The sequence below is a fragment of the Vitis vinifera genome, chromosome 17 (genome assembly GCF_030704535.1).
Source record: "Vitis vinifera cultivar Pinot Noir 40024 chromosome 17, ASM3070453v1".
Classification (NCBI taxonomy): domain Eukaryota; kingdom Viridiplantae; phylum Streptophyta; class Magnoliopsida; order Vitales; family Vitaceae; genus Vitis; species Vitis vinifera.
Window position 1 is genome coordinate 1937315 of NC_081821.1, and position 71630 is coordinate 2008944.

A 71630-nucleotide genomic window follows, 5' to 3' on the forward strand; every position below is an offset into this window, starting at 1 on the left:
AAAGTCCTCTAGAGTGCCATGATGACAAAAAATACCTCATCTTCTCTCTCACTCATCTTGTATCAGTTAAGCATAGACACTGACTTAAACTAGCTTCTCTGGTGCCAACAAAGCCATGCCTTCTTTGTTGGTTTGAACTTTATAGTTCTTTCCCTCAACCACTAGATATTTCTCCCTAGTCAAGATGGCCAACCTGCAGCTGTTAATCCTTGGTATCAAACGGATCATCAAACTCTTGCTATTCTTATAACTACATCAACTCTATCTGAACCATTAATGTCTCCATGCATGGCTGTTAGTGGTCGTCTCTCCGCCCCCAGAGAAATTTGGACACATCTTGCACATTATCTTTCAAAGCAATCTGTTGTGAATGCTACCCATATTCGTTTCCATCTCCTTTTCATTACTAAGGTCCCAAATCTGATGCAGTAGCATAGTGATGCATGGCCTAGGGAAATCAAAGCCTGATTATAATTTATAGCTAGTTGTTAATGACAATAGTACTCTTGAGACTAAGGTGGTGTTTGGCTTTTATCTTAATCCTAAATAAACTTTCGATGATTTGTTTTTATTTTTTATTTTAAAAAAAAATTAATTGAATACAAAAGGTTAAAATATGTGATTTTTTAATAAATACTAAAAATAATTTTGTTCATTTCCTTATACAATCTCCGATTCAAGCTCGATCTCCTATATGTTCTCCTTCATTGCCATGGAATAATCCACACATCTTCAATTTTTTCCATTGATAAAAGTCATGCTACTTCTTTTGATATGGTGCATTCTAATGTTTGGATGTCTCCAACTTTCATCTGGTTCTAGTTTTCGTGCTGTCATATGCACCCAAACACGTTTTCTGCCCGGACGACTTCAGTTATTTGGAGACGGTGACCAATTCCTCCAACAAGATTAAACCAATATATATAGTCAAAAATCTCGCTGTCTAAAATAAACATAGGTTATGATTTGGTTCCCAAAAATACTAAGAAAAAAAATTTAATAATAATGAAAATGATTTTTTTCATATTTGGTTTCACTATAGAAAAAAAAATAGAATTAATTAAAAAAAATTTACTTTTTAAAATTATTTAATATTTATATAATAAAAATAAAATAAGTAAAATTAATTTGAATAAACATATAAAAATATTTTATTGATTTTAAATCTATTTTTTATTTTTTTTTTCACATTTTCTTCTTTATTTTCTTTCTCTCAAATTTTTCGAAAATCAAAGATTGCCTTAATGATCAATGATGAGACATTATTTTTCCATGCGACCTTGGGTATGAGAATCACCAAATACTAGTTCATGAGTCAAATATCCTGCTTGGTCTCTCAAATGTATACTAATTACCACTTTTGAAGGTTCAGTAAATGATATTTTCTAGCTGAAGGTTCCAGCCAGTTTTCCATGTTTGCTACCATCAAAAGATACTGGGACAAGAAAATGTCCAAGCCCAAGACACCCCTAAGTTCCATGATGATGGTTCCTACAAATTATTTATCCAATCTATTTGAATATCACTTGATTTTCTACACCATTCTCTCCAAAATAATGGTGATGGGCTAGCTAATTGGTTATGTCCTAAACTTAAAAAAAGGGTCAGTACTCCTGTCAACATATTTCTGTCTTTTTTTTTTTTTTTTTTGTGACCAATTGAAGAAGGGGGTATTCCTTCAGTTTTTGAGTGGCATAAACAATTTGGGATTTACTGAGATGTCTCTTTCCCTTCTTCTACACAAGGATTGCTGACAACTTTGCTGAAAACTTCAAAGGTTTTCCAAAGTATATTTTTGAGTATTTTTTTTAGAATAGTTACAAATAATTTTCAATTGTTTTAACCAAACAAATTTTGGGTTGAAATTTGAAAACTGAAATATTAAAAATGGCTTTTTTACTTGGTTGTCATATACTTTTTTTCAATTGTTTCATCAAAATTTTAATAAATATATTTTTAAAATTAGAAAATTATTTTTTATTCTAGAAAAATATATATCCTTTATAATTACAACTAACTAATCATATTCTTATATAGGTATAACAACAGTGTATATTGCCCATCATTCCTACCACATTCTTTTATATAAAATAATTATCATCCTCATTCTAATAAAAAAAAATTAAGCCAGACGAGAATAAGAATTTCTCTTACTAGTCCTATTTTATTTAATTTAAAAAAAAACTAATTAAAATTTTTTAATTATATTAAAAATAAATATATTTTATAAACAAATAAAATATTATAATTTTTGATAACTTATTTTATTGAAAAGCAATTTTTATTCTTTATTTGTGTTAATATGGAAAATTTTAAAATTTAAAATTAAATTAATTTTTAAAATTAATTATATATATAATTATGACAAGACGAAGTTAGGATAGGACAATATTTAAATTTGTCTTAAGTTTAAAAAAAAATTCAAACCCATTAATACATGATAAAACTTATCTCATTATGAAGTTTTTAAAGGAAAAATTATATTAAAATTACATTTGATTGTCAGAAAAGTACTAAGGAAAAAAAATAATATTATGAAAAATGATTCTCTTGTGTTTAGTTATACTATAAAAAATACAAATATATATATATATATATATATATATAATTAAAATTAATAAAAAAATTATACATTTTAAAATTATTTAGTTCTTATATTAAAGACTAAAATAAGTAAAATAAATTTAAAATAATATATAAAAATAATTTATTTTTTATTTTTTATTTTTTATTTTCTCATATTTTCCTTCGACCACAAAGCTAACCAAGGCTTATATGCTCCTAAAAAAAAAACTTTATTCATGAGAATTTAAACCTCAACCCTCTGATTTACAAGGCATCATCGCTTATCACTAATTGATTTTTGCTCTTTGTACGTCCTAAAAATAAATTATTATTCTTACTCCTTAACTTATTTTTTACCTTAGCCACTCGTCAAAAGATATTTTAAATATTCACTTGGATAATCTTCCACAGTTTTCTTTTCATTTTTTTGTTAAATGGGTATGGATTAAAAAAAAGAAGCTAAACAAAAAGGGAAAACAAAAAGAGAGCCAGCAAATGTGGATGTATCATCTATGGATGCCAGGTAGCTGTGCATTATCAGGAGATTGAATGGATTCAGAGGTGGACCACGTACGCCCATCACCATTATCATTTGCATTTTTCACCTTAAAAGGTGGAAGAATATCGTTGTCACGTGCTTGACCATACATTTTGAAAAGGAATCAATACCATTATTATTTTTATTAAAACCAAAATAAATGTAAATATAATTAATTTCTAATCAAAACATGCTTTATTTATTTATTTATTTTTGGAAAATATAGCAATAATGTTCTCACTAGACTGACATTCTCATCCACTAAGCATCAAAGCATGTCCAAGATTCCAAGATCATTGACCCATTGGCCTAGAAAGATGATTCCCAGACGTGAGGTGGAAGCCACCTTACCCACCCATCCTCTATACACTTATCCCATTATCCCACATCGAAAAGAGACTGAAAATCAATTGGCTCACGTATGGGCGCATGGAAATATCAAAAGAAAAGCAACACCTTCTTTTCCTCGTCATCTTTGCACCAGGGTTATAGTCCTTTAGTCCTTTAATTCTTCCGTAACGATCCTTCAATGATGTAATGAATCAATGATATGAGGAATCTTTTTTTTTTTTAAAAAAAAAAATTAATCTTATTTTTTTGCTTTTTAATACATTTGCCTTTATTTGATAATAATTTGTTACTTTGGATAATGCATACTTTAATATGATAAAGAAATAGAGATGGGTTTGGACATGAAACGTGTTTGAATTTTCTACTTTTTGGGGCATGAAGGAAATAAAAAGATTCTCTTTCTTTTTTTTTTCTCTTGAATTTATAGATTAAATAAAAGTATAACCCAAGTGCCTTTCTTACATAAGCCTTTGAAAAAAAATGTTAGTGTTTCAAGCACACATTAAATAGAAATATAGAAATATATATTAAAGAGGTAGAAAGTTTTAGGGTTGTTTAGTAACCATTTTCGAGAACCGTTTTTCATTTTTTAGAAGAAAAAAAAATCAAGTTTGATAATTAGAATATTGGTTTTTATTTTTTGTTTAAAAAAAATATAATATTTTCAAAAAAACATATTTTCATTCACTTAAAAAACATCATTTAAAACAAGTTGTGTCTATTAAAAAATAATATATCTTCCGCCATTGGATGACTGTTGCATAGAAAGGGCAACAAAAGCAACCTTTCTTAATGTTTTTTTCAAGCACTTAGCTTCTACTAGTGACATATGGTAAGGCTAAGTCATTCTATTGGCAGCCTAAGCCAAGAAGGTATGAATGAAACAACGCATCCCATTATCATATATATATATATGATGGTCTTTCACATTCAAGCATAGCCTAAGTTTGTTGACTCACAATACAAGGTTGGTTTTTAGATAGATTGGTGTACTTGTGTAGTTGTTAAATTTGACAATGGTATTATTACTTCTTAGTTTAATCCTTTTGGTTCAAATTAGTCTTAGGGTGATGATGTAATCCTTTTGAATTTTATGCAAAGAAGATGCGTGGTTCTTTTTGAGATGATTTGCCAACTCTTTTTGTTCATGTTTTCATCAAATGTAACATGCCTAAATATATAGATCCTACAACTCATATATAAACACTTGTATCCTTTGTGCTTATGATTGTATCCAACAAATGTACAAGGAACTAAACGAAATTGCATTTTATGGTCTCAAGTACGGAAAACATTGACAACCAAATACCTTTAAGAATGAGTAATCATGTTCGGTGCGAAAAAGCCTTTCTAAGGGAGACTGTCCATGAAGAATTGATATCAACAACCTGTTGATAAGGTAAACGACAATTGCAAAGGCATCCTAATTTCAAAGGTAAAGAAGATTGAGATAAGAGGGTTAAACTTGTCTCTATGATGTGCCTATGTTTCCTTTTTACAATACCATTTTGTTCTGAAGTATGTGGACAAGATAATCTATGAGTGACTCCAGTTGATTGCAGAAATGAATTTAGTGATCTAAATTCACCACTCCAATCAGTTTGAAGAATTTTGATCTTTCTATTCAAGAGAAGTTCAACTTGAGCCTTAAAATATAGAAAGGTTTGAGTGACTTCAAATTTGGATTTTAAGAAGTAGACCCAAGTGTATCTGGAATACACATCAACAAAACTAATGTAATATCTAAACCTATTCCTAGATGTCACTGAAGCGGCACCCCAAAAATCGGATTCTATTAAATGTAATGGATCATAATATATAATTAAGGAATTTAAGAAAGACAATTTATGACTTTTGCCAAGTTGATAGGTAGAACAAAAATGATCATTTTCATTCATTGAAAACTTTAAATTACAATTTAAAAGGACTTGTTTGACAGTTGAGAGAGTTGGGTGTCCTAATTTCCTATGTCACAAAATCAAAATAGTAAATAACTCAACATTATCATCATTTTGATTGGAAGTAGAAAGGAGAGGAGAATCTAGACCACAACCTCCTATTCTACTAGATTTAAGAGACAAGACTTGGTAATCCTTGGAACTAATGGGGGAAAACTGATGTGAACTAGTTGATGAAAATGGTTGAGCCTTGAATAAGTTGAACCGATATAGCCCTTCATGCAGTCTCCTTTTGAGCAAAGGTGTTCCCATTGCTAAATCCTTCACAATGCAAATAGATGGATGAAACTCAAAGAATACATTATTTTCTCTAGCAAATTGACTGACACTGATGAGATTGCAAGTAATGTGGGGAACATGTAGCAAGTTAGATAACGAAAAAACTCTAGGTAAATCAGAAGAACAAAGTAAGGAAAAACTAGAATGAGCAATCATCAAACTTGCACCATTACCCATATGGATCTTATTCCTACCATGATTTGTTGCTCCTGAATCTGGAAACCAGTTGTCATCATTGAGCAATTTCGGAGTAGTTAACATTGTAGTCATTGAACTTGTGTTTTTACCAACATTGTTGTTTGTAGAGGCTAAATCATTTGTGAACCTAGAGAAATTTGGGTCAAAATGATGGTAACATTTTTAGACAGTGTATCCAAATTTTCCACAAAGCTGACATTATGGCTTAAAACCACCATTCTATGAACGACCTCCTCCACAACCAACACGACCTCATTCTCTATTATTTTGAAATTGTTGTGCTCCCTGGTAGGATTGAGAAGCTCCCTGATTAAACCTTTGAATTCCATCAAAGTTCACCGAATGCTACTCAATTTGACTTTCTTGGGCTAATAGTAATCCTCGTACATTTTCCAAAGAGTGAGAATCAAGTCTAGAGTGACGATTGAAACCACAACATCGTATTCAATGCCAAGACCAACAAGAATATAGAGAATTTGGTTTTCCTCTAAGATTTGATGCCTAATTGAAGCAAAAGTATCAAAATATGTTTTCATTTTGAAAAGATATTCTCTCATTGTTAAGTCTGATTTCTTCAGACTCTGGATCTTTAATTTGTATTACATAATCTTGGCTTTGAATCGTATTGCAAAAACTTTGTTAAGGGTTCTCCAAATATCATTAGTGGTGTTGCAACCTACCATTTGTGGTAGAATACTCTCACTCATTGAAGATAGAAACCAATAGACAAGTAGTTGATCTTGTCTCTGCCAAGTCACATACTCAAGGTTCACCGACTGCGGACTTCTATTGACACTAGATGTCATCTCAAATGAACAAATAGAGGTGCCATAAATAAAACCCTTTAAACCAAAGCCTTGGATCGCAGCGAGAGCTTGTTGTTTCCAAATGAGAAAAATTTCATCTATGAGTTTTACTGTAACTAGCTAACTTGAAGGACTAGTGATAGGATTGAGAGGAAATGAAGAATCGGATGAGGTTTCCAGTGAAGTTGCCATTGTAGAGCTCTGAGCCTTAAGCTCTGATACCATATGAGAGAAACAGAGAAGAGAAATAGAGGATAAAAATAGGAAGAAAAGACCTCTCTGTCTCTTTCTCAGTCTTTTATTTTATTAAGAGCAGGAGCCAAGAATTTTATACAACAAGAAAAAACCAACCCTAACAACCCATCATAGTATTCAATGCCACGTGGCACAAGAATCTCTTTAGAAGATTCAAAATGCTTTTTAACATTTTCTCATATGTAAAAAGTCCAAAGATTTTATAAAATATGTTCTATAAATTTCAAAATAACTTTTATCACATTCCATTTCCTTGAAAGATGAGTAGATGAAGGAGTTAGGTTTTGAGGGTTGACATGTGATGATACCAATATGAGTCATAACAATGTCAATTTCCCAAGTACCCAACAACATCTTAAACTTCAAATATCAAGCTATGAATTTCCCAATCTCTGCTTTCATCAATACCAACCAAACAACTGCTTTGTCATCCTTAAGAAAAAAAAAAAAAAAAGTACACTATGGCATGAGGTAGATGGAAAAAAACAACCTATGATTAATTGAATCTTAGCTGAATCCCGTGAAACCATAACTTCGAATGGATCAATGATACGAAAATCTAAAGGATTGAATCGATGCCTAGGAATTTTAAATCTGGATAGTCGAAAATGTATAATGAAATTAAATCTTGATAGTTGAAAATGTAAAATGAAATCTGGCATGTTTCAGCATAAGGTTACGAGACAAGAAATCATATAGTAAATAGAGGTGGCCTAACCAATACGACATTAAATCATATGATGATATTTCCGTAGCATAATACATAAGACAGCATAAAATGATCGAAATTGGAGCAACCCCAATAGCCTCTTATTTTATGAGACTGATCTTTATCGTAATCCAAACACATGGAAGCTATTAAACCAGGACAAGCAGTTCTAAGGAGACAATTTTCACAGGAAATTCCAACAAGACAATCCCACAAGCCTGTTGGGACGGAGGAGATGGGTGTCTTATGGCTTCCAGAGGATGGTAGTTTCTGCAATCATGGAGGTGACCACATAAGGATCCATGTTTGAAGCAGGCCTTCTGTCCTCAAAATATCCTTTCCCAGCTTTCTCTGTGTCTCTTCCAACTCTAATGGAGGCTCCTCGGTTTGCCACTCCCTGTAAATCAACCACATGTGAAGGACGGATGATCAGCATTCTGGGAAACTTATCCAAATTCCCGAAAAAAGGGTGATTTCTGGCTTATGATTCAACTAATTACAAATTCTCAATGCATATGTTAAATCATTGCTAATAGCTCCCTAGTTCCTTGCCAAGTTCCTCCATCTACATTACTTTCTGAATAATTTGATCTTCTATTTAATTGATGGAAACAGTAATTTTTACCCATAAGAATGTGTTGATGTCAGCAGTTTCATGTCGTCCAGTGAGACGGCGTTCATTGCCTTCTCCATAAGCTGCAATGTGTTCCTTGTGCCTCAGCCCAAGCTTTTCAATGGCTTTTTTGATGACTTCAAACCCTCCATCATTTCTCATCGACTTGGTGCTGTAATTTGTGTGCGCACCCGCTCCATTCCAATCACCCTGGTGACAACAACCCCAGAAGAAGTTAAAATGTCAGGCCCAATTCTAGCCAGAAAGAGCGCAAGACAGTTTCTATCATTTCTAAAATGATGACAGACAATCTAACCTGGATGGGTTTCGGGTCAAAAGAAAGCACCACCCCAGCAATCTCTGTGATCCTCTGTTAATGAAGGAAACAATCGATAAGCAAAAGGGCACATAGACTGATATACCCGAGAAATCATCCAAACAAACAAGATGAAGCTTCACAAGTGGGTGTTCATAATTACCTCAAGAATATAACGAGACACCCATAATTCATCTCCTGCAGAGATGCCAACAGAAGGGCCAACTTGGTATTCCCACTGTCCATTAGAATATCAAGGGTTTAAGCATAAAGCAATACACACAACTATATATTCTTATATTGTATGAGAGAGTGAACCAATATAGTGGATTGCAGAAACCATTAAATTGTCACCTGGCCTGGCATCACTTCTCCATTGATTCCACTGATGTTGATGCCAGCATAAAGGCACGCTTTGTAATGTGCATCAACAATGTCACGGCCCCAAGCTTTGTCAGCACCAATACCACAATAGTATGGTCCCTGTTTCACCCAACATTTGGCATCACAATTATAATAAAACAGGAAACCAAGAGCTCTCCGCCTTCAGAAACCAAACCACTAACTTTCATTAAATATAAGCCACATAGAAAGTACTAGCTTCTACTTGACCCTTGGATGGCCCCTGCCCTTTATTAAATGTGGCCCCCAAATCTATTGTACTGGTGTCTTAAGCCCACAAATACATCTAACTTTAAGCATTATTATATACTAAAGGAAATTCTCTATAATATATATTCATGCTTGCATATCATCATTGAGGCGGTTCCAAAGAAAAATTTATCATCTGACTATGGTAGATCTTAATATGGTGAATGAGAAAACGAGGAAGGCTCAAACATCCTCAACATCCATACTAATTAATGGTTAAAGAGGCTATTTAAAGTCCCTCTAGTGCCATTAGAAGGCAATCTTTCCTTCAAGAAGAACTGAAATCTATCTTAACAAACTCAAACCAAGTAACCTAGCTCAACACATGCATCCTAAATGATCACGAGCTGGAAAATACCCAAATTCATACAACTAGTGAAACAAAATCGAAACTGAGGATAGCCCTAATGGGCCTACACAACCAAAAGGCTTATTAATATCCAACTAGTTTTTCAGGTGGTCATTTTAGCAACTATGCCTCTTTGTTTCAAAGTTGACCCATGGAGAAACCAGTTGTTACATTCAATGCTTTATTTGAATTTTCTAATGTTGTTAGGAAAATTCCAAAAAAAGGAAAACTGATTCGCAATTATTTCCGAAAAGAGACAAAATATGAGGACAGAAACTTGGAAAAGGGGAGATGCTTATACCTGAGGTCCAGGAAAACCGCCCACAGGCCAGCCAATTGGCCATTTTACCTCTTTCTGCAACAAAGTATACTCCTGCTCAATACCATACCTGTTTTTTTGGCAGTAAATTGGAATGAAAAAGTGAATCAAAACCCGAAACCGACTAAAAATAGAATTACCCAGATGGAAAAGGTAAAGAATATAGATAAATAATTATTTGAAAAGCCAAAATAAGAACATACCAAGGCACTTCAGCTGCAACATCAGGGTGGCTGAAAATCTTTGCAGCATTACACCTCTTATTGGTCGGAATTGGCTCTCCGGCAGGGGTATAAGTATCACACATCACCTACAAAAAACTCAATTAAATAGTGTTTGCTGAAAATATGTTGTTGACTCGTTGAAAAGCACTTACAAGAATGTTGTTGCCTCTCCTGAATGGGTCCTTGAAAATTGCTTGAGGACTAATTTCACACAAAAATCAACTCATGTTACAGAGAGAAATTGAACCCACAAAAAGATATATACAAATCCACCCAAAACAATAATACACACACAGAGACAGATAGGGAGAGAGGGAGAAAGAAAGAGGGAGAGGGAGGGAGGGAGGGAGGGAGAGAGAGAGAGAGAGAGAGAGAGAGAGAGAGAAGGAGGGAAGAAGCATACTATAGAATAACTTCACTGTCTTCCCCCGGAGCTTGGCCAGTGCTAGAACCATCATAGTTCCATTTGGGAAGCTTTGCAGGATCGCTAACTGGTCCAGAAAGGGTCTATTTCATGAAGAAAAAAAATTCCAGGGAAAAACATCAGAAAAGGCGAAAACTATCAAAGAGAACCAAAATCAGAACATATGAAAAGAAAAAAGAAATTACCCTGGCTTTGCTTCTAAGGTCCATACCAGATCCACCAACCCTATTGACAATCAGCCAAAAAATGTTTCTCAAAAAGGGAAAAACCAGAAATAATGCTATCAAAGGAGTTCATTGATTACAGTGAATTAAAAAACAAAAATAAGAAAAACCCATCAATATATGAACACTAAAATCTTGGAAAAACCCCAGAAAACCATCAAATGACACCAAAACCCCATGAAAAAAAAAAAAAAAAAAACAGCCGGGAAATAGACAGAACTCACCATATGTACTCTACAATCACCTTCTCAGTGGTCTCAGAGAGGTTCAAGTTGATGAGATCGGAGAGCAGTGCCATGACGAACACAGGAAAACGGATGAAATGAGAAAAATAAATATAAAAAAAAAACTTCAAAGCTTGACTTGGCCTCTTCCTCTCTTTCTCCCCCTTTGCCTACGAATAGTCTCTCTGGTATTCTTCCCCTACAGAGAGAGACGTGATGATTGAAAGTCTGAGCTCCTTATTTATATTGGTTTTTCTGCGAAATTGTTTTTCTTTTTTTCTTTTTTTCAATTAATTGGTTAGAGGATGAGAAATCCCAAATTTGTAAATTTAGCCCTCTCATTTTTTCTTATTTAGAAAATGACCTGTCTTTTAAGTAAATATTTTTTTTTTTATTTTAGGTATTTATATATAATTTTTTTTAAAAAGTAAGATAGATGATTAAATTTTTAAATTTAAATTTTTAATAACCCTTTTAATTAAATAATTTTCAATTATTTGTTATTGATGGATATTTTAAATAATGATTAAGAATAAAATTGTCGTTGGTAGTGTGTGGATGATGGTGTCTGGCAATTACATCTCCACCTGTATTTTTCCATTTATTTTTGAACAATTTTAACGGGAATAAGAATTCATTCTTTTATTTTCATTTTAAGAATATAAGGAAATAAAAGCAAAAAAAGAAATGGGATTTTCACAAGGAAAATAGAGATTTTTAGAAATTATTTTACCCCTTTTTTCAAGTGACATCGACTTGATGAATGGTTAAAATTATATTTGCATCTCGAAAAGCTTAAAGGAAAGAGATAATAAAAAAATAAAAAATAGATTTAAAATTAATAAATTATTTTTATATATTATTTTAAATTTATTTTATTTATTCATTTTTTTTATATAAAAATTTAATAATTTAAAAGTATACAAATTTCTTAACATACATCCCAAATGATTAACATGTCACAAAAGTAAATGTTAAATCTTGATTGCTCCAAATTTAAATATTTTATTTAAAATTAAAAAATTCCTCTAAATATTTTGTATTCTTTTAAAAAGGCATCTACAACTCCAAGAGTTATGCAAAAAAGCATTTGGAAGTGTTTCATTTTTATAAAATAAAAATAAAAAAAAGTTATTTTGAAGGCCAATTTTTTTTTAAGAATATCATAAAATTTGGTCTTAAAAATTATTATAATTTATTTTTCAATCGTATTTATAAATATTATCAATCCCAATAAGAATAACAAGGAATGATTCAAAAAACAGTCATTATTACAAATTTGATCATAGGAGATCTCTAATCATCTACCTCATTCTCTTTTTCAAAAAAGTTAATATGAAATTGAAATGCTATCATCTTTTTCTCCCATAAACCTACCCAAAACCCTTACCTAACCCCCCACCCACCACTCTAAATTCAACTCAGACTTGGTCTCCGACCATCCCTTTCTGTGTTTATACGCATCCTTTACTTGGAGGATAGGTTAGTGTCTATTCATGGGTTATTACTTCATCCTAACCAATAAATAAGTGATAGGTTATAACCACTAAGTGCTCACAACTGCTTATGGCATGTATCCCATGAGATAGTGATTATTTTTTGTAAGGAAAATCAACAACAAAAGCATAAAAAGTAATATTTTTTCGCCTTTTATAAACTTTTTTTTTTCATCTTACAAATACTTAATAAAGAGAAATTTTCTTTTTTATTAATGAGTTAAAATGAAATATGTCTTAGACTGTTTTGAGAAATAGAAAGATGAATACTATATACCTCCTAAATGAATTAAGAGTTTCGATTTCAAATTCTCGATTATTTATAATAATACTCTCAAAAGTGATTTGATATTAGAAAATAAAGATATGAATAAAAATGGAGGTGAATTATAATATCATTTAAAATTTAAAATTTAAAATCTTTATAAGAGTGTTTTAAGGCTTATTTGATAACTGTTTTCGAAAACAATTTTAAAAACTAATTTTAAAAAATTATTCAATGATTTTTATAAAATAAATAAACATATTTTAATATTTTTAAAATATATTTTATAAATAATTTTTACAGTCTCTAGTTCAAGTCCAGGATGGCCCAGCTGTGCCAGGGAAAAGAATAGAAGAAGCATCTAACTCCTTCATGCATGCTCCACTTGGCTCGGGGGATATAGCTCAGTTGGTAGAGCTCCGCTCTTGCAATTGGGTCGTTACGATTACGGGTTGGATGTCTAATTGTCCAGGCGGTAATGATAGTATCTTGTACCTGAACCGGTGGCTCACTTTTTCTAAGTAATGGGGAAGAGGACCGAAACATGCCACTGAAAGACTCTACTAAGATAAAGATGGGCTGTCAATAACGTCTTTTATTTTTAATTATTCTACATATTTGTATAATTATTTTAAAAATAGTCATTATAAAATAAGTAAAAATAACTAAAATGTGTTTTTAAAAAACACCATATTTCCTATTTTTAATAATAAAAAATAATTTTTAACTATCAAAACGTGTTTTTTATATTTTTTTGTTGTGAAAAACATAAAACAGTTCCCAAACAAACAGTTTCAATTTTAACAATTTTCCATTTTTTTAATTTTTATTCTTTATTCCTTACAATAAACACATTTTTAGTTTGGATAATGCCATAAGAGGGAATCATTTTTCCTTTTCAATTTTACTTATTTGGATTCAATTACGCTTCTTCTTTTTTCCAATTTCTATTTTTGTTAATACTAATTTTATGAAATTTGAATGAATGAACATATATTCTTAATTTTCATTAATTCATGACCACTTATTTATCTTCTCATATATCATCACCTAAAATATGAAACAATGAGATTTTTTGGGTGTTGTGATGAGGATCTTTGAGTTGACTTCAACAAACAAAAGCTTTGAAAAATAAAATAAAGGCCATGTGGGAAGTTTCTTTTATTTTTATTTTTATTTATTTATTTATTTTGGTAATGAGTTGATTTTGAGTGCCCCTATGCACAAGGACCTATGACCTTCCGAACACCACACACACTCTACTCCTTGTGATTTGAAATTTTGTGGGGTCCCTATCAATAATCACCATTCATTGGGTGACTTCAGTTAAAAATATCTTTTGTTATCCTCACAAGCTCCATAAGGGTCTTTTTTTCCACAAGCAAACCAATTTAAAAATTTTAAAATAATAATAAAAAAAAAATTCAAGTCACAAAAAATAATATTATCCGAAGGAAAATAAGAATCATTCCAAAGCCACAAACATCTCGGAACCCTTTTTCACGCATGGTGCAAAGCCACACAAATTAAGAAAAAGGAAAATAATTATTATCCAGAAACATCCTTTGGAGATAACCTTCTCTTTCTCTCGTCTCCTTCCACTTTTGCATGGAAAATAATCTTATACCCATTTTGTGGTTCTTCTTTGGAATTCGAAAATTTTCTTTTTAAATCTAATAAAAGTTTTTATTGTATAATATTTAATATTATAATTTGTAACAACCCTTTTTTCTCAATAAAATATGGTTAAATTAATCCATTATATTTATAATATAAAGAGTAATCACCATATCCATCTTTCTTATCCAATGTGAGATATCAAAAACATCTCTCATATCCAAATTAACCTCAACATCGAGATCAATAATGGGCTTTATTACCCATTTTATAATGCAACCTACACACTTTAACTCACACCCAATTGTATAAATATTATCCGCTTTAAATACGAACATCTATAAAATTAAAGAAGAATTCATATTTATAAAATATCAAAAAAAAAAAATTTATCCAATGTGAGACATCACTAATCATCTGTACGATATAACATCTTCATTAAAATCGATGATTAACTTCAAAAAAATTTATATAAATAGCTTATCAAAATTACTTATTTTACCATTAAAACTTTAAAATGATATAATAAGACCGTACCATCAATTTCAATGTTTGATTGCATTATCCGAGACAAACAAGACTCACATGTAGTTACCTAATAAAATAAACTCAATTATGAACAAATAGGTTATTATTATTATCACCCACAATTCATTTAATTAAAATTATAACTTCCAAGGAGGAAAAGAAAAAGACAAAGGAGTATATTTTGTCAGGGCAATAGGATTGGGCCATTGTTGACAGTGGCAACAATGGCTTATCATCTCAAAAAAATTCCATAGCTTTCTTGTCTGGTTGCTCCAAGGCCCCCATTGTATCGCTATCTTCAATGAAGATACCATCCAACCCATTCACTAAAAGCTCATTCTCAACAAGAGTGTATGGTTCCAAGACTTTCCAAAGGGACCACTTCAAATAATATCAACATTTTCTCTAGAAACAAACATCAAAATAATATTATGGACCCTTGGAAGCATGTCACTTCATTGCATCTTCTAAAGATTCTCTCCTCCATATAAATGATTTTTAAAAAAATATTTTAGTGCATCATTGTTGAGATTCTAGGTAGCGCCTGAGCATGAATTCCGGCCTTAGTATGTCTGAAAATTTTCGACTTAGAGTCCGATTCAACTTGCATCTAAATTTTTGTTGAGTCCAATCGATCTCTTTAGGATCGGGTAAAGACTAATTTTTTTTTTAAGCTCAAACTTGAGCTATGCTCAAGCCCTATAGGCTGGCTTAAGCATGGAAGTGGGTTTGACTCGAGCATGGAAGTGGCTCAACCATGGGCTGGCCCATTTTCCACCCAAGCATTAAAGCCTAGAAAAATATATCCCTTGTAGGGAGAAGAACCCATCCCAAACTTGTAATGCATAACAAGCCCTTGAATTGTTTTGGTTAACAATTAGAATTATATTTGTAAATTTCTTGTGCTCAAAGACTGGATTTGGGGCAAAATTTTCAAGTTTTAGTTGGGCTTAGGACGAGCCCAAAGGCCCACTTAGGCCTACTAGGGGCGGCCTGTGTCCAACCTAAACCTTATCCAAAAGCACTTAAGTATTTCCACCTTTTGACACCCCAAAAAATGGCTTCAATTCTTGAATTATTGTTTTTTTTCAAATTTTTTTGAAATTGTATTTCAATTTTTCCTTTTTTCCTTTTTTCTGTTTTGGGTTCAAACTGGCCCTTTCAGCTGGATCTCGAGTTGGGCTACAAAGCAGATAAGCCTCAGCCCAAAGTTGCATGTTGCGCATAATGTAGGTCCATAAAAAAATATTGTCAGATACTACAAATTAAATTGAAATCATAACGTTGGAATTTAAATTTTATAATTTAGAAAAAAAAAATGAACTCCATTGTTTGATTCAAGCTTAGGCTTCATCTTGAATTGATTTTGAACTTCCATTGTCCCATAAAACTAGGGCTAGTCCAGGCCAGCCCATTCCATCTTGGCCACATCTCATGGTGAGGATGATGGGCCCATTGGGCTTTCAATCAGCCTGAAGACTGAGGGCTGAACCCAAGCCAAGTGACATGATGTGGTGCGCTATGGCCAAATAGTGTTACTATATAACTTGAGTCTTCGTGACTTTATAGCCAAATCTCATTCGTTTGTACCACACTTGATGTTATCGTGATCCTATCTCTTTGTACCTTGGTCTCATTTTTTACGTTTTAGTCTTATTTATTTGTACCTGAATCCCATTACACTCGTGTTCAATAGTTCATGTTTCATTATACATTTTCCATGACTCAAAAATGAAATACAATAGGTTTTAATTTAATACATTAGTTTTCTCCTTATATGTTATGGAAATGTTAACTTAAGTTTAAATTAAGCTCAACTTATCTTATCCTTTAGCCTAAACATAACCCAAATCGAGTTCAACTTAACAAACACAATTTAATCTTAATTGGAGTATTAAAATTGAAAAAATATCCAAAATCTTCCAAATATCGGATTTGATTTGGGTTGGATGATATTTGGTTTGAGTCACAATCCTATATTACACTTATTGATTCATTTGGACTCGTGATTCACAGACAAAATAACTATCAAACGTCCTCCCTCCTTCCCCCCTAAAAAGACCAAATTCCTACTTAGCTATCATATTTAAAGGGGAAAAAAATATTTAACAACTAAACCAAATTTATATCTTTATATTACATTATCACATCTGAAATGAAATCTTTATATTTTGTCATCCTTACCTTACATTTCTTAACTTTGCCTGATTGTGTTTTCATAATTTAATCTAGGCTTGATTTGTTTTCCATGTCGTGTAAATCAGTCATACCTTATGAACATAAATATTGTATGGTATTTAAATTCTTAAATATGTGATCATATATATATATATATATAGTCAACAACAAATACAATTATATACTTCATTTTTTAGTGTTTTTTCTTTTTTCTTTTAAGGTTGTGCATTCAAAGTATTAATTCCCATTTCTATTATGCTTTATATTAAAATTTTTAATTTTTGGTTATAATTTTCATCATTCTATTTTTTTTTCTATTAATTTAAAGAAAGTGTAAGGGGCTGTTTGGAAAGTAATTTAAAAATTATTTTCTGTTTAATTATTTAATTTAAAAAATATTTATGTTTGGTAAATTTTGGACTGAACATGGCACCTTCTTATATTTCATTTATCGATGAAATTTTATTGGTTGAAAAAGTGGGTATGCACCAATTGGGTCAAAGCCTTGAATTTGAGTGCTGACCACGCATATTCATACGCTACAAATAAAACGTTTTTGCGTTTGGCCCAAGGCTCTCTCTGTGCCCACTATAAATACTACCAAAACCCGATATTTCCTCTCAGGAGGTCGGTTTATAAACCCAATAAATTTCACCAGGAAACACACAGAAAATCCGAGAAAATTTTCCCTTTTCCTCTCACGTGGAAAACGTACAATCCGTAGAAGGAGAGAAAGAAAGAGAGATAGAGAGACGAAGCGAGGCCTTTGGGCATTTCTGGAATATTTGATTGGTACTCTTGATCAGGTATTCATTTCTATTTCTCTCTTTTTTCTTTTTTTTTTGCTTTGTTTTCTCTTTTCAATCTGAAGTTAGAATTAGGGTTTGAGCTGTTGGGTTGGAAATTTTCTGTTTTTCTTGTTTGAGTTTCCTGGATGCCAAAGAGGGGTTTGTCTATTCCTTTTGCGTTTTTTTGCTTTATTTTACTGTAATTGTGATTTGACTGGCACTATTGTCTTCTTCTTTTTTGGTTCATTTTTATTTTCCTCGGATACCCAGTTCTTTTTTCGTTTTTTGTTTCCGTTTTCTGTGATATTAAATCATTGATATATCCATTCGTTTGCTTTTCATTACTTGTTGGTGATACAGTCTTGGAAGGAATTGATTGTGATCATTTTCGTTTCGGTGGATCCTACTTTTGGGGGGCTTGCATATTAGATTATGAGTTTTCAAGCTCGAAATGATCGGAGAGATAGAGCTAGATTTCCCAACCAAACCGGTAGGCAAGCATGGGTCCCTAGAGGATCTGCCCCTCACGCTGTGAATTCACACCCGAACCCGTCATCTGGTTTCAATTCCAATCTGAACGGGATTGGTGGGGACTCAAATTTCAGTTCCGCACCACCAGATGGTCCGAGTAGAGGAGGTTTTGCGTCAAGGAATTATGCAGCTAGACCTTCTAATCAGAGAAGGGAGAGGGTGGATGATCAGGAGGTGAAGGGGCCGAAGGACTTGAATTCAAATTTGCCGCAGCTTGTGCAGGAAATCCAAGAGAAATTGATGAAGGGGAGTGTTGAATGTATGATTTGTTATGATATGGTCAGGAGATCAGCTCCCATTTGGTCTTGCTCGAGCTGTTATTCAATTTTCCATTTGAATTGTATCAAGAAATGGGCCCGGGCGCCTACCTCTACTGATTTTTCTGTAGAGAAGAATCAGGGGGTCAACTGGCGATGCCCTGGATGTCAATCAGTGCAGCTCACAGCTTCAAAGGAGATTCGGTATGTTTGCTTCTGTGGAAAGAGGTCTGATCCGCCTTCTGATTTGTATTTGACGCCCCATTCTTGTGGAGAGCCTTGTGGGAAGCCACTCAATCGAGAGATTATAGGTTCTGGTGAGAGTAATGAGGATTTTTGCCCCCATGTCTGTGTCTTGCAATGCCACCCAGGTCCATGCCCTCCGTGTAAGGCTTTTGCACCGCCTCGGTTGTGCCCTTGTCGGAAGAAAATAATTACAACACGATGCTCTGATCGGAAATCTGTTCTTACTTGTGGTCAGCGTTGTGATAAACTCCTCGAATGTGGGCGTCACCGTTGTGAGCGCATGTGCCATGTTGGTGCTTGTGATCCTTGTCAGGTTCTGGTCAATGCCTCTTGCTTTTGCAAGAACACGGTGGAGGTTGTTCTTTGTGGGTCCATGGCTGTGAAGGGAGAACTAAAATCAGAGGATGGTGTTTTCTCATGTCGTTGGATCTGTGGAAAGAAGCTTTTCTGTGGAAATCACGATTGTGATGAAATTTGCCATCCAGGGCCATGTGGGGATTGCAACTTAATGCCAAGCAGGATTAGGACATGCTATTGCGGTAAAACATCATTGCAGGAGGAACGGCGTAGCTGTTTGGACCCAATTCCAACCTGTCTTCAGATCTGTGGCAAGCCCCTCCCTTGTGGAATGCACTTCTGTAAGGACACATGCCATGCTGGGGATTGTGCACCATGTTTGGTGCTTGTCAATCAAAAATGCCGTTGTGGATCAACATCTCGAACTGTAGAATGCTACAAAACCACGGCAGAGGAGAAATTTACCTGTGAGAAACCTTGTGGGCGGAAGAAGAACTGTGGAAGGCACCGTTGTAGTGAACGGTGCTGTCCTCTCTCTAATTCTGGCAATGTTCTCTTTGGTGATTGGGATCCGCACTTATGTTCAATGACATGTGGAAAGAAACTAAGGTGTGGACAGCACTCTTGTGAAAATCTTTGCCACAGTGGCCATTGCCCTCCTTGCCTTGAAACAATCTTTACTGATTTAACATGTGCATGTGGGAGAACTTCAATCGCTCCTCCATTGCCTTGTGGTACCCCCACTCCATCATGTCAGCACCCATGCTCAGTTCCTCAGCCATGTGGTCATTTATCTTCTCACAGCTGCCACTTTGGAGACTGCCCACCTTGTTCAGTTCCTATAGCCAAGGAGTGCATTGGTGGACATGTGGTTCTCAGGAACATCCCTTGTGGGTCAAGGGATATTAGATGTAACAAGCTTTGCGGCAAGACCAGGCAATGTGGTATGCATGCTTGTGGGAGAACTTGTCACCCTCCTCCTTGTGATTCTTCCTGTGCATCTGGCTCTGGTTTGAGGTCTTCATGTGGCCAGACATGTGGTGCTCCGAGGAGAGATTGCAGGCATACATGCACTGCCCCTTGTCACCCTTCATCTCCTTGTCCTGATTCAAGATGTAATTTCCCTGTCACAATCACTTGTTCTTGTGGCCGAATAAGTGCAACTGTTCCTTGTGATGCTGGAGGCAGCAGTGTGGGGTTTAATGGTGATACAGTCTCTGAAGCTTCCATTATCCAAAAGTTGCCAGTACCACTTCAACCTGTGGAAGCAAATGGCAGGAAAATTCCTCTTGGACAGAGGAAGCTTGCTTGTGATGATGAATGTGCAAAACAGGAACGGAAACGAGTTCTTGCAGATGCTTTTGATATCACCCCCCCAAACTTGGATGCCCTTCATTTTGGTGAGACTTCTGTTGTTTCTGAATTGCTTGCAGATCTTTTTAGGCGTGATCCAAAGTGGGTGTTGTCTGTGGAAGAAAGATGCAAGTTTTTGGTCCTAGGGAAAACCAGAGGAACTACCAGCAGTCTTAGGGTTCACGTTTTCTGTCCAATGCTGAAGGAAAAGAGAGATGCTGTAAGGCTGATAGCTGAGAGGTGGAAGCTTTCAGTTAATTCTGCTGGGTGGGAGCCAAAGCGTTTTATTGTTGTTCATGTTACGCCCAAATCCAAAGCCCCAGCTCGTGTGCTTGGCGCTAAGGGTTCCACCCCCTTAAATGTGTTAAATCCTCCGGTTTTTGATCCATTGGTAGATATGGATCCCAGGCTTGTTGTTTCTTTACTTGATTTGCCAAGGGACGCAGATATAAGTGCATTGGTTCTGAGGTTTGGTGGGGAGTGTGAATTAGTTTGGTTGAATGACAAGAATGCGCTGGCCGTGTTTAGTGATCCAGCCCGAGCAGCAACTGCGATGAGGAGGTTAGATCATGGATCAGTGTATCATGGTGCTGTTGTGATCCCTCAAAATGGCATTGCACCAGTGGCTTCACAAGGTGCCAATGCCTGGGGAGGATCAGCAGGGGGAATGGCCAAGGAGGGCCGTAATCAATGGAAGAAGGCAGTGGTTCAGGAGTCTGGTTGGAGTGAGAGTTCCTGGGGTGGTGAAGACTGGTCAGCTGGTTCTGTGGATCTGCAGGCATCTGTTTGGAAAGGGAAGGAATCCCCCATTGTTGCTTCTGTAAACCGATGGAATGTTTTAGAGCCTGAATTGGTTTCAAGCTCATCTACCTCTTCTGTCAAAACCGAGGATTCCGGAAAAAGAGTGGGAAATCAATCTGTGCCCGGTTTGGAACCAAGTTCAAGTCATTCTAATTCAGCAGAGACAGAAGGAGATACAAGCGAAGCAGATGCATCAGAAGTAGTAGATGACTGGGAAAAGGCTTATGAATGAGAAAATATACAACAAAAAAGAAAACATCATCTTCCTCAGAATTGAAAAGTTCTAGACAGATAGATGAGTAACTTTTATAGCTTACCCTGCCGGTCTTTTTGGTTTCCTTTTTCCCCCCCTTTTTGGTGAGATTTCTTTCCCTCGGATTGTGGGAAAACAAAGGTTTTGGACTTGTGGTGTTGGTTACAATACCCAATAGCATTGGATGGTCTCAATAGTTTCGATCTATCGGGGAATTGTGGAGGCAGCATGTACCTATGTTGTATGGAAGAAATATTAATGCTGTAAAAGTGAATCCTTGTTATATTGAAGACATTAAAACCTACCAGCATATTCTGGCTGTGATTTGAGTTGGCCTAAAAGTTTCCCCAATTTGTATTAATACATGATAGTAGTGGTGGAGGTGAAATCAGAAAAATTGATAGAACTAATCCAATTCAACCAAAATTGAATAAATTGATTTGATTTTCAATAACCATTTTTCATTTTCTCAGCAACCAAGCATCTTTGTAATATAAGCTATCGAGGGAAGAAAAAAAAAATCCCACTCTCCTAAAAAAAATATATATATATATACACACACAAAACAGTGGTCACCCCGTCGAAATCAAAATCCAGAAGAAAAAAAAAAAAAAAAAAAGGCCACAAACAAACAAAAAGGCCGCATGTGGGAGGGTCCCGTAGCTCAACTTGTCAATGCAAATGCTGGGCAGCGTGTTGACAAAAGCAATCAAAGTTTATGGATGATTTTAGATCCACAAAAGCCTTCGTTTTTTCTTCAAACTTCATTGGTATCTACAAGCACGATTCTCAAAATACTGAGAGATCCTTGAATAGAAGTGCCACATGGAAGATAAATCATTCAAATACGTGTCAACGCGAAGACACAATGGCCTGCAGAGGAAAATATTGAAAATGAAGTGAATATAAAAAGAGGAGGAAAATGGGGGAGATTCAGTGTGTAGGTGTCACAATCACATGTGGGGTGTTCCTCAATCACCCAAATCCCACACGGAATGCCATGTGATTTGGTTTACATCCTTATTATTTCAAATCCCAAGAGGCCCACCACCACCCAACCGCTCTTTCCCTCTATTTATATTAAACCACTCACAACAAGAATGTTACACTCATTTCCTCTCAACCATGGTGATAAATCCAACACTCAGTTCCAAAAATGAGAATATTACAATGTGATCTAGCTCTGAGCTGGCCTCTATAAGTTCACTTCATCTGAATTGCTGTTCTTGTAGTTATCTGTTGTCCATCCACCATGAATCCTCAACCGAGCTCTGGGTCCTCTCATGACTTCAAGGTAAAGCAAAAATGGGTTTTAATTGTTGTGTTTTTTTGGGTTTTGGGTCTTTTCTTTTGGTTCACTTGTGTTTGTTTGATGAGTAGTTTTGAATGCACTTTGTGGGTTCTCTTCTTGATGAAGAGCCAAGCTGTGGAGGTTAACGATTGGGGGATCTGGCCTTGGTATTCTCAGATTCATTGGTGTTTGAGTTACTGGGAATGATATTGGTTTAGCTCATCACAAGCCCTTTCATTCTTCTTTTATCAATTCTGCTCGTCAAATTAGTGATTGAAGTATCAAGTTCTACCATTGAATGGGTCCCAACTAGTGTAATGAGGCTTGGTTTTAGTTTGGAAATTATTGTGAAAATGATGAAAGAAGGGAAAAAAAGGTGGAAACAGAAAGGAAAGGAAAAGAAAGAATAAGTTGGAGGTGCAGAAAATTTTCTTTCACTCTTCCTCAACCATTCCACACTTTCTATGGAAAATGGGAGGCTCCAAAAATATATAAATTTGCCCCAGCTTCCATTATATTTTTCCTTCCCATTTTCCATCACAATCAAACATGTGAAATTGACATTCCTTTTAACTTTGTTCCCCCTTATAGTCTCCTTTGGGGTGTTTAAGTTCACGAATAATCCTATTAAAGTCAATTGCTTCATCACCTGGGTTAAAGACCTAGCCCAGGGTATGGGTTTTGAGTTGTGAGGGGCTCCTTATATTGTATTTATCTTGGTGTTACCATGGAATCTTATTCAGTTATTGGAGCTCTTGCGCATACTTTTGGTTGGGTAAGTTGTTAATCATCACTTTGGCTTATACATAATTGCAGATCATGGGTTGCATAATCTTTTCTGTTTTTTCTTCTGATTGATGATACACAAATTAGAAAAATCATCATGGCTTATTCAGTTATTGTTTTATAGTTGTAAAGTCATGGTGTCAGTAGCTCCAGTGAGGAAACAATTTGAATTTAAGTTGTGAGATTTATTTCATTTTTTTGGTTTATTGGTATGAAAACCTTAAGCACACCAATGGAAATTCTATGGAGAAGTAACAGAAGTTCCAAAATTTAAAGTAAAATCCACATCTTAACATCACCAGCTGATTCAACTGTACAACTCTCAAGCTACTCTAGAAATGTGCTCTTTATGAACTGGTGTTTACTCCAGCACTCAAAAGGATTGCAAAACTGCAATTTTTCCTGACTACTGCTGCCACAAATGGCAAAGAGGAGAGGGATGTCACTAGGCCTATTTGTTCTAGTGGTTGGTACAAAACAGACTTAGATTTTCTATTTTAGAGACTTTTGGCTTTACAGAGTGGTTTAATGATGACAAGAGATAGTTAAAGGATATCAATATATAGGGTGATGCCGAGATTGTGATTTATATTTTAAAGGGACTTTAGAATTCAGGAAGATAATTTTCCTAGAAGTTTCCTTTTGTTCTGTTCCATGATCATGAGAGATGTGCTTTTCTGAGATTGTATTCATTTGGGAATCCCATTACAATATTTCTTACAACTTGGTGTTTAATGTGCACCATAGAGATGAAAAAGCTAGATATATATTGCATATGTACAGATGTCAATAGAATATGTGCTTACCCTATTAACTACAGTACTTCTAGTATGAAACATATTTTGTAGTGGTGCTCTGGTACTGATTCAAGAGGAAATTTACGTTCCCCTCATCAATATGGGACAGTCTTTATTTCTCACTACAGGCCTTACCTTCTATCATTCTTTCTCTCTCCTTTTTTTTTTTTTATGTTGGTAACCAGTTTTAGTTCAAATGTGTTATAACTGAGACGTAATTGTCAAAATGCAGAAAGAGACATGGAGGCATACATTCCTTTTGGCATTTCAAAGCCTCGGAATAGTTTATGGTCGCTTGAGTACTGCTCCACTATATGTATTTATGTCAATTCCAAGAGAGGATATAATATCAGAACAGAGGGTATATGAGCTCTTCTCCTTTGTGTTCTGGACTATGACCATCATTCCTCTACTGAAGTATGCCTTCATAGTATTGAGAGCTGATGACAATGGAGAGGGTAAATTTCTTAATTATCACTCACCCGAGAGAATCATTTTAACAGGATGATAACACAAAGAATTGGTTAATTTTCATGCAGGTGGTACTTTTGCTTTATACTCATTGCTTTGCCGGCATGCCAAAGTGGGTCTGCATCCAAATGATAGAAGTGCTAATGAAGTTATGAAAAGCATAAGTGCACCTGCTTCTAAGACCAAGGTGGAATCAAGAGCCAGAAGGGCCATTGAAAAACATAAAAGCAGTCACTATTTGATGTTGTTTTTGGCTCTGTTCGGGTCTTGCATGGTGATTGGCGATGGGGTACTGACCCCAGCTATTTCTGGTCTGGCAGTCTAGCCTAATCAACTTCTCATCAATTTATTTTGCATAGATTTCTTCATTAATTTGAGCATTCTCCTATATTTTATTTGATTCATGTCCATTTAGATCGACTGACTTGGTTTAGTTGTATTTTCAATTGCCAGTGTTATCAGCTTCATCAGGATTTGAACGATCGATGTCTCATATAGCTCATAAAAGTAAGAGTTTGCAGTAAAATTAGATATAAAAGAAATGTTATATCATGGATCACTTAATTGCTATTAATCATCAAACTGATATTCAATATCTTGTGTTTTTGGCCAGTTGCCTCCTCACAAAGAGTGGGGGACGACATAGAAAAAGCCTTCAAAAGATGTAAGTCCTCTAGCACGAAATCACATTTTCTTTGATTGGGTATTATGTTTGTGAGCCCTTTTTTTTTTTTTTTTTGGTCATTTCCTTAATCAGTGCATTTATGGGAACTTTCCGTCACCTCTGAGTTGTATTGTTCTGTTCTCCATAAAAATTTACTGAGCTCAATAAGGCTCCACTTCTGTTTTGTTTCATTTTTTTTCTCTCTCGTTTTGGTGTCCATTTTTTAAGTTCATATTGGAAGCATGGTTTTTTAACTCAGTATAAGCATTGATTGATGATGCTCAAGTCTGTCTAAAGATCAACTTTCAGTTTGGATTCTTCAAAGTTCAAACAATGTGGATGCAACTTCCTTTGTGGTTAACATCCCATTTTAACATTGATTTTCTTTTATTGCATTTTCTATGGATTCAGATATTGAATTATCATTAATTATGCCCCCTAACTGGTCTACCAATTCTTTTTTGTTCTATTCTTCAGATGTTCCGGTCCCCTTTGCATGTGCTATATTGGTAGGCCTTTTCACACTGCAACACTATGGGACTCATAAAATTGGGTTTTTATTTGCACCGATCATTGTTATTTGGCTCTTCTTCATCAGCGGGGTGGGTTTATACAATATCTTTTATTCGGACCATCAAATCATCTATGCAGTCTCCCCAGTATACATGTACAGATTTATGAGGAACTTCGACCATCAAGGTTGGAGGTCATTAGGCAGCATCCTTCTATCTGTAGCAGGTTAGCATGTACCACTTACTCTATTCTTCTTGAGTAATTTTCTTGTAGTCTTTATTGTTCTATGTATTTACACCAGAGGACTAGTATTTGGAAATAGCCATTTTTACTGATTGATTCTCTTGACACTAAATCTTTTACAGGATCAGAGGCTATGTTTGCAGATCTTGGCCATTTCTCAAAGAAATCACTGAAGGTAATTGAATTGCTCATGTTGTACCACTGTTAATGTGAAGTGTCCTTTACAACTTCAGTAAACTAGTACACGATGTCTCTTCTGCAGATTACTTTTGTCTGCTTGATTTATCCAGCCCTGATTTTATGTTATGCGGGTCAAGCTGCATTTATCTCCAAAAACTGGCGTGTGTTTGAAGATGTTACTTATCTTAGTGAATCAGTACCTGGTAAGATGTGTCCTGCTTTCTGTTTGTTCCTGCAGCAGTCTCACCTGGAAATTTTTATTTCTTACTCATCTGATGCATGCCGAGTGCAGGAGCCTTTCTTCGCCATATTGTCGTATTGTTGTCTCTTCTTGCTTCTGCTGTTGGAAGCCAAGCAACCATTACTGCCAGTTTCTCTGTCATAAACCAGTGCCTGGCACTCGGTTGTTTTCCCAGAGTAAAAGTTATTCATACATCAGATACTATGAATGGGCGGGTTTATATTCCAGATGTCAACTGGTTATTGATGATTCTCAGCCTTGGCATTGTAATAGCTTTCCAAGACATTGCACGAATTGGAAATGCAACAGGTAGATTCTAACTATATCCTCCCTCTCTTTGGAACGTTATAGAGGCTCTTAAAACTTTGGGATTTGAGAACATGGCTTGAAGTTCAAGAAGTAATCATGAAACCATGAATAAGTTGAGAAACATTACAAAACATTAGATAAGGAGGATATCGATTTGCTATAAATCTATGATAGGATGGTATCATAATTTTGCCTCAGGTTTTTTCTAGCAAAAAATGCGTGGGACTTCTTCAAAATTTAGGAAAATTGTATTAAAAGGGTTGTATCTAATAAACTCTGATTGATTCCTCTGCAGGTCTAGCTATAATTTCTGGAATGCTAGTAACCACTTGTCTGATGTCGCTTGTAATCACATTGTACTGGGAGAAGAGTCTGTTTGTCTCTGCATGCTTTTTATTATCTTTTGGCTTGGTTGAGATAATGTATCTGTCAGCATGTATGTCAAACTTTCACAAGGGAGCATGGTATCTAGTTGTTCTTTTCGTATTTTCCATGACAATCATGCTTTCATGGCACTATGGCACCATGAAGAAGTATGAGTTTGATTTACAGAATAAGGTGTCCATGGAATGGATTACAGTGATGAGCCCTGGTCTTGGGGTCTCCAGGGTCCCTGGAATTGGCTTCATCTACACTGATATTGTGTCAGGAATCCCAGCTTTTTTCTCCCACTTCATTACAAATCTTCCTGCATATCACCAAGTGCTGATCTTTGTGTCATTCAAGTCCTTACCAGTGCCTTGTGTCCCCCAAAAGCAGAGGTATCTCATAGGGAGGCTTGGCGCCAAGGACTATAAAGTTTACCGATGTATTGTAAGATATGGATACTGTGATAACATCAGGGACACAGATGATTTTGAGGATCAGATTATCCGTTGTATTGGAGAATTCATTGCTTTGGAAGAAAATGATTTGGAATCCTTGACCTCCCCAGAAGGAAGAATGATTGTTGTTGGAAACCCAATGCTGGATGGAAATGCCTTGGTTCCCATCCCTGAAATGAACTCAAATTTGGCCTCTCCAAGGTTGTCAAACAATGGAACTCAGAGAACCCTGTCTAGTGATTCAATTGAGAGTGCATCTGCTCTTGTCACAAGAAGAAAGGTCAGATTCATGTTGCCTCCAGAGAGCCCCAGAATGCAGGTTTCTGTCAGGGCAGAACTCCGAGAACTAGTTGATGCCAGGGAGAGCGGCACTGCATATTTCTTGGGCCAGTCACATCTGAAAGTGCGTGATGGCTCAAGCTTTCTGAAGAGATTCCTGATCATGACCTATGTTTTTCTTGATAAGAATTGCCGTGAGCCTCCGGTAGCACTCAACATTCCTCATGCTGCTCTTGTAGAGGTTGGTATGGTCTATACCATATGAATCGTAAAGCATCGACATTTCACTCTTCTTTGCTCTTTGCTTACAAAATATGTGCCTATGCAGCTTGATTTAGATGATCAAATGAATGAAAAATCATTGTTGCTAGACTCATTTCATTTTCTTCACAATTCTTTTCTGTTCTGGTTGGCCACTGCTGATAAGACAGAAAATAGAAGATAATTTTGATATGTTTCAATCCTAGATTGTTGGAAGACTCCATTTTCTCCTGTATCTTCTTAGAAATAGTATGCAGCATAAATGCAAATGAATTGGAAGACCCACTTGGAAGAAAATCTGTTGAATGCAAAAGCACAAAGAAGGGCATCCTGCCCGCGACCGTGCCTCGCACACGGGCGAGGGTGGCTCGAGGCGGCCCTCTCAAACAAACAAAGAACCCCGGTGTGAAATGCGTCAAGGGGCTTGAACAAAGCAGCTTGCTCCCGTCACCCCAATTCCAGGCGCGTCGGTGAGGCATTGTCATTTGCATGCATAAACAACTCTTGGCAATGGATATTTAGGCTCTTGCATCAATGAAGAACGAAGTAAAATGCACATTCAATCATCAACTAATATTATATATGTCGTAGGTTCAAATACTAATAATTTAAATTTTTAGGAAAATAGTTATCCAACATGGTATGGAAGATGCAGTCCAAAGAGGACTTGAAATATAGCAGGATTGAATGGCGGAAAGACCAAGATCCATGTTGTCTTATTGGTGTATATGGGATCATTGAATCAAGGGCTAGCCATATGAAATTTGGGCAAAGTCCCATTGGCTTGATCCATCAAGTGCGAAAATTCTTTATCTATGTTTAATGGATCCATTTCTTGGGGGAAAATAGTTTGACTAATGGAATTTGAAATGAAAGGAATCCAATTTTGATTAGTTCTTTTGAACCCCAACTTCATTTTCTTTATATAACCAACAATGGCACACTAGGCCTTCATTGTCATATCATGATACAAAGGGGGGCCAAAAAAATTGGCCTAGGTCTTAAACCCTACTTGGGATAGTGTTTAAGTTCTACATTTAAATTTTATATTGAAAAATATATTTTAAAATGTTTTTATCAAAGATAAGAATAATTATGATATTGTTTAAAAAAATTAATTAAATAAAATTTTTTTTTGCATCATTGCATATAAGAAAAAGTATGAATCTTTTCCCCAAGAATGGGGAAGCCTAATATACTTGGACATACCTAGCCCAATTGGGCTAGGAACAAGAAGGCCCAATCAAAGTGATCCAGTCATTCTTGACTGCAATGGGCTATGAGGCCCATGGGTCCCATCACCCACTTTGGCAAGATCCGATCAAGGGTGGGATTGGCAGATCACTCTCAATCCCCATAAAAGTTTGGAAATATAGAAAAAGAATAAAAATAAGAAAAGCTTCATAAATATGCCACTCTTTTTTTCTCTCCTTATTTTCTCTCTCAAATTCTCAAGTTACCACACAGCCTGCCCTTGTTTTTCATTCTCATTTCCTTTATGGATAAGGTCTTTTGAAGCGGGTAACTCCACAATCAACAATGGCAATGGGACGGATTCGAGACGGGTCGCCCCCATCCCAACCCTGCCCCATTTATTAAAAACCATTCACATCTCCATCTCGTTTAAAAAATTAAACGGGGCGGAGCGGATATGAGAATTTCCCATACCCATCACACTCTATCCCGTTTAGCTTTTTTTTTTAATTTTTTTAAAAAAATTACTTTAAATTTTTTTAATTATATTAAAATAAATATATTTTATAAATAATAAAATTATTATATTTTTTATAACTTATTTTATTAAATTTTTTATTATTATTTATATATTAAAAATAGTAAAATAAAATTTTAAATTAAATTAATTTTAAAATTTAAATTAAATTAAATTTTAAAATTAATTTTATATATAATCGGGGCAGGGGAGGGGCGGGATGGGACAATACCCGAACCCGCCCCGAGTTTTAAAATAAAATCACATACCCATTCCAAACCCGTTTATTAAATTTAAACCCCATCATATTAGGAACGGGACAAAGCGGGATGGGTACCCGACAAAACCCTCCTTATTACCATCCCTATCCACAACCTGTCCTTGTTTTTCACCTCTCTCTTTTTCTCTCCTATTTTTTCTCTTTATTTTCTCTCTCAAATTCTTAAGGTACCACACAGCCTGCCCTTGTTTTTCACTCCCATTTGCTTTGTGGATAAGGTCTTATGAAGGGAGTACTCCACAACCTGTCCTTGTTTTTCTTTCTCGACACTTCATCTCTCTCAGAAGAACTGTTGGCCACACGTTGAATGGAATAGGTTATTCTACTAAAAATTATTTTTTTGATTATTAATATATCATCTGACTATTAAAACATTTTGGTAATTTATACCCAAATACCAAACAATTTATTTTTTAAAATATTTTTAATAAAAAAAATATATTTTAGCAAGAATCAGTCCAAAATTGCATTTTAAAATCTCTTAAAAATCAATTTATGATAATGCATATTATAGTTTGAAGGGGTGTGACTTGTGAGCACTTTAATCATTGAAAGCAATGAAAGGCTTTTTGAAACACATCTGTCACTTTCATTATCTAAAATGAAAATTTGCTTTCATTTTCAGAGGGCCCAAGAGATATAGCTTTTTAGATTTCCAAAATGGCTAGAGAGCTTCCTCCCAATGCAAGATTCCATGCGTACAGCATTGAAGAAAAATGAAAAGAGCTTGAAACAAGAGAAAATGATGAACAGTAGTACATTTAACATTCCTTGAACAACAAAAATGAGAGAATAAAGAGAAGCTCCTACTTTGAACAGTAACGAATTTTGAATTTGTTGCAATGCCTGAAGAGAGAGAGAGAGAGAAAGCGAGAGAGAGGAATAAGCAGTACAAAAAGAGAGGAAAAAAAAAGGCAGAAATATAACTGACCAAAATATTAAGTAGATGTACTAACAAAGCATCCCCATTGTTCGAGAAACCCCATGAAGAGTTCCTTTCGCTCATGTAAAAAGAGAGTAAAGAGATGAAGCAAAAAGGTGAAGTGTTTGATGGGTGTTTTTCTGAGGGATGTCATTCATCATAAAATATATGCATGCATGCATATATGGGCCAATTGGTTACTGCCAAAGATGGGGAGGCTGTGCTATACTGTGGGTTTATCTTATTTGTTTGTACACCTTTGTATTCTTTCATGGCTATGGGTTGTAATAAAAAGTGCAGTACTCATGAGAGGAGGGATTTGGAGGGTTTTGTTTTCTTGAGTAGAGATATGGAGGGTGATGGGAGCAGTGATGAGAATGGGGAGAGGGTTAGTGGTGGAGGAGGGAGATTAGAAGAAGAAGAAGAAAGGAAGATGCTGAAGAGGAGAATCTCTTGCCATCCTCTTTATGGGTTTTTGGTTGAGGCTCACTTGGACTGCTTGAAGGTCTCTCTCTCTCTCTCACTGTGTGCGTGTGTGTGTGTATGCCTGTATGCTTAAGAAACCATATTCTTGGGCTTTTGGCTGAGGCTCACTTAGACTGCTTGAAGGTTTTTCTCTTTCTCCCTCCCTCTGCTTGTAGAAACCATTTGCTTGATAAAGGAACCTGCACAACTCTCTCTCTCTCTCTCTCTCTCTCTCTCTCTCTCTCTCTCTCTGTTTATGCCAGTATGCTTAAGAAATTAATCATATTTTTGCCACAGGAACCTGTCCTTGTGTGTGTTTCTCTTTCTCTCTGCATGCCTAAAAAGGAACCTGCTTGCATGATCAAGGTGTGGAACATCTGATGAGCAAGCTTTACATATAAAATGCTAAATTACACAAAATCCTTTTCTCTTTTTCTTTTCAAACATAATTTAATTTAAACTCCCCGGAAAAAGTCATTTCAAAGTGAATTGCATTACTCTAACCCAAAAGAAGAGTTGACCAAGAAAGACTACTCTCCTCTATTCACTTGAGCATCATTTTTCTAGTTTGAGAATATTTGGTAGGTGGATTAATTGGCATTTTTTTCCATGAGGAAGCAGAGTCTGATTGAATGATCCATGCAGCTGATGCAGGAAAATTAATGTTTTATAAGCATTTTTACACCATATGACTCCATTTTTTTTTCCTTGTTTTTTCTCTCTTTTTTTTATTATTTATTTTTTATATTATTTTCAGGTGGGTTTAGGCAGCAATGATGGAAAACCTGGAAAAAGTCATAAGAGTGATGAGAAAAAGAGACATAATCAACCCAGTTTGAGCATGTATAGTCAGTCAGAGCTAGACCACTTCATGGTAATTACTTCTCTACCAAGACTTTGTTAAAAATAAAATAAAATAAAAAATAAAAAAAATCATATTTTTCCATTTTCTCTCCAGGAAAATACCACTGTCTTTTAATGTTCTAATTAATCACTCTCTAATTTGGTTATTCAACAAGCACAGCCCCATAGGATCTTATTTTAAAACAAACAAACAATAAATAATTCAAACCAAAAAGAAGAAGAAACCTAATTAGTTAAAGAGTTGATTCATAAGAGTTAAAAATAGGATTTAGAAACCAATAAACCATGCTCATATACTGGAGTTTAATGAGTCTAGATTAAGCATGATATATGATTAGATTAAATAGACAACGAAATCTGAAGAAAATAATTTTCTGATATTAATTTCTTTAGCTATCACAGAGTTTATATATCATTCTCAAATGATAACAGAAAAGCTCATGAACCAATAGCTAACAGACACATGCTTAACTCCCTAACTAAATTCCAACCATTTAACTATTTTTCTCAACATTCCCCCTCAAACTTAGAGGAGTATACTTTCTACTTTGAGTTTGTCTCTTAATTCTAAGAATCTGGTACTGGACCGAGCTTTGGTTAAAATGTCTATTACTTGGTCTTGTGAAGGTATATGTTCAACTTCAATTCTTTTTCGTGACAACTTCTTCCATATGAAGTATAAATCAAGTTCAATATGTGTTGATGAAGAAATTACAAAAAAACAAATGAAAACACACGGATTTAACGTGGTTCGACAAATTGCCTACGTTTACAGAAATAAGGAAGAAGACTTTCATTATATCTGAATTATGGTTATATACAAGAGTATTTATATTAAATCTCGAGTATTGAAATTCCAAAAATACCCCCGAACCGTACCACGAGCCCCCCAACCTATTATTCATTCTTAACAATAAAAATACAAATTTGAATGACAAATATCGTCATTCCACTTCGATATTTGCCTATTTTTCTCCATATATATTTCACTTAATATGAGTCACATACTACAACAATATGCTTTGTTCTGGCATATTGAATTGGGATTGATGAAAACATAATTGTGCTAGGATTATCACACTATAGTACAGGTTGCTTCACATTAGAAATTTGTAATTCAGTCAATAAGGCTTGCGACTAGGTGGCTTCTGCAATTAAATTAGCAAGACTCATGTATTCAGCTTCAATGCTGGACCTAGAGATTGTATGTTGCTTCTTTGAATGTCAGGACACCAGATTTGAACTAAGGAACACACAAAAACCAGATGTTGATCTTCTATCATCATGATCTAAAGCCCAATCAGCATCACAAAATCCCACCAAATTCAAATTGATACACTTCCTCAAATGTAGTCCATAATCAATAGTTCTTACTAAGTATCGAAGTATACTTTTTACTATCTTCCAGTGTGACTCTAAAGGGTTCTGCATGAATTGGAAAACTCTATTTACACTATATGAGATTTCAGGTTAGCTCATCGTAGCATATTGTAATGCTCCAACTGTTAACCTATAAAGCTGAGCATCTCTAACTCCTTCACTCCCATGAGAAAAGGGTTTTTTACCATGGACCATAGGAGTACATATCCCTTTAGCTCCTTGCATCTTGGCTCTATGAAGTAAAGTTGTCAAGTATTTGGTTTGGGACAAGTGCATCCTTTGTGTTCTTAACCTGAATTCCCAAAAAATAGTTGATCTCTCCAAGATCCTTTAATGCAAAGACCTTATTAAGTTTAAATATTAGCTCCTCAGTCATCACAATGTTGCTACATGTAACTAAGATATCATCTATGCATACTAGAATGAAAGTAGAATGATAAGAGGTTATTCTAGTAAAGAGTGATTGATCTGCCTTGGCTAAAACAAAACCAAACTGAATTAATGTAATGTGAAGTTTCAAACCATGCTCAGGGTGCTTACTTCAAGCCATCAAGAGAGCTTTATGAAGTTTGCATGCCAACTTTCCTTCTTTTGGGTCTTTAAACTTGGGAGTTTACTCCATGAAGAGTTCTTCTTGTAATTCCCCATTTAGGAAAGCATTGTTCACATCAAGTCGGCATATGGGTCACTCCCTTGTGAATGCAATAGTAAGAACAGTCCTAATAGTTGTAGGTTTTACCACTAGACTACATGTCTTAGCGAAATCAAAACCAGTTGTGTGATGAAACCCCTATGCCACTAAACGAGCCTTGTACATCTGAATTGTCCCATATGAGTTCTCTTTGACCTTAAAAACCCACTTACTTACAGCCAATCGCACGTCTACCAAGTGGTAATGGAACTAAGGACCAAGTCCTATTTCTCATTAAGATTTCACCGGTCATAGCAACCTTCCAACTTTCATGTTGAAGAGCAACTTCTACACTCCCAAGTTCCTTAGTAGCAGTGGCAACCAATATTTTATGTTTACAGATGACAAACTTTGCTCTAGTCTGCCTAGGATGAACATTTTGACTAGCAACTTGACCAACAACCTGCATAGGCAAAGGAGTTCTAGAACTAGGAAAACCAGTAGACAAATCAGAGTTAGTAGGACTTGACAGATTGACTCAATTCAATATTACGAATATCTACATTTTCTTCAGGAGTAGAACAAGCAGGTAATGGATTATTAGTAATAAGATGGAAAAAAATACAAACACCCTTAAAATTTTCACAAAAATCCTTTAATATTTTTTTAAAAAAAAACATAAATATTTTTTTCACAAAAATCCCAATCTTTTGAACTTCTTCCCATCTTTTAGGTGTTTTATCCTGTGGTTATTGTGAAAAAGAAAATATTTTTACAGCTCTTAAAAAAATTTAAATTTAAATTTTTGATAAGTTTTAGTATTTTGTATGTGGGAAATATGCATAATTAAAATTTTCTTCTTTTATTTTCTTGAATTTTTCTGTTAATGAACATGTATGGATGCATGCATGCATGGATGTATATGTCTCAATATTTCCAGTATCTACTGTCTCTATTATTACTCTCACTCTCATGACAGAGACTTGTGGCAGTGGAAATCATCTTTTTCATTTTGCTCCCATCACCTCTCTTTGGAAATTTTTATATACTCAGTCCTTCACTTTAACTCTCTCACTTTTACTTCTCAAATTTGCTTTTGATTTTTTTTTTTTTGGGTGGGAAAAGTTGATTGAATTTTGTACTGAATATTCCAGAAGGTAGAAGGAGAATTTTCTTTGCATGCAAAATCTTATTTTCAAGTACTGAGGTAAAAGGATTAATGAAAAAATGAATGTAGAAATCAAAAAATCCAGTGCTCTTTTCCTTTTTGTCATCTTTTTGCAAGTCCGGGTGAAATCTCAATGTCAATAAAACAATTTTCAAAAATAAGTTTTAGAAAACAGTTTTTTGAAACAAATTTTTAATTATTTTGAATAACAAAATTTTGGTTGCGAACTTAAATATGAGAAATGGGTTTATTGACTTATTCAGGTAAAGACAAGACTTCTTGTGTTTATATAATACTATAATTTTTAATCGATTTTCCATGTTTTAAATTTATTCTAAAAATAAATAAAAATATCTATAAATTATTTTTAATAAAAAACTTATTGAAGTTCAAAAAATATTTTAAAAAACTAACTATTTTCAAAATCCCCCCTCAAACCAAAAAATTATTGAGCTTGGTAATCATTTTTAAAAATAATTTCAAAAAATAGTTTTTAAGAAAAATTTTTTAAAAATGTTCTACAATGTTTTGTAAAATAAATACCTATTTAAAAATATAAAATGTTTTTTACTTGTTTTCTATGTTTTTAAAATAACTTTCATATATATTACTTTATTTTTAATCATTTTTTATATTTATGTAATTATTTTTAAAATAAATGAAAACAACTCAAATATGTTCTTTAAATATATCATTTTTTTTTCTTAAAAGTTAAAAACAGAAAATAATTTCCTATTTTCTAATTATCAGAAGTAATTTTTTTTTCAAATTCTAAAAAATAAAAAACTATTTTTTTTAACAATTTTCCTTTTTTTTCTTAATATTTCCTTGCCTCCTTAGATTATTCAAAAGCAAGAAAATTATAATCTTAATTTCAATAGTGCTTTATTGATAAATAAATCCTAAAAACACTCATTAGCCATAAATACATCTCTAGTCTAACATTAATAGAAGGGTCATTTTCATAATTTGCTAATGAGGTTTGTCATTGAAATCTTTATGTCAGAAGAACTTTTTTTTTTTTTTTTTTGGTTATTTTAGGGTTCCATTTTCTTCATTCTTTTGGTCTTCTAATAATCAGAGACTGGTGACATGGACAGGAAGCATATTGCACAACACTGACCAAACTGAAAGAAGCAATGGAAGAACCTCAACAAGAAACCTTGGCTTTCATTAATAGCATGCAATCACAACTTGAGGAACTCTCTGGGAGCCAACATGAACCACCTCAACCTCCCACCATTTCTTCTGGTAAGTTAAAACTTACACTTGTTTGACAACACTTTCAAAAATAATTCTAGAAGAATAGGTTTTAAAAACAGTTATCAATTGTTTTCAAAAACAAAATTCTGATCAAGAACTCAAATTGAAACATACAAAAGTTCCTGCAATATCAGAACATTCTACAAAAAAATACCTGAAAATATCTCAAAAACCACAAGTTCTCAAAAAAATATTTTCTATTAAAAATTTGTCAAACATAATTTTTAAATTAGAAAACCATTTTCTGTTTCAAAAAACATACATCTACTTTCAAGAAAGTTTCCAAAGGATGTGAAGTGTAATCATCTCAATGAGGCACTAAAACCTCTTGGCTTTGGATGTGTTTCCTCCTAAACCACCCAACACAATATTTTATCACCAAATCAAGGCCCCTTCTTGTTCCAAGTTCTCAGTAGTTGAAACCATTAAGCCCTACTACAAATACAGTCATTAGCATCAATCTAGAGAGCATATTTGAGGATGATAGACGGAGATGTATTTGACTCCTATGATCATGAAGATCAGTAGAGAAGATAGATTTTTTCACTGCCTCCAAAGGAGATTATTGAGGCAGACACACCCCTTTTGCCTCATCCTTGCCTAAGCCTCAAGGAGGCATGGCTGAGGTAGAGCAGGGAGCCATCTTCCTCTGCTTGGCTGAAGATGGGAATCTATAGCCGAAGTCAATATCTATCCTTAGCTTGAAATGGAGTTCAAGCCAAAAAGATTATCCACAGATACATGTTATTATTCTAGAGGGTCCAATATCCCAGCATTATAGCCTTGTTTGGGAAAAGTTCTCAAATCGCTAGAAGTTGTGTTTAAGGTTCAATCTCATAACTCCCAACGTGATTTATCCACGTTTTGAGAAAGCAAAAAGACCCATGCTTTTCCTCAAACATGATAAAAGAAGTAGATTTTTTGTTTAATGAGAAATTCTAAGATATCATAATTATCCTTTAATTAAAGCATTTTTAAGTTAATATTGTCAAACAAAAGTTCAATCACACTGTAATAGTAAGTACTTCAACTCCTATTTCTACTGTTAAATGTTATCTCAAATAGGGCCTACATGTATCATTAGATAGCACAACACAGTTACAAAGCATCTAAATAGGATGATCATGCAATTAGAAGTGTGTTTGTTCTTCGGGAGCTTCTTTCACTAATCAGTGTTTTCCATGTGAATAAAGGTATAATCAACAGCATACATCAAGTTCACCTTCCTATTTGTTTGCTTTTGATCCATCAAAGATCAGGGCAATTCCAACTGCAAAAAGAAAAGCAGCAACCTTTTGAACAACAAACAAGGGTCAAATATTTTCTTTTAATCCACTCTAGGTTCACCAGTTTGTCAGACCAAAATGCCAAATCATAGACATAACTAAGATATTTCCATCTACTATATGTTATAGCTGCTAAACTAGACATGAATGTTGACATATTTAATTGGACCTTGTATTGTAGGAGAAAGAACTGAATGAGGATGGAATTGGTGGAGTCATTCAGGTAAGTGTATTCTGTAAGCAGTAGTAGACATAGCCACAGGGCATAGGAACATAAAAATTTGGTGTACTTTTATGACTCCTTCCCTGTAAACTTCTTATTTTCGGTTTCTTTTTGGTACCTGTATGTTTGATGTTATGGGAGATACTAGGAGCTTAGCTTCGCCCATTGCAATGGAAAAGGACCAGTACAGGGATGACTAAGTTTCTTAGTCTGACGAAATAAGTTTTGAGCTAGTCTGGATGCATGTGATCAAGAAGTGTATTACACACGAAGTAGCATACAACAAGTGATCACAAATCAATCCTTAAAATACCCATTAAATCTGATTACCTAAAAGCCTAGTTGTGCCATAAAACATTCAATTATTCTTCATTCATATTTATCTTAAAGTCACTGGACAAAATCCAAGAAAATATTTTCAAACAGATACACATGATATCTTCATGCAGTTGAGTTCTGTACCCAAACTTTTACAGTCTCTAAACACTTGACCAGACAAGAAAGTAGAAACCCCATTTATTTTTAAACATGCAAGGGAGAAGGCCTACCAAAGTAGAAGACTTCAGTTAGAAACCATGCTCTCACTTTCTTTCACAAAGCCATCTCCTGTCCAGTCTTTGTCAGACTGTAACCCTTGCCTGATGGCTTTCCTCTGCCGAATTGCTTCTTGCTGCCTTTGTACCAAATCTGTGTGCGTTGTAAAGTATTCAAGAGAAGCCCTAGGGAAAAAAAAATAGTTCAAGTCAAGATCCGGCATTTCCTCAAATTTGTTAAAAATTGACATACAGAGAGCATTCAACTTTCAAGTACATCCATACCCTCTGAAATCTTCTATGGATGAGAAATTGTGCATTTTCATGAAATCTTTTAGCTCAGAGCAAAGTTTCTTCACAAGGCCATAACCGTGCATCATAACACCAGTGCATACCTATGAGTAAAGGACAATGGCATTTTATATTCAGCATCTAAAACATAAAAGATGTACAAATCTATATAAAAAGGGATTATTAAAAGGAGAACATTTTGACAAATAATACATAGCTACAATCATATCCAAGGGAAAAAGAAAAAGGAAAATGCTATACAAAAAAAAAATGTAAATCACTTTCCATGAAAAGTTTAATAGAAATATCTCGAAATCCAGGAAATTTAAATAGAATAAAATAGTGTGCCCCTAGAATAACCAGCAACACCAAATGAAATTTTATAACACTTCTGTGCCTCTAAAGAATTTCCTATAATTGCCACTATACTTTTGCAGACCCATTTATCTACTGGACATGGTGAAGACATGGTGCCAGTAAAAATGGATAGCACAGCATACACTTAGTAATACATGGGCAGTATTTGGTGTTGTAGCTTTTAGAAAAATGAATCTTTTTTTTAATATAACTTGTAGAAAGCATGGTCTGTTGACAATAACTGTATCCCTGAACTGCTTCTGATGCCAGAAGTATTTCAGCATCTTTTTGGCAAGAACTGAAGCAGTACAGACACCATGAACAATGATGCCCCTCTCAAGAAAAGCATTCCTAACTATTTGGTAGCAGCAATATTTACCACAATATTTTGATGACACGAAAAGAACTTTACAATAAGCTACTTTATTGCTGGCATAAAAGTAAATGTTCAAACTTATAACACAAAACCCAAATATAACAATTTTTAGTTGGGTTTATGTTCTGATATTTGTTTAAGAAAACAAGGAAAAAAAAAAAAGAGAGACAAAAGAGAGGGTAAAAGACTGCAACAAAGATTAAGAGTTATATCTCTAGCTTCTTCTATCTGTACCCAAAGGACATAAAGTATCAAAATCACCCTAATGTTGTCTAAAAAATTGAAAACACTGGTAACAAGACTACTTCTACCACTACCCCTCAAGCTGATGTGTTTTGTGTCACACATTCACCTTGCTTAGAATGAGATGTGAAAACTAGCACTTTGACTACCTTAGTCAAAAATATCATCAAGTCAATCCCTGGCTGAACAAATGGAGTGCAAAGGGCCAAAATATAACTTCCTGTTTTAAGTGTCAAACAACTTCACTGTGTTCAATTCTAAATTCTATTGATATCAAACAGAGTTGTGTGTAATGCTGTTGCCAGCTTCATGGTCATAATACAGCTATGGGTACTTAGTCAAGAAGCTTCACCTAAAAAGGTCTATACCCAAAGGCATCTGGAGACCCCAATTGGACCACAAGCTTTCTCCACAACTGTAAGTTCTACTTCTACCCATTTATTAGAACAAGTTGTACAAGTATCAAATTGATTGATTGATTGAGAGAGGAAAGGAATCATTTTTTTATCCAACCTGAACAGTGTTTGCTCCAAGAAGAATAAATTCGGCAGCATCACCACCTGTCTCAACACCTCCAATACCAGAGAGCGAGTAGTCCTCACCAAATTCAGCCTTCATCATTTTTGCAATGCTCATCACTTTTCCCAGTGCTATGGGATGGACTGCCTTGCAAGAATAGCCCCCAGGAGTTGAGTATCTGATAACAAAACTTATCATATAAAATTTTACAGGATGACAAATGAGTTAGTGCAAACTGTGGTGCTCAATGTAAAATGCTAACCCCTCAACACAAGGCTCAGGACGTAAGGTGTTGAGATTGATCCCCATCACACTCATGATCGTGTTAATAGCAGACACCCCCTCACATCCTGAACTCAGAGCCACCCTAGCTGGCTACACAATAGAAGTTATTCATGAGTAAAAAATTCAGCTTACATGTTGTTGCCTTAAAGAAACCAATGCTCATCATATAAAATACATCTAACAAGTAAAAGTGATTCATTTAAAAATGAAGAAAAGGGATGGCAAAAAGAAGGTACATCTTATAACATGTCATTCAGCATATTTATATTTGATACATTGTTAAGAAAATCCATTACTAAAGGCAACTAGAGCTCCAAAGAATGACAAGTAAGCCCTGAAGGAAGAGCATGATGCGTCAAACCACATATTTCACAATGAAAATTTTAATTCAAAATAAGCAGGGAAAAGAAAACAAAAGCTACCCTCTATTAGGTCTAAAACAACTCCCTGGTTTACTTGAGGTGAATTTTCTACTGAAATACCATAAAGAGAAATGAAGACAAAGCTAACACTCAATTAGATAGAATACCACTAGTTGGTTGAGTTGAAGTGAATTTTTCTACATAAACACCAAAAAACGTAAAAAAATTTAAAAAGCATATTTTGTTTTTGTTTTCCCAGATTTTGAATAAGTTTGAAGAAGAGGAAGAAGGTTGGATTTCCAGAGAGAGGAGGGAGGAATACGGGATTGGTCTTTGGAAAACCATCAGAGAGTGTTGGAAGATTTCCAATCATGTACTAATTTTTTTTTTTTGGGCCATCATATCCATATTAAGTTTTGGTAGGATGATTGTTGCAAAGAGCAGCCACCTAAAGATTTATTCCCAGCTTTCTTTTGTATTGCTTCCTTCAGAAATGCCTAACATACAAGCTAGCTAGGTGGTGCCTGTTAATTGATATAATCTTGGCTCAAGTTTTAAGAATTGCATCCCTCTTCTTGACATTTCAGATGCCAAAATTCAACCCAATTCAAGCATCACCAATCTAATAATGGAGTAGAGATGCTTAAGAAGAAGCTACCTCGACCCAATCGATGGGCCACTAATTTTTTTCTGCATGCCACCCAAAGATGTGATGCTAAAACAGGCTTCTCATGCATTAGGCATGTGCTAAACTTCTTCATATATAAATGCATCAAAATTGAAAAGGAGTTCCACAATAACCAGGTAGAAGAAACAACATAGCAATCCAACCTGTGTAATGTCAGTGATGTTAGGAGTCATTTTTGCCCACACCGGAACAGTGGCTTTTGCATTTATCCATCCACAAACCTCCTCCAAAAGTGCACAATCTTGCCCAACTGCAGCACCCATTTTTCTCTCTGGCATACCATGAGGACATGAAAAATTGATCTCAAGGGCATCCTAAATAACAATATCAGAATCATCAGAATATTTAGATGATGACAGCTTCTAACTAAAGATGTATTCATTAAATAGAAGCATAGGTAGCAAAAGAAGTGATGGCTCACAATTCCAGTTTGCTCAACTCGGTCGATAAGTTCTTCCCAGGCTGCTTTATCATATTCCTCCATGATTGAAGCAATAAGTATTCTATCAGGATACTCTTCTTTTAATTGCTTGAACTCTTTCAACATTGTTTCAAGAGGCCGATCGCTTATGAGTTCAATATTTTCCCACCCAATAATTTGTCCTTTGGCTGAGCCATTTGCTCCTACTCGTAGCCGGGCATACCGAGGAGTTACATTTATAACTTTGGCAGCATCCAGAGACACCTGGCAAAAAAAATTTTGATAAGTAGAGACACCTGGCAAAATAATAATTTGAGAGCAAATGCCTTGCTTTCCACATAGGAATAGGTAGATAAAAAGTCTTTCTGACTCATTCCCTCAAAATTTCTGCAAATATAGATTAGTGAAAAGACATCAAGCACATAATGATACTGAAAATTGACAATAAGAGAAGAAACTTTCTGGGTTAATTTTAATAATCTGGGTAGTGCAACATGACAAACAGTCCAGGGAGACGCTAAATTCTCAGCTCAAGAGATTTAACTTAGAAGTTGTTTTCAAGCCAAAGCCAGAGGGCTTCCAGAAACAAGTTAAGCAATGTTATTAAAATCGACTCTTTGAACCAGAAAGGAGCTTGGTGTGATGCTGGTGTAGCTTCCCCAGTAGATCAGTGGTTATTTCTTTGTAATCTCAGACAAGAAGGAATTGCATAACACTTACCCTAAACATTATTCTAATATGCACCTAGTTACATTTCCTTTTTTTTTTCCTTCCTTTTTAACCTGGTCTAATATATGGTTGTTGAGTGAACATGGAAATTCCCATAGCAACATGAACAAAGGGTGTAGTACTAAATAAATTCAATCAATTTAGAACTATTCAGAGTTGACTTTTTTTGTTTGATAGGAATTTGTCTGTAGCACCAGGTTTTAAAAGGATGGTTTTATGACTGCAAAAGGTTCTAAAACATAGAGGACAAATTCAAAAAGTAATACCACAGAAAAATAAATTTACAATAAACAATATACAAGAATGGATCATACTGGTAATGAGTTTCCAACACAGTGCTAGAGATTTAACTTTTGCAAAAACAGGACATTTAACCATTAGTCTAAAGACAATCAATAGAGAACCGATATTTAGCAAAAAGTAGGTTTTTCAGGGATTCCTTTCTTAGAACCAGTTTGGCACATCTTTTGGGATGCCCAAAAGACTACAAGTGCTTCCTCATCATCAAAGTGCTTTGAATATGTGTGGAGTCTGTGGATACATCCCAGAAATGCTTTTGGTTAAAGAGACTCAAGTACCAACAGATCTTTTCAGGGAAGCAACACCAGGGGGCTTTGTGAAAAGAGGATGCACAGAGGACCAAAATCTCTTCTCATGGAAGCAACATCAGGGGTTCCTTAGGAAGAAGGATGTGCATAACAAAGTGATTTGAAAAATGAGAGGAATCTGTGGATAGGTCATCCATCCTAGGCTTGAGGACCAAAATCTCTTTGATGGGGAGCAACACCAGGGCGGTAGGTGTTCCTTTTTTAGAAGAGGACGCATTCAAATGTATCTGAAATCGAAGAAGAGGCTTGAGGATCAAAATTTCTCAAGGTGGTTCCTCTGTTAGACAAGTATACGCAGAACTAATCTGAAATTGAAGAAGAAGAAAAAGAAGGAACACCATCCTAGAAGGTACACCAATACCAAACAGGGAAAATACATTGACAGCTCCCATGACAAGTGATTAACAAAATATTCCTAAAATTTTTAGAAATAAGAATGATATCTGTTCAGATTTAAAACGTTTCCTGGCTAGCTCAGGCTTAGTTAAGCTCCTTTGACAACTGTTGTGACTCATCAGAGCATTAAAACCAAAGTGATTCAGGACTTTGTCCAAACTTTATGACATTGAACTATATAATTGTGAGTTCAAGGTATCCCCATCCAACTCCTCCAGAAAACCACATCCATCATCATGACTAACAACTAACATTCTTGTGATCACCACTATAGCAACCTAAGTCATCCATTTAATATTTTTATGAAGAAAAAAAAAAGGAACCCTGGAACCGTGCATTGTCCTGTCAAGATCTCTCTCCATTTCATCCAAATACTGTCCATCCTGCCCCCAGCAATCTATCACAACACCTTTCTGCGAACATAGTTCTAAGCATCCATTTAAATCATACTGTAGTAGTCCCTGTATAACTCAGTGTAAAAAAAAATCAAAAGAATTCGAAAACAGACACGTTAGAATACAGAAATGAACATGATGCACAGACTATCCTGAGGAGGTGATAAGAAGTTGATATTGGCAGATTGGATTATGCCGGAATTCTAATTCTCAGCATGCATGTAAAATTAGCAATGCATACTGTAAAAATTTCAAGGTATGATCCAATACTTGAGACATGTATATGTGACAGTTCTTTTCAATTAATATCTGGCCCCTGGATAAAACATAGATCTGAGCCTGCTGACAGTGGCACGAATTGAATTAACCTAATGAGTTTTCTAATGAAGCTCCAGCTTTTCATGCACTGTTTGGAAATCAGGAATAGAAAATGGGGGTGGGAAATAAATTTCTTCCCCTTTCATTAATGTGTTAGGATAGTTTTTTAGAATACGAACAAGAATCTCACTAACATTTTGATTCCTATGTTCTACTAAGTATTGTGATTTACCTCCATTTCCATCCTGGTTACATTCCTATTCCCATATGCCAAACACACCCTAAAATCATACACAAATGATGAAATAAAAGACTTGCATTTATGATACATCCCAACCAAATGAAATAACCAATTCTACAAAATTATTTTTGTGACTGAATCTATATGACATCAAAAACTAGAGTTCAACAAAAAGAATAACAACCAAAACTGCCACCCTAATCACCCTCACCCTTTAAATCATTGATCCCTGTTCAGTTGCTAAGAAAATTTAACAAAATCAAGGGTTCGACCTCCACTGAACAGAGACTCCTACTACAAACATTCAAAAACCTCAATTCTTAGTCAACTTGCTACACTTTCCTGGAAACCAAACAGACTCTCTTAAACACAAAAAAAAACTCACCGTTTTGGCGATCACAGCACCCCAACCTTCATCAAAAGCCCTCTTCATGACGGTATAATTGGTCCCGGGCGGACCGGACCCGATAACAAAAGGATTCGGCATATGCAATCCATTGACAGTGACACTCAGATCAGGCTCAGCCTGACCCTCAGAAGCAAAGACCCTAAACGCAACTCTGCTGGGCCGAGCCAAACTCTGCCTGCGAAACGGCCGGAAGTCCCCGCCAGAGGGTTTGGCTCTGATGGGAGAGAAACTGAGAGAAGCCATAGAAAAAAAAAAAAACGGGTTGAAGATGCAATGGAATCCAAATGGGTTGTGCGGAAATGAGAGAAAAATGGGCGGACACAGGAGGAATATACAGAATCGGTGATGAGTTGTCTCTTTGTCTGATTGGTTATTTAATTGGAAAGATTGGATCTGATGTGTATGAGAATCAGCGCATGTGGGTGGACTGTGGGGAATTATCTAAGTAATGGGTTGCGTATCAACTCACTCTTTTAATAATTTTCAAGGTGGCAGCTGTTTGCGTCGCCTGCAAACGGCGGAAAGTCAGATTCTTGGTGTGGGAAAGGCTGAGCCTGAGTCCAGGGAGGCATAACTTGGTGGATTTTGGCTACCTCTAATATTAGAGAATTCGATTTTTTGGTTAGATGTACGATTAGAAATTAAATCAAATTTAACTTTGAAATCGTGCGCTCGTCACAACTGAGGAAAGTAAGTGTAAAAACTTCAAATTTGTATTTGTAGTAACCTAGCTATCATCTCTAGACTCTCTAGATGGATCCAAAGATTTTAATTACAAGGGCAAACATGGTTCGAGCTTTGAAAGTTGAAGGAACCAAACATGGTTGGAGCTTTTTGGAGGTTTGGGCTTTGTGAAGTTTGTTTTTAGCCTACGGACCGACACCCGGTGGGTGTTCGGTAAAATTTAACATTTATTACTTAATTATTAAAATTGACTTTAAATAAAATTATTTTTAAATTATTAAATTAAAATTTATTATTTATTATTTATTTTAGATATTACAATTTTTTTTAAATTAACTTACAAATTATTTGAATTTATTAAATTAATATAAATAACTAAAATTAAATTATTAAATGATTTTAAGTCGTGAAGTTGATTTATCAAGCATTCTCAAAATTTATGCCTAAAAAATTCATACAGGAAAATCACTCAACAATACTCAAATATACTCCCATTATCCTTCAACATGCACAACATGAATGTACCGATGAGAAACATAAGTTTGACTCGAGCACTAACCAATATAGGAAGAAAAATATAAAAGAAAATAAAAAAATTAAATTAAAAATAAGGAAAATGAATAAATTTAAAATTAACAATATAATAAGTTTTTATGACAATTTGTGGCCGACCACACAATTACCATGTTTATATTACTATTAATCTAGGGAGAATTATGTTTTAGGGGTAGATAGGCCCCCAAATTAACAAAAGGTCCACTTCAATTTGAGCCTAATACCCAATGAAAATATAGAAATTAAGTTGAAGGATATCATCTTTCAGTATTTCCAAAAATGCCCTTTGTTGATTTTGAGAAAAAAAATTAATATTTTTGAAAAATAATTTTATTTAATTTAATATTTTTTTTAAATACTTTTATATAATTTAATATTTTTTAAAATACTTTTATTTAATTTAATATTTTTAAAAAATATATTTATTTAATTTAATATTTTAAAAAAATTAATTTAATATATATTTTAAATACTTTAATTTAATTTAATATTTTTGAAAAAAAAATTATTTAATTTAATATTTTTGAAAACTACTTTTATTTAATTTAGTATTTTTGAAAAAAAATTATTGAAAAAAAATTATTTAACTTAATTTTATAAAATATTTTATATGTGTTTTTAAAGGGTATATTTGTCTGTTACTATTTCATATCCTTTAACTCAATTTAAAGAGTTATATGGATCTTTTGTTAATTTGGGGGCCCATCTACCCCCAAAAGATAATTTTCCCATTAATCTATTAACAAGTTTATGGAACAACTAACTTATTTTATTCTCATAATATTTCTCCTTATTTTTAAGGTGAAGTTGGAGTTTTCTCTTCTTCTTCTTTTTTATCTTAAGTTTTTCATTATACTTTAAATATTCCATGGAAGGTACGTAACTTCAAGAAATACACAAATGAGGGGTTTTTTTTATAAAAAAATTATTATTTTATTGTTATCATAACATGTAAAATAATTACTTGATCACGATATTTACGTATCAAACAAAATATTTATATCATGAGACATAGACAGTTGAATAAGAATACAAATAAACAAGATCAAAGTACATAAGAATAAATAAATGAGATTATAATATGAATAATAAAATCTAAAAATATACATATGACACAATTTAATCCACGATGGATGTCTTTACCGTGAGTATCGAGAAAATACACTATAACATCTCAAGTTTGATCATCAAATTTTATAAGGGATTTCAGTTTTTTTTATTGGTATTGGGTCGTTTTTTTCACATCATACGGTTACATAGGCTCTTCTTAAGTTTAATAAAGAGTTTTTGATTAACAACATTAAACAGGATAAATTAAAATGTACTTTTAGAAAACAATTTAGATTGAATTTGAAAGTAATCGCCTGCACTTCACCGCATTGGATATAAACTTTTTGGCGGGAAAAGTGAAGCAGAGGAAAATAGATCCGCGGTTTTCTTAAAGGGATTTTTGGAAGAATTTCTTGAGGTAAGTTATACCGCTCGTTGCCGCCGTCCGCCCATCACGTCCTCTTGCCGTCAACACAGGTGCCGCACACCTTTACCTCTGAGACCGTCCAAACTCTTAACATAAACTGCCAAGTCCGGCGGGGGCTTCATTGGTAGCTCCATCCAGTTTTCGGTATCGAGTTTTCTGTGCTTGCCCCCTTTTTTTATTAGAAATGTTTTGATTTCGGGGTTTTCTGTGTTGTTTTTACTTGTGTGAAATGGGGTTTCGTTGATTGATCAGAAGAGACGTATCTTCTCCACCTGTAAACTCATAGGGCAAAGAGGGTTTTTTTTTTTAGTGATCTGAAGAAAGTTAGCTTCTGTGCCTGTGAAGACATGGGCAAAGAGGAAAGCCCACAAATTACCAGAAGAACAACCCGATCCTCCTCTTCCACCCCCATTCTAAAGAATGGCGAGGAAACAACAAAAACAAGTGAACCCCACCCTCTTACAATCAATGACCTTGTATTTGGAGGGGAACCCATAAAATTGGATGAACTACTATCTAGTTTCCCTGGCAGAAGGATTCAAATTCTTGAGCTCATGCGTCTGTTGGGTCCTTTGAACTCTCCTATGCTTCCTCTCTTTCTTTATGGAGGTACCTCTACAGGAAAAACGAGCATAATTCTTCAGATATTCAGACATCTCAACCGCCCATTTGTTTACTCAAGCTGTCTTACATGTTACAGTCCCCGGATATTGTTTGAATCCATCATGAACCAGCTGCTGCTTCATAGAAAGAATGCAGACAATGGTTATGCGAGCGCAAAGCGCTGTGAAAGGCCATCTGATTTTGTTGTTTCCCTTCGGGAAGCATTAACTAATGTTTTGAATACTCTCAAGGAGAACTCAGGGAAATCAAGCTCAAGGAAGCCGGCGGGACAGGCTAATGGAAGGATGATTTACTTGATATTTGACAATTTGGAGCTTGTTCGAGAATGGGATAAAAGTTCTAGTATATTGCCATTTCTCTTTGAGCTTTATGATATTCTAAATATGCCTGAGGTGGGTCTAATCTTTATCAGTAAGGTGTCACCTGATGCATATTACTCAGATAGAGGTTATGTTGAACCTATCCCGATTCTTTTTCCTGATTATACAGAGGATAGTCTTCGCCAAATCTTCATGAGGAACCAAGCAAACCCAAAGCTCTATTCCTCTTTTCTTGAGTAAGAATTGCCTGTTTTTTCTCTAATTTGCTAACTTGGTCTTTTACTTCATGTAATTTAATTAATGGAATTGTTGCTGTTTCTTGTCAAACAGTGTTGTATTAAGGACTTTCTCTAGAATTACTAGACGGGTTGATGAGTTATCTACTGCCTTTTCACCATTATTTAAAAAATACTGTGAACCCTTGAGTGATCCTGGACTTGTTCCCAATGAAGACATGAAGAGAAAGCTGTTTAGCCACCTTCAACCACATCTTGCTCCTGCTCTGAATGAAATATTTAAAGTTCAATCTCAGCCTTCCCCTGAAGTTGAAGCCAAGCAGGAGAAAGTGAAGCGGAAAAGCAATGCAAACAAATTGGGAGGTCGTGAAGCTTTTGATGAGATCGATTTCCATATGTCTACTTCTGCAAAATATCTTATTATTTCGGCATTCCTTGCTTCAAGAAACCCAGCTACCCTTGATGCATCACTATTTGATTCCACTGGGGGTTCGGATAATCGGAAACGAAAGAGGAAGTAAGCGTATTAACAATTGTGATATTTAATGTGTTATATAATGTAGTATAGAGCGATACAAATAGGTGGGCTTTCAGGTTGTAAAGCTATTTAAGTACTGTAGTTGTATTCATCAATATTGCTATATATAAATTTATTAGCTAATGTTCTGATTGTTCCAATAGAATCATTTTCTTGCAAAGATTTATTATCATAGGGTTTAATTTGCAAGTTTCTTCCAGGAATTCTTGCTCTTTCCATCAGTTGTCCCATTGAAAATCTAATTATTAATTATTTGAATGTTACATGTTATTGGTACCACACCTTGAAATATAAATCTCATCCTGCGATTGATCTCTTCCTTCTCAGGAGTTCTGAAAAATCAATGGAGCAGAAAGAAACAGCAGAGCAGGAATTGCTTATGAAGGGACCTGGAACTTTCCCATTGGAGAGATTATTGGCCATATTTCAGTGTCTCACATCTGTGGTAGAAAGTTCACTGGGTGAAGACCAACAAATAAATGAAGGCTTGGGAGCTGGTAATGGGGATAGTGGTCTAATGTCTGATGTTCTTTTGCAGCTATCCAGTCTCTGTAATGCTAATTTTATTAGCAAAGGAGGGAGTTGCCCATTAGAAGGCTCAACCCGATACCGAGCTACCATTTCTGAAGATCTGGCTCTGAAGGTCAGCAACGAAATATGTTTTCTTGAACATTTCCATTATTTCTTTCAGCTATAACAAAATCAAGCTCTATTCATTATTTTTACTTTCTTGTTCATCAATTTGCCGTGTTTGAATATTGACAGGTAGCAAGGAGCCTAAAGTTCCCTCTCTCGAAGTACTTGTATAGAGGATAATATCTGAGGCGGAAAGCTATTTGTAGTGGGCTCAAATTATTCTCAGGGGTCTGTCAAAGAGAAAATCGAGAAGAATAAGGTCATATAGCTGGTAACTTTGAATTCGAACAGCTGCCAGAATGCTGAACCATGATTGTCATTTTCAGTACACATGGTTTGATGATTGAAAAAAGTTGGTAACGAGGGAGAAACAACTAGAGAAAAGAAGAATGATGCATTGATCCAAATAATCTATATGTCTGCTCTCCATGTATTGCAATTTACTAGAGAGTTTAGCTAATCATACTCATGTCTAATTCTGTTTCTCCTGTTTTGTAGAATTTTAGCTTCAAAGAAAGGAATGTGCTGAATTTTCTACTCATCCTTGTAAACTTTTCGACTCCCTTGTTACCATTACTCCCACATCATGCTCATGACACATCTCATTTTTAGTTTGATTGAACTTGAAATTATTACATAGTGACCATAGTTCTTTGTCCTTGCACAGAGTATATCAAATTATTACATATGTGTTATATTGTTTCTGGCTCATGCTTCTTGATTGTGTTCAGCTATGAACGATTTGCTTCTTTCAGCCCAGTGATGGGTGTGTTCTTAGAGTGACCATTGTTCATGGCCTCAACTGAACTTTGTACAAGCTACTGGCCATAACCATTTTCAGGAAAGGTTAGCAGAATGGTCCTATGAGCTATATGACAGGTGCCACCTCTCAAACATCAGATTTGAGTAGCTGAACAAAGGGCTTGGTAACCCATTTATTCATTCTGTGCAATGTTCTATTACATCTGATTGTTGAAGAGCTTTATGCTATGTTTGACTGCATGCTAAATCTCTTTAAAGAAAGGGGTTATGATATGCTAATTTTGCTTTTTTGGAGTGAAGTTGGGAGTAAGATGCCTTTCCAGAAGAGAGTGAGAAAGACAGTTCAGAAATTTAAGTGTTCATATATTTGTACTCTTCTCTTAATCCTTTCTAAAAGACATTTCATTAGAGTTATACCCGCAACATTCATCTGGTTCATACAAAATTAGGACATCAAAAGAACTTGTTCCATTTCAATGTTCGAATAAAAGTTGACTTACACTTAAACTACTCTCAGATATGGGTCTGAGCTTTGAACTTGTTTTTGAATTCTTTTTCTATTTTTGACATCTCTTAACAACAAGCTTATAAGTTTCAAAAGTTTCTCTCCTCTCCTTGTATGTTTTAATGGCCACAAGCCCACTTCTAACCCAAACTCAAAGAGGTAGAACCTAGAAAAAGCCCAAAAAGATTGGTGGCCTCATGTGCTAAAGAGAATACTATATTTGGTATTATATTTGGTTCCAAAAAATAGTGAGAAAAGAAAAAGAAAATTAATAAAAAAGAATATTTGTTAGTTTTTTTTATTAAAAAAAATATTTTAAAAGATAATTATATAAGAATAAAACATACTTAAAAACATTAAATATAGATTAAACTTTTGTTATATAAAATATTAAATAATGGATTTCAAAAACTATTTTTTAAGAATATTTAAAAAAAAAAGGTCATCAATGACCCAATAGCTTTGAGAAATAGTATGAAAATATGAGACCAATAAGACAAAATGAGAGAAAGATCTGAATTATGGAGACCCTTTTGGGCATTTTAGTAAAACCCTTGGTAAATAATGGTACTATATTGAATTTGAATGACATCATGGATGATGATCATTGGCGAGTTGTCTGCAAGTGGGGAGATAGGGAAAGATTGGTGCCCACGTTCGTAATGTACTAGTGCCTAGTCCTAGTGGTGGTGCCTTTGATTTTGATTTTGACTTCTTTTCTCCCTTTCCCGGAACTCCTCATTCCCAGTTCCCTGCCCCACCCACCTAATATATTATCATGCTTATATTTGTTGGAGGCTACGGAGTCAATTTTGGAAAATTTTGAGCCATCAAATCCATACTCCACCAATTTTAAAATTTGACCGTTTGGTTGATTGTTAGAAAATTTAAGAAATAAATAAATAAATTAAAAGTTTGGAGGGCCCATTTATTGGAAGTATGCATGCACATAGTTCAAATGATGAAAAGAAGATGACCTTTTGGGGGCTAATGAATGCCCAAACATAATATCCGCATGTTTTGCTTTGGTAATAAAATATAACCAATTAAAAGTGAGCAAGTGTTATTTTATTTTATTTAATATTGATCACAATCTCATTTCATTGTATATTTTAATCTTATTTATTTATATTTAATTTTATTTTTCGTGATATGATATTGAGATCAAAATTTAAATCTTTTACATATATTATTAAGTTTATACCAATAAATAAAACCCTAAATTTTGAAAGTTAAAAAATATTATACTAAATTCAAAGCTCAAGGGTCCATTTGAAAACTGTTTTTAAATTATTTTTTTTTCAAAACAAAAAAAGATATATTTGATAATAAAAACTTGTTTTTTTTTCTATTCTTAAAAAAAAAAAAAAAAAAGTTATTTTTAAAAAATATCTTTCAATTATTTTTTTATTATTTTCACTTACTTTCTGATAATTATTTTAAAAAGTAATTATACAAATATATAAAATAATTAAAAATAAAACACTAAATATAAAAAATATATTTAAAAATAAATTAAAACATTTTAGATTTTCAAACGTACTTTTATTATATAAAAATTAGAAAATAACTTTTAAAAATTATTCTTAAAAACTATTTCTTAATATTATTTTTTAAAACGGTTGTCAAACATGTTCTAAACTTTTTTGAAATGTATGATTGAATCTGGATTATTGAATGAACACACAACAATATGAGAATTAAATATAAAAATAAAATAAAATATGATGGAAGACATGAAATTTAAATATAAAGTGGTGGAACCATATATTTATTTCTTGATACCAAACCTGTCGGCTCATCAGGGAGGGGGTGGCTGGATATTCCCATTTTCTATTTTTGTCAAGATAATATTGCAAGTTGCATTGTTGATGGGAGAGGAGCCCATCGAAACAGAAAAAAATATATATAAATGAAAAGGTGGAGTCCAACATCAAGCCCGCCAAAAATTATTGAGAATTCTTGGCCATTGTCCCATCATCCTCACGACTTCACATATTTTATTTCACAAAAAAAAATAAAATTGGAAACTAGTAATATTTTAACTTTTGGTTTCCATACTCAATGATTTGAACCCATTTTCAAGTAGTTAATTTTGGTCTTTTCTCTTTCCTTTTTGATTTTTTTTTTTTTTGGCATATTATAATTCAATATCCTTCCCTTACAAATTTATTGGAGGCGTAAAGGACCCACAATTTGAACACTTTTTTTTTAAATAAAAAATGTTCATTACTTTTAGGGGGTGTTTGATATACAAAAATAAAAAGTGTGAATAGACATCTTATTCATTTTCTCTCTTATTCCTATGTTTAGATAAATGTTAAGAAGATAGAAATTAAATAAAAAATTATTCAGACATAAATCAAATCGAACTTATAAATAATTCATCAAAGGTAATATTCTGATTCATTAAACCCATTTGATAATATAAAATAACCTAAATTTACTATTTTACCATCTTATCTCATTTTTCAAGTCCGATACTTATCTTCTTTGCAAAGTTAGAGACTCATTCATCATCCATTTTTATGCAACAAGTGATTCTCTCAAACTGAATCAATCAAACCTTCCACGATATTTAGAAAAAAATTTTCAATTTATAATTTATAGGGTTTTGAATGAAATTTGAATTCTTTTATTTCTTCTTTTGGAAATAGGAAAAACATTTATTAGCTTTGAGAATTTAAATATTATAATAAATATATATATTTTTTAAATATAATTTTATAACTACTTAAGCATGATAAATTATTCAAATTTTTAATAAAAATGATAATTAAATATTTGTACATTAGGATTATATGATTTTTTATGGTTAATTTTTTTATTTATTGAGTATATATATATATATATAGTCTTATTATTTAATAACAAAAAAACTCTCCAAAATTATTTTTTAAAAATAAAAAAAATTATTATTTTAAATTATATGGAATGATATTATTGTAAATTTATTTATTTTTCATTTCTATTCCTATTATTATCAAACATTAGAATGGAAACAAATAATTAATCTAATTTTGCATTCCTAAGTTCATCAAAATGATAGAAATAGAATCATCAAATTCATTTATATCCACTAAGAAATAGGAATGGAAACAAAATATTCATTTTCATTCCCTCTTTTGACTTATTAAACACCCCCTTAGTTTATTACTTCTTATTTATATTTCGTTTGGAAACCATTTTATTTATTGTGTTTTTATTAAAAATGTCTTTAAAGATAATCACATGGTATTTAAATGTAAATAAAAAAGTGTTACTATAATATTTTTTTTGAAAATGAGTTACACAATAAATAAAAAAATCATATTTGAAAAACCATCTAAATTGATTTTTTTTAATTTTTAAAAGGATTTTTTTAATGTTTGTCAAGTACTTAATTTTCAAGCATCACAAAATAGTTTCGTCCCTTTTAAAATTACCTTCAAACAAGCTTTTATAACATAACAAGGAATGAGGATTTAGATAGTTACTTAAACATTAAAAACAACTTTTGAAATAAAACATAACTTCTAAAGTGTTACTTTTAATTAGATAAGGAGAAAGTTCATAATTCTATATATGTATAGATTTCTTTTAATTTTATAAATACATTTTAAAGTAACGAGGGTTCCTTTCAGCATAGCGCAGATAATGTCTATATTATCACAATCCCATATGACACAGTTAGGATAATTGTATCTGCATAAGAATAATTTTAGTATTATATATCGAATAATGAAGAAAGTTTATAATATTATACAAGTAGAACTCACATTATATAAGTATAATTTTTTTAAATCAAGTAGACACATTTAAAAGTCAGGCCGAATTATCTTTCTCACAAATGAGTAATATTTTATTTTGAAATGTATGAAACAAAATACCGAAGACAGAAAACTATCTCCTACGTCGAATCAAACAAACATGTTTAACCCTACGTTTTGTCTTAATTATTTTTTTTCTATATAATTCTTTAATATTTCGTTGACGATCAATTAATAGGTCTCCCTATATACCCACCATAAAGGATATGTTGCTGCGCACATAGGAAGACACTAATGGTTTTAGAATGACTATGTGTATCCACGTGTCTCATCATTAGAAGCCAACTTCTCTTTTAACTCAATTTATTCTATTTTATTACACCCTTTGTTTATGAATTGATTTATATATACTAAAATTTATGTGCTCTAAATCCATGATGCTGACTTAGAATAATTTTGTGACTTAAAAGATTCATATTTTTTTCCTCAGACATAAAAGGAGGAAAAGATTTCTATTGGTAGAAAAAAAGGACAAGAAAATCATAACGTGTTGGAAATAATTTCCACCGGGAATTCATGAAACCCATGGAATAATACTAGATTTGGAGCCATTCTGCACGACGTCATCCATGATGACTCCCGAAATTAAATTGAATTGAACTAATTGATTTTATTTTTTAATTTAATTAATTCAAATTTTGAATGAAACAAAATTATATTTTAATATTAAAAGTTAAATTAATCAAATTATTAGGTACAAGTTTTAACATGTGCTTGTAATTTTGGAAAATTATTTATTAATATAACTCAAGTTGGAGTTAGTGATATTAATAGCCCGGGCCGTCACGCCAACTATGATAAAGCTAAGAGAAACGACGACTCCAGTTGCCATGGGGACCGGTGGTTGCCCATTCCATCACGTGGGGTTAAGAACATTAAACATAAACCAACTCCACCAATAAAGAGACGCCATTTAGTCATTTAAAATAGCTGAACAATGAAAAATAGTGGGGCCCACTGGCGCACCTGTCTTTCGACGTTGTTTCGATGCCCCACGGCGGCCTCCACGCACGTGCTTTCTTCATCCCACTTATATAACCCCAAGTCTCAAGAGGAAAGGAAAAACGTTATCAACTATAGCCTCACCCATCGGCGCAAGTTAGCACATGGCAGTAGTCCGAGACCGCCGGCAGCTCAACCTCCGCCTCCCCTTGCCTGAAATCTCCGAGCGCCGTCCCCGATTCCCACTTCCCCTTCCTCCCACCAATCTCCCGTTCTCCTCCGGCGCCACTACCGCCGCCGACCTTGAGAAGATCGAAGTGATCGGCCACGGGAACGGCGGCACCGTCTACAAGGTCCAGCACAAGCGCACTGCAGCGAACTACGCGCTCAAGGTGGTCCACGGCGACTGCGACCCCACCGTCCGCCGTCAGGTGTTGCGGGAGATGGAGATCCTCCGATTTACGGACTCGCCGTTTGTGGTCCAGTGTCACGGCATCTTCCAGAAGCCCTCCGGTGACATCGCGATTTTAATGGAGTACATGGACGCCGGTACCTTAAAAACCCTCCTGGAAACCAAAGGCACTTTCTCGGAAGTGGATCTCGCTGGCGTCGCCGGTCAGGTGCTGAACGGCCTCAGTTACCTCCACAGCCACAAGATCATCCACAGAGACATCAAACCCGCAAATCTTTTGGTGAACGGGAACATGGAGGTGAAGATCGCCGATTTCGGAGTGAGCAAGATCATGCGCCGCATGCTCGACTCTTGCAACTCCTACGTGGGCACCTGCGCCTACATGAGCCCGGAGCGGTTCGACCCCGACTCCCACGGCTCCAATTACGACGGCTACTCCGGCGATATCTGGAGCTTAGGTCTCACCCTATTAGAACTCTACGTCGGTCACTTTCCCTTACTGCCGGCCGGACAGAAGCCGGACTGGGCAACACTCATGTGCGCCATATGCTTCGGCGAGGAGCCGGCGCTGCCAGAGGGCGTATCGGAGGAGTTCCGGAACTTCATCGAGTGTTGTCTACAGAAGGATTCAACAAAGAGGTGGACGGCGGCTCAGCTTCTATCGCATCCGTTCATCTGTAAACAATCTGTCATCTGAGCCGATGATCTGATCTGACCTTCAAAAAACGAGATCGATGATCTGGAGTTGTGTATATACCAATCGGAATCAGAATCAGAATCTTCTGTATTTTTAGTTGTTTGTACATTGTCTTAAGCTCCTTGTTCACAGTAAATCAGATGCGAAAAGAGAAGCTTAGATTCAATTAAATCTTCCTTTTATCATTTTTCGAATCCACTGGTTCCTTTCTAACGATAATATCTGATCTAATTCTACTCTCATCGGAATCGAATTAAAAACATTATCCATATCATATTGAATCAAATCATACAATTTTGCTTTAGATAATGAATCAGCCGTCGGCACAGGATAAAGAATAGTCTTTCGGGAAATTTTTATTCTTTTTTTCCCTCATATTTTCAAAAATTCAATTTTAAAGGTTATATTTGGTTTTCGAAATTTTGAAAGAAAAATAAAATTAATTAAAAACTTACGTATTTTTAAAATAAATAATTTTGCTTTATTTATTTATTTATTTTTGGATAAGCCAAGCTCTGACGTGTACGCTCCCGAACAATGCATCTGGCTCTTACTTTGCACCCAATTTGTCGGTTCCCCCCGGCCCCTCCACTTGCTGCCAAACGCCCAGTCCGTCAGATCAATAGAGCCTTTTTCCATATCACGTGTTGCTTGTGTGATATTTTGCTTTTCTTTAATATTTTTCTATCAATTTTATATTTTATTTTATATATATATATATTTTAAAACTAAATCGAATACTACGATTTAAAGTCTATCAGTTTTAATTTATTTTATAATCAAATTTCACGTAGTTTGGTCCATGAATAAATGGGAATAAAGGAAGAAAAATCAATTTAAAAAAAAAAATGTTCTCATTATAGTGTTTTAATAAATATTATTTTATTAAAATTCAAACTCTTATAAATAATTATTTTTAAAATAATTTTTTATTTTTTAAAACAAAAAATAAGAGAATATTTTTACAAATCATAAAACATAAAATGATTCTCTATTCTTGAAAATAAAAAATAAATATTTTTTAAAATTATTTTTATTTGTTTTTAAATATAAATTTAATTTTAGAATTAAGAATGATTAAAAATAAAGTACTATTTATTAGATTTGTTTTTATTTGAAGATATAGAAATTGGGTTAGAAACATTTTGACTTATCATACATGTGTTTGTTTTATCAAACATTTAAAACTGTTTTCAATAATTAATTTTCGAAATTGTTTTATAAAACAGTTGCGGAATAAATTCATATTTAAAATATTAGAAAAACACTCGTAATCATACTCTTAATTTAAAGTATTTTAAAATGATTTCAAATCTTAAGGCAAATAAAACCACATTTAAACAATAGTAATTTGAGGGCTACGTGTAGGATGGAAACAAATGGGTCCATTAAAAAAAGGAGATAGGAAGTTGGATAGCAACTGCCACTCTTCATTAATTTGTATTTCCAACTTTTTGTGAATTGGGTCATGGCTGGGGTGGGCTTCCTATGTAGCATCCACCCTTGCAACTTGCCACATCAATGCAATTAATATAAAGAAGATATTATGTCTTCTACATCCACGTCACTATCCCCCAAATCTCTTTTATTATTATTATTATTATTATTTTATTTCCTTCTAATATTTGAAATCACACCTCATATATACTTCCCAATAAGTGGGCCTCCAAATTTGAATTTATTAGTAGCAGCTCAATTTATACCAATCTTCAATCCAGGAAAGAGTTTGTCAAACATGAGGGCTCAACGGAAAATAATTTCAAAATATGTTTGGATTTTTAAATTTTTGAAATTTGGATGGAAAATGTAAAAAAATTTAAAATTTAAAAATAGATTTAAAATAAATACTTCTTAAAATTCACATTAAAAAGGGTAAATAACTTGAAATCACGTTATTTTGTAATTAATTTTAATTATATTTAATCTTTTATGACCAACAGCAACGTATGAGAAAAATATTTCTTCTAATTTTTTTTTTAACATTTTTTTGAAGTCAAATATAAAATTAAAAGTTGGTTTTAAATACATATAGATCGTTGAATAATAATTAAAATAAATAAAAATAAGATATTATGATATAAATAAATAAGATTAAAATATAAAAATATATGTCTTTGGTATATTTTTTTAATAAGAGTAAAAAAAATATCTTTTTATATCGTAGTCTGAACTTATTAAAAAATAAATAATACAATCAGATTTTTAATTTTAAAATGTAAATTTCAAATAATAATTAATTATACTTTTAAAATATAGAAGTCAAACAATATTTGGGATATTGTGATTTGTGAGAGAGAAAATGAGAGTAGGGAGTTTTCGTGAAAGCTTCGAGCTTACCTGAGTGGAAAGGAGAAAGAGAAAGAGAAAGAAGAAGAAAGAAAGAAGGAAGAAGTGAGAAGCAAAGGCAAGACCACACTGAACGTAGACACCATTCCATCCCTTTCAGTCTCTCAGTCACACTCCAAGACAACTTTCCTCTTATCATCAATGATGTCATCTTTTTCATTATTTATTCACTTTTTTATGACGAAATTATTATTTTTTTCTTTATTTTTTTATTACGTATGTATGTTAGTTTTAAGGTGTCGCTCATGGATGACTTGCGTGAGACGAGGCATGGACTAGGCAAGAGTTATGGGGCCAAGCACGAGGCCCTTGACACTTACAAGAACATGGGCACGGATTAATGCAACGTTGGGCCGTTGGGATGGGCCAAGACCATGGGATGTTGGCCCAATGCATTGCATGAAAAGCTAAGGGATCAAATAACATGTCATAAAAATAAAGTTTAAATCTTATATTTGAATATTATATCACGATAAGATAGCATATATAATTGGGATATATATATATTATGTTATAATAATATTTAGTTTGTTGCATGAATAAAAAAATAAAATATACTATATATTATTTTTAATGTTTAAAATATTATATTATATTATTTTCTATTTAAAAAAGATATGTTACATTTAACAATATTTATTATTAAAATATTTTAACTTTATAATAAAAAAATTTATATTAAGTTATTATTATTATTATATATACATTATTTTAAAAATAATTTTTTAGTTTTTTTCTAAACACAAATTTATATATATGTCTAATATCTTAATTTAAGACTAACATATCCTATGTAGAAGAAATGTTAAAAATAAAGTAAGTAATATATCCATAGTTGATCTTATCTCATGTTTGTAAAGGGTTGTATGATTAAAATGGTAATTGAAAACCCAAATTTTAAAATTTAACATTTTGTACTTATTTTTTTTCATTTTGATAAAAATGTCCTTACTATTTTATTATAAAAATAACATTTTTTTAAAAACTTAAGTGTAAATACTTGAAATGATAAAGGGTATTTATGTCAAAATGGGTTATCTTTCAAATAAAAACGTGAGAAATGTTAGATTCACTATTTAAGAATTATTTCATCATTTTAACCAAATATTTATTTGGTTAGATAAGATAAATAATAAAAATATTTATTTTATCTTGTTATTAGCCAAACATGAGATAAAATATAATATTCGTTCTTTTATCATATTTCATGTTATATTTAACAAATTACATATTATCTAACTTAATTTCTTTTATTAGAAGACACATCGCCGCGTATATGGAAAAAGGTATGAAAGGAAAAGACGAATAATTTCTTTTATTGGAAGACAGATCGTTGCGTATATGGAAAAAAAGTATGAAAGGGAAAGACGAGAAGAAAAGAATATTTGGGTAGAGTAAAGAAAATCGAAAATTGAAAATTTATCCACTTTAGTTAATTTTCAATTTTGTAGATTTGGTAATGTATTCTATAACTTGCGTTGTTAGATAACCCAAAAACACTTTGTAAAGTCAAGTAAAACATATGGAATAAAGCAACCATAAATCAATGGGTAAGGTCATTTGGTCATTCCTTGTGATTTTGACTTTTTTCAAAGGGTGAAAACATATCCTCAAAATCTTCAAGCTGCACTTTTGGTTTGGGAGTGAGAAAAATCATAAATGGTTTCTTTAATTAAAATTAATAATTTATAAAATAAAATTACAATTATATCCCTACATGTACTGAGAAGAGTAATTCCGATAATGCTTTTATTGTTTTTAGACCTTCTTTATACAATAGGGAGCTATTTTTTTTGTCGGTGTAAATTTTATGACGAATATTTTATTCTTCAAAAGTAAGTAAATAAATGAAGCATATGGAAGAGTAATTCCGGTAATGCTTTTGTTGTTTTGGACCTTCTTTATCCAATAGGAAGCTACTTTTTTATCGGTGTAAATTTTATGACGAATATTTTATCCTTTAAAAGTAAGTAAATAAATGAAGCATATAAAACACCGTTAATCCTATTGTTTGACCATTTTTTTTGTTTTAAAAATTAGAATATAGAAAATAGATGTAAACAAACATAATTTAAAATTATTTTTTCTGTATAAAAAATGTTATACAGAAAAAAAAAAAAGCTTTCCCATTTTTTTGAGGACCAACTTAAAAAGTGTTTTTGAAAATAGTACTTAAAATAGCTATTAAAAATTATTTTTAAAAATAAAATTATGTTTCACTATTTATTCATATATTATACAAAATTTTAAAACCTTATTTGATATATGTTTTTAAAAATAGTTTTAAAAAATATTTTTTTTAAACTATTATATGATATTTTAATGAATGAGAATTCATCAATGTTATGGCACAAACGTTTGGGTCATATTTCAAATCAACGAATACAAAGACTTGTGTCAGAACGAATTCTCGATCCACTTGATTTCTCAGACTTTCAAGTCTGTATAGAGTGCATTAAAGGAAAACAAACAAATATGAAGAAAAAGAATGCCAATAGGTGCAGTGACATCTTGGAATTGATACATACAGACATTTGTGGTCCATTTCCTACCCCTTCATGGAATGGACAATAATATTTTATCACTTTCATTGACGATTACTCGCTTTATGACTATCTTTATTTGATTCATGAAAAGTCTCAGTCATTGGATGTGTTCAAGAATTTCAAAGCTGAAGTTGAGAACCAACTAAGCAAGAAAATAAAAGCAGTCAGATCTGACCGTGGAGGTGAATATTATGGTAGATATGACGGATCTGGAGAACAACGTCCAGGGCCATTCGCCAAATATTTGATGGAGTGTGGTATCGTTCCTCAATACACCATGCCAGAGACTCCGAGCCAAAATGGTGTAGTAGAGAGGCGAAACCGTACTCTTTAAGGATATGGTAAGAAGTATGATCAGTCATTCCACCTTACCAGAATCACTTTGGGGCGAAGCCATTAAAACTGTAGTTTATATTTTGAATAGAGTACCGAGCAAAGCAGTAGCCAAAACCCCATATGAGTTATGGACTAGCAAGAAACTTAGTATTAGGCACTTACATGTCTGGGGTTGTCCAGCTGAAGCTAGGCCTTACAAGCCAAATGAAAAGAAAATGGACTCCAGAATGTGAGCTGCTACTTTGTAGGGTATTCTAAAAGGTCGAGAGGTTTCAAATTTTATGATCCCTCAACTAGATCTTTCTTTGAAACGGGCAATGCTAAGTTCATTGAGGATGTTGAGTTAAGTGGGAGAGAGCCATTAAGAAATGTGGTCTTTGAAGAGGAATCTGTTAATATTCCTATTATTACGACTGGACATGGTCATATTATGTTTGATGACACTATTCAGAATGTACAATCGATAACAGGGATTCAAGACACACCTGAGATTCCTCCTACTCAAGTTATGGAACCGATTCAAGTTCATCAAGAGATAACTCAAGAACCTCAAGAACCTCAAGTACAAGTGCCACTAAGGAGATCCACTAGAGAAAGGAGAAGTACAATTTCAGATGATTATGTTGTATATCTCCAAGAACATGATTTTGACATGGGTCTGGAAGATGATCCAATTTTAGTAAGTCAAGTCAAACAAAGTTCTGATTCTGAAAAGTGGATAGAAGCCATGAAGGATGAGATGAAATCAATGAAAGACAATGGTGTTTGGGACCTAGTAGGAGACACGCCTGTAGCAAAAGGCGATAAATTTAGTTTGCACCAATGTTCGAAAAATGAACTTGAGAAGAAAGATATGGAGAGATTTCCCTATGCCTCGGCAGTAGGAAGTCTCATGTATGCACAAGTTTGTACGCGTCCGGATATTGCGTACATTGTTGGAATGTTAGGCAGATATTTAAGTAACCCAGGTATGGATCATTAGAAAAAGGCAAAACGGGTTATGCGGTATTTACAAAGAACTAAAGATTACATGCTCACATACCGTAGATCAAGTCACTTAGAGATCGTGGGATATTCGGACTCCGATTTCGCGGGATGTCTTGATAGTAGGAGATCCACTTCAGGCTACATCTTCATGTTAGCTGGAGGAGCAGTTTCATGGAAAAGTGTTAAACAAATACTTATTGCTTCTTCCACCATGGAGGCAGAATTCATAGCCTGTTACGAAGCATCAAACCATGGGATATGGCTGCGGAATTTTGTCACTCAGTTACGAATAGTTGATGGGATTGAGAAACCGTTGAGAATCAACTGTGATAATAAGGCCGTATAATTATATTCTAAGAACAACCGAAGTTCGTCAAAGTCCAAACACATTGACATCAAGTTCTTGGTTGTGAAAGAGAGAGTTCAGAGTCTTCAAATATCGATTGAACACATAAGCACAAACTCCATGATTGCGGATCCTCTCACTAAGGGTTTGCCACCCAAAGTATATCATGAGCACGTTACACATATGGGTGTTGTACACATTGATGATGTGTCAGAATAGTGGGAGTTTGTATCTAGATTTTGTGTTTATTCTCTTGATGTGATATTATGTTGTGTTATCTGTACAGACCTTGATTTTAAAGACTATTGTATTTGAACACTCTGAATTGAAATGATGACTTTCAGAAGCAGTTTAACATCAAGTGTTGAAAGTAGAATTTGACTAATTTTTAGTCATAAAGTAGGACCAATTGGAAATAGACATATTAGAGATCATATTCTATGTAATTTCCATGCTACACATCCATACTTGATCCATGTTGCTAATTTTGTTAATGTTGTGATTGATGATAGGTCAAGTTATAATTATGATTAACGAAGGCCGTTTTAATCCTATGTTAGCATAATTAGTAGACCGGATTGTTTAAGGATATTAAGATAGAATAGCAAGATGAGCTCGATAAAGTACCATCATGAACATTGTTTGGTAACATGTGTGGTCCAAGTGGGAGATTGTTAAGATATGGACTCACACATTCTTAATTAATGATTTATGATTAAGCTATTCGAATTATAGACATTTGATTTAATGTTCGTTTTAAGAGTATGGGCCACCTTATGTATAGAGCCCAATGCAATCACGGGCTTTAGATGATGGGCCTAAGGCCCGTGAGGCCCAATAACCAATGGGTATGGTCCCTAAGGCAGGAGGGTATAAAAGGGTTCGGCTTGTGTCTTTTGGATAATCACATCCTTTTGAAAGAACAGAACCGCTCTCTCTCTCGCTCCCATTGCCTGAGAGAATCCAGAGAAAGGTGGTGCCCTCCATCAGCCTTAGATGATCGATACCTCTTCATCAAAAGTGTCAAAATGGATTCAGGTTGGTTCCTATCTAAAAACTGATTGTTGAATATGTTCTGTATGTGTGTTTTGGTGTTATAAGGAGAAGACATGAATTACTGACAGTGAGTTCTCTTCGTCTGGGTCAGGTTTCAGTGAAGAAGACGATGGCTCCAAGCTTGAATCACCGCCCTTCGATACTGCAGAAACCAAAGAGATAGAGAATGTTAACTATCTTTTGCAAAGATGTGAAGAAGAAGAAGAAGAACAGAGGACTTACTAAGGGGGGAGGTGATTTCGTTTAATTTTTGGGATTGAATCATGAGTTGAGAATATGATGAAATTGTTATGGTTCTGGGGTGGACTTGTGCATTTTTTATCCTGGATCCTCATGTTCTTGGCTTGAAAAGTAGTTTTGGTTTTCTTTGTTCCTGATCTTGTTTCATTTTTCAATTTGGGTGTTTTTGTTGTTTGGTCTTCACTCCAATCCTTGCTTTTTTCATTTCGATGAAGTTTTGTTCGAGTTCATTGCTTAATCTGTTATCTTTATATTTATTTTAATTTTTTTTTCCTGTAATTTGATTATGGGTTGCTTTGAAAGCAGATGTATAGTTGAAGAATGAAACAAATCATTACACCATTGGGAATTTTATATGTAAACGGGGCGGGGCGGGATGGGGTAATACCCAAACCCGCCCCGGGTTTTAAAAAAAATTTCATACTCGTCCAAAACCTGTTTATTAAATTTAAACCCCGTCCCATTAGGGGCGGGGCGGGTACCCGAAAAAACCCGCCCCATTTCCATCCCTACTCATGGATGACTTGCGTGAGACGAGGCATGGGCTAGGCAATAGTTATGGGGCCAAGCATGAGGCCCTTGTAGGAATGGCAACAGGGCGGGTTCGGGATGGGTCGCCCCCATCCCAACCCAGCCCCATTTATTAAAAATAATTCCCATCCCCGTCCCGTTTAAAAAATTAAACAGGGCGGGGCGGGTATGGGAAATTCCCAAACCCGCCCCGTCCCACCCCGTTTAGCCTCTTTTTTTTTTTTTTAAATTTTTAATTACATTAAAATAAATATATTTATAAATAATAAAATTATTATATTTTTTATAACTTATTTTATTATTATTATTATTTTATTATTATCTATATATTAAAAATAGTAAATTAAAAATAATAAAATAAAATTTTAAATAAAATTAATTTTAAATAAAATTAATTTTAAAATTTAAATTAAATTAAATTTTAAAATTGATTTTATATGTAAACGGGGCGGGGCGGGGCGGGATGGGGCAATACCCGAACCCGACCCGAAACCGCCTCAGGTTTGAAAAAACAATCTCATACCCGTTAAAAATCCGTTTATTAAATTTCAACCCCGTCCCATTAGGGGCGGGGCGGGGCGGGTACCCGAAAAAACCCGCCCTGTTGCCATCCCTAGGCCCTTGACACTTACAAGAACATGGGCTCGGATTAATGCAACGTTGGGCCGTTGGGATGGGCCAAGACCATGGGATGTTGGCACGATGCATTGCATGAAAAGCTAAGGGATCAAATAACATGTCATAAAAATAAAGTTTAAATCTTATATTTGAATATTATATCACGATAAGATAGCCTATATAATTGGGATATATATATATATATATATATATATATATATATATATATATATATATATTATGTTATAATAATATTTAGTTTGTTACATGAATAAAAAAATATAATATAATATATATTATTTTTAATGTTTAAAATATTATATTATATTATATTATATTATTTTCTATTTAAAAAAGATATTTTACATTTAACAATATTCATTATTAAAATATTTTAACTTTATAATAAAAAAAATTTATATTAAGTTATTATTATTATTATATATACATTATTTTAAAAATAATTTTTTAGTTTTGTTCTAAACACAAATTTATATATATGTCTAATATCTTAATTTAAGACTAACATATCCTATATAGAAGAAATGTTAAAAATAAAGTAAATAATATATCCACTGTTGATCTTATCCCATGTTTGGTAAAGAGTTATATGATTAAAATGGTCATTAAAAACCCAAATTTTGAAATTTAACTTTTTGTACTTATTTTTTTTCATTTTGATAAAAATGTCCTTACTATTTTATTATAAAAATAACATTTTTTAAAAAAACTTAAGTGTAAATACTTGAAATGATAAAGGGTATTTATGTCAAAATGGGTTATCTTTCAAATAAAAACGTGAGAAATGTTAGATTCACTATTTAAGAATTATTTCATCATTTTAACCAAATATTTATTTGGTTAGATAAGATAAATAATAAAAATATTTATTTTATCTCGTTACTAGCCAAACATGAGATAAAATATAATATTCGTTCTTTTATCATATTTCATGTTATATTTAACAAATTACATATTATCTAACTTAATTACTTTTATTAAAAGACACATCGCCGCGTATATGGAAAAAGGTATGAAAGGAAAAAACGAATAATTTCTTTTATTGGAAGACAGATCGTTGCGTATATGGAAAAAAAGTATGAAAGGGAAAGACGGGAAGAAAAGAATATTTGGGTAGAGTAAAGAAAATCGAAAATTGAAAATTTATCCACTTTAGTTAATTTTCAATTTTGTAGATTTGGTAATGTATTCTATAACTTGCGTTGTTAGATAACCCAAAAACACTTTGTAAAGTCAAGTAAAACATATGGAATAAAGCAACCATAAATCAATGGGTAAGGTCATTTGGTCATTCCTTGTGATTTTGACTTATTTCAAAGGGTGAAAACATATCCTCAAAATCTTCAAGCTGCACTTTTGGTTTGGGAGTGAGAAAAATCATAAATGGTTTCTTTAATTAAAATTAATAATTTATAAAATAAAATTACAATTATATCCCTACATGTACTAGGAAGAGTAATTCCGATAATGCTTTTATTGTTTTTGGACCTTCTTTATACAATAGGGAGCTATTTTTTTGTCGGTGTAAATTTTATGACGAATATTTTATTCTTCAAAAGTAAGTAAATAAATGAAGCATATGGAAGAGTAATTCCGATAATGCTTTTATTGTTTTTGGACCTTCTTTATACAATAGGGAGCTATTTTTTTGTCGGTGTAAATTTTATGACGAATATTTTATTCTTCAAAAGTAAGTAAATAAATGAAGCATATGGAAGAGTAATTTCGGTAATGCTTTTGTTGTTTTGGACCTTCTTTATCCAATAGGAAGCTACTTTTTTGTCGGTGTAAATTTTACGACGAATATTTTATCCTTAAAAAATAAGTAAATAAATGAAGCATATAAAACACCGTTAATCCTATTGTTTGACCATTTTTTTTGTTTTAAAAATTAGAATATAGAAAATAGATGTAAACAAACATAATTTTTTTTTGAATATTTTGATATAATACTAAATAAGAGTCTTTTTTTTTAAAAAAAAAATATCACCTTTCTATTTTTTATTTATTTTTTCACATGGACTTTGAAATAACCAAACATATCTAAATTTTGATTTTTTGTCTTTTTCTTTTCTATTTATAAGATTTTTCTCATGTTTTTTTCCCCTCAAATGGCTTGCTATACAAACATTTCAACTTTACAAAAATAAATAAATAAATAAATTATAGGACGTATCATTAATTAAATTAAGGATGAATTATGAAACAAGTGTATACATCATGAATGGGTGGGGTCTTGCAAGTAACTTAGGAACGTGCATGGTTTGTAGTTTGTCTCATTTCTGCTCTCGATCTCACTCCATACATGTTGTGTTGTTTCCCAACTAAAAGCAAAACTAGGAAAAAATGTACTCATCATTTTCTTATTTTCTTGCCTTTTTGGAGAAATATTAATAATTAAATAAATAAGGGATAAAAAAAAAGTGCTTTCCCATTTTTTTGAGGACCAACTTAAAAAGTGTTTTTGAAAATAGTACTTAAAATAGCTATTAAAAATTATTTTTAAAAATAAAATTATGTTTCACTATTTATTCATATATTATACAAAATTTTAAAACCCTATTTAATATATGTTTTTAAAAATAGTTTTTAAAAATTATTATATGATATTTTATAGGACAAATACTTGTTTTAAGAATTTGAAATTTTTTTTACATGTTTTCTATATTTTTAAATATGTTTTAAAAATAAATTTCATACATAATCATTTATTTTTAATCATTCTTCATTATATAATTATTTTATTAAAATAATTTTCAAAAAATAATAAAAAACAATTCAAAAATCTTTTGAAAGTATCGTATCTTATGCTTTTAATAAAGAAAAATTATTCTTTTTTTTTTATTATAAATTTTGTTTTTTTTTAAACAAAAAATTGTTTTTTAAAATTACTATCAATCTATGCCTATAGTATTATTTATATTTTTTTTTACGCAAAAATCCCGTAATATATTAATTATTTACATAAGATATTTTTGTTTTTAAAACATATTTTTTAAGGTTAAAAAAAGTGAAGAGTTAGAATTATAAAATTGGTTTCATCGTTTTAAAATTGGGATTTACATAGGGGTAATAAAGGAATGTACATTAAAAATAAAATAAAATAAAATAAAACGGATCCGTTGCGAATCTTAACGGTTGAAAATCTTTTAACCGTTAAAAAAGTGGATTTCATTGGGCAAGTGGAAACCGAGCCATGAAACGATGTCCATTCATGATGTGGACAAAGGGAATCATTTCCATCAAAGCGGGTCCCATTTACAAGGAGCGGTCTGGATCAATTCTATGGCGGGACCCATTCTTCCTCCAAAAAAGACAAAGAATTGATTCCATGTTTACATTCCAAACATCACTCAAACCTCAGCTTGGATATATTCTCAATCTCTAAATACCACGTAGGAAAATAAAACATTTGAAAGAAAAAAATAATTGAAATTTCTTCCTTGTGGTAAAGTTTAAATTCTAAATTTAAGAATAAAATTATTCTTATGGAAATATTTAAGCATTATTGAATTTAAATTTATCAAAATTGATTGGTGTTAAGGATGAGAATTCAACAAAATTCAAAGTATGATTTTGAAAAAAATTGGTGTATATGTATTGAATTGGGATCAAGTCATATATATTTAAATTTATTTATTTTATTTTAAAATTCAAACTTTAGTGTAGGGATGATAAAAGATAGTTTTGTTTATTCAAAATAATTATCGTATTCATCCTATTAGAAAAATCAAATAAGATAAGGTGGGACTGGTATGCGAATTCCTTATACTTGTTTCATTATGTTAAATTAATTTTTTATTTTTGTAACACATTTAAAAAAAAAACTAACTACATTAAAATAAATATATTTTACAAATAATTAAAATATTATAATTTTTTATAACTTATTTTTATTGAAAAGCATTATTATATTTTTATATATATATATATATATATAATAAAAAATAAAAAATTAATTTAAATTTTAAAAGTTAATTTCATATATAATTGAGGTGGGGTGGAATAAAATGATACTTAAACCCACTGGGAACTTGTCCCAAAAAAAAAAAAAAAAAAATCTTAAACTTGTTTATTTAAATTTTAAACTCATCACATTAAGAATGAGATGGAGGCGAGTATCTAAAAAAACTTGTTTCATTATTATTGCTACTTTAGTATCACAATGTTATAATTTATTTTAATTTTTTTTAAAAAAGTTTTCAAAAAGACTTTACCCATTTTTAGGGATCTTATATTCAACATTGGGAATATCATCATTGATGGAATGTTGGTCAAGAGACTTTATAGAAAAAGAAGAAGAAGAAGAAGAAGAAAAAATCATAAAAAATTTAAATGAAACTTTGTGAATCGATAAAATACTGAACTATTTTTGTTAAGAAAACAATATATATATATATATAAACAAAATTCCATATGTAGTAATTGTTTGTATGTACACAAAAATTGAATTCAACCAAATATTGAATAATAATAATTAAAATTTATTTGTGATATGAAAAAAATGCGATAATGTTTTAGAACTGTTTGAATTTGTTTTTAGGATAAAAATTTATGTAAGAACTCAAAT

At 33.3% G+C, this 71630-nt stretch overlaps 6 protein-coding genes across 8 annotated transcripts; 4 read left to right on the plus strand and 2 right to left on the minus strand.

The window, feature by feature from the left end:
• Positions 1 to 7645: 7645 nt before the first annotated feature.
• GS (glutamine synthetase) lies at positions 7646 to 11164 on the minus strand. Its single transcript, NM_001281246.1, has 11 exons — positions 11004 to 11164; positions 10741 to 10780; positions 10535 to 10638; positions 10284 to 10332; positions 10111 to 10217; positions 9890 to 9977; positions 8943 to 9071; positions 8752 to 8826; positions 8589 to 8642; positions 8285 to 8482; positions 7646 to 8056 (listed from the first exon to the last, which is right to left on the minus strand). Exons 1-11 carry the CDS (start codon positions 11075 to 11077, stop codon positions 7904 to 7906), a joined length of 1071 nt encoding a protein of 356 aa, NP_001268175.1. The 5' UTR covers positions 11078 to 11164; the 3' UTR covers positions 7646 to 7903.
• Positions 11165 to 17677: 6513 nt separating this feature from the next.
• LOC100268010 (NF-X1-type zinc finger protein NFXL1) lies at positions 17678 to 28707 on the plus strand. The gene is made up of 13 exons (XM_059734173.1): positions 17678 to 17893; positions 18236 to 21590; positions 23496 to 23576; positions 23648 to 23679; positions 24720 to 24945; positions 25027 to 25269; positions 25412 to 25465; positions 25572 to 25622; positions 26100 to 26360; positions 26501 to 26553; positions 26641 to 26761; positions 26851 to 27108; positions 27404 to 28707. Exons 2-13 carry the CDS (start codon positions 18308 to 18310, stop codon positions 28474 to 28476), a joined length of 5736 nt encoding a protein of 1911 aa, XP_059590156.1. The 5' UTR covers positions 17678 to 17893; positions 18236 to 18307; the 3' UTR covers positions 28477 to 28707.
• A 2699-nt stretch (positions 28708 to 31406) lies between these two features.
• On the plus strand, positions 31407 to 38898 carry LOC104882360 (homeobox protein knotted-1-like 1). 2 transcript variants are annotated; one of them, XM_010665416.3, is made up of 4 exons: positions 31411 to 31890; positions 32608 to 32724; positions 36994 to 37144; positions 38624 to 38898. In XM_010665416.3, exons 1-4 carry the CDS (start codon positions 31558 to 31560, stop codon positions 38638 to 38640), a joined length of 618 nt encoding a protein of 205 aa, XP_010663718.1. In that variant the 5' UTR covers positions 31411 to 31557; the 3' UTR covers positions 38641 to 38898. The 2 variants fall into 2 exon arrangements, with proteins under 2 accessions (XP_010663717.1, XP_010663718.1); XM_010665415.3 differs by lacking the exon at positions 38624 to 38898 and having other exon boundaries at positions 31407 to 31890; positions 36994 to 37170.
• LOC100249021 (dihydropyrimidine dehydrogenase (NADP(+)), chloroplastic) lies at positions 38101 to 46675 on the minus strand. 2 transcript variants are annotated; one of them, XM_010665417.3, is made up of 8 exons: positions 45813 to 46637; positions 42741 to 43004; positions 42463 to 42633; positions 41247 to 41359; positions 40979 to 41162; positions 39484 to 39593; positions 39214 to 39384; positions 38101 to 38426 (listed from the first exon to the last, which is right to left on the minus strand). In XM_010665417.3, the coding sequence occupies exons 1-7, from the start codon at positions 46077 to 46079 to the stop codon at positions 39228 to 39230; spliced, it is 1266 nt and encodes a 421-aa protein (XP_010663719.1). In that variant the 5' UTR covers positions 46080 to 46637; the 3' UTR covers positions 38101 to 38426; positions 39214 to 39227. The 2 variants fall into 2 exon arrangements, with proteins under 2 accessions (XP_010663719.1, XP_002283095.1); XM_002283059.4 differs by lacking the exon at positions 38101 to 38426 and having other exon boundaries at positions 39011 to 39384; positions 45813 to 46675.
• Positions 46676 to 48502: 1827 nt separating this feature from the next.
• On the plus strand, positions 48503 to 51549 carry LOC100243867 (origin of replication complex subunit 5). The gene is made up of 4 exons (XM_010665413.3): positions 48503 to 49732; positions 49827 to 50249; positions 50598 to 50913; positions 51036 to 51549. Exons 1-4 carry the CDS (start codon positions 48900 to 48902, stop codon positions 51084 to 51086), a joined length of 1623 nt encoding a protein of 540 aa, XP_010663715.1. The 5' UTR covers positions 48503 to 48899; the 3' UTR covers positions 51087 to 51549.
• Positions 51550 to 56940: 5391 nt separating this feature from the next.
• Positions 56941 to 58227, plus strand: LOC100254418 (mitogen-activated protein kinase kinase 9). The gene has a single exon (XM_002283044.5). The coding sequence runs from the start codon at positions 57089 to 57091 to the stop codon at positions 58031 to 58033; it is 945 nt and encodes a 314-aa protein (XP_002283080.1). The 5' UTR covers positions 56941 to 57088; the 3' UTR covers positions 58034 to 58227.
• The last annotated feature ends 13403 nt before the right edge of the window (positions 58228 to 71630 follow it).

Bases quoted from the DNA above. Each gene is read 5' to 3' on its own strand.
- LOC100268010 (XM_059734173.1), top strand. From the start codon at position 18,308: ATGAGTTTTCAAGCTCGAAATGATCGGAGAGATAGAGCTAGATTTCCC. The intron at 23,577-23,647 runs GTATGGGTTTTG...AATCTTATTCAG, and splicing joins GGTTAAAGACCTAGCCCAGG to TTATTGGAGCTCTTGCGCAT. The intron at 24,946-25,026 runs GTAAATTTCTTA...ATTTTCATGCAG, and splicing joins AGCTGATGACAATGGAGAGG to GTGGTACTTTTGCTTTATAC.
- LOC104882360 (XM_010665415.3), top strand. From the start codon at position 31,558: ATGCATGCATATATGGGCCAATTGGTTACTGCCAAAGATGGGGAGGCT. The intron at 31,891-32,607 runs GTCTCTCTCTCT...TATTATTTTCAG, and splicing joins CTCACTTGGACTGCTTGAAG to GTGGGTTTAGGCAGCAATGA. The intron at 32,725-36,993 runs GTAATTACTTCT...TGACATGGACAG, and splicing joins CAGAGCTAGACCACTTCATG to GAAGCATATTGCACAACACT.
- LOC100243867 (XM_010665413.3), top strand. From the start codon at position 48,900: ATGGGCAAAGAGGAAAGCCCACAAATTACCAGAAGAACAACCCGATCC. The intron at 49,733-49,826 runs GTAAGAATTGCC...CTTGTCAAACAG, and splicing joins CTCTATTCCTCTTTTCTTGA to TGTTGTATTAAGGACTTTCT. The intron at 50,914-51,035 runs GTCAGCAACGAA...GAATATTGACAG, and splicing joins CTGAAGATCTGGCTCTGAAG to GTAGCAAGGAGCCTAAAGTT.
- LOC100249021 (XM_010665417.3), bottom strand. From the start codon at position 46,079: ATGGCTTCTCTCAGTTTCTCTCCCATCAGAGCCAAACCCTCTGGCGGG. The intron at 41,163-41,246 runs GTTAGCATTTTA...TTTTGTTATCAG, and splicing joins CCTGAGCCTTGTGTTGAGGG to ATACTCAACTCCTGGGGGCT. The intron at 39,385-39,483 runs GTATGGATGTAC...TTTTTTCCCTAG, and splicing joins TCCATAGAAGATTTCAGAGG to GGCTTCTCTTGAATACTTTA.
- LOC100254418 (XM_002283044.5), top strand. From the start codon at position 57,089: ATGGCAGTAGTCCGAGACCGCCGGCAGCTCAACCTCCGCCTCCCCTTG.
- GS (NM_001281246.1), bottom strand. From the start codon at position 11,077: ATGGCACTGCTCTCCGATCTCATCAACTTGAACCTCTCTGAGACCACT. The intron at 10,218-10,283 runs GTAAGTGCTTTT...AGTTTTTTGTAG, and splicing joins GGAGAGGCAACAACATTCTT to GTGATGTGTGATACTTATAC. The intron at 8,057-8,284 runs GTAAAAATTACT...GTTGATTTACAG, and splicing joins ACATCAACACATTCTTATGG to GGAGTGGCAAACCGAGGAGC.